Below are 60948 nucleotides of genomic sequence, written 5' to 3' on the forward strand. Positions count from 1 at the left end.
ACACCCAATGTAGGGCTCAAACTCAGAACCCTGAGATCAAGAGTCACATGCTTTCCCATCTAAGCCAGTCAGGCACCCTAAAACTATAAAACTTTGAGAATAAAACTTGGTGAAAATTCAGTATCTAGGGCTAGGCAAGGAGTTCTCGGACTTGACATAAAAAAGTGGAATTCAGGGGCGCCTGGGTGGCTCCGTTGTTTAAGCGTCTGTCTTAGGCTCAGGTTATGATCCCAGGGTCTTGCGGTCAAGTCCCCCCATCAGGCTCCTTGCTCCGATGGGAACTGAGCAAGGTTTCTCCCTCTATCTGCCACTCCTCCTGCTTATGCTCTCTCTCTGACAAATAAATAAATAAAACCTTCAAAAAAATTAAAAATAAAAATAAAAGAATATAGAACTTCTGTTATATAAAAGCCCATGCAAAGACAATGAAAAGATAAAATACCCAATGGGAGAAAATATTTGCAAACCACATACTTGACAAAGGACTAGTATCTAAAATATAGAAAGAACTCTCAATCTCAGTAGTAAAAAAATAAACAATCTGCCAATTAGCATCCAGTAAAAGCCATGAAAAAAAGAATCTCATCAGAAAGGATATACAGATGACAAGCACATTTCATATCCAACATCATTAACTATTAAGAAATGCAAATTAAAACTACAGTCAGGGGGCCGGGGTAGTTTAGTCAGTTAAGCATCAGACTCTTGATTTCAGCTCAGGTCATGATCTCAGGGTTATGAGAGTGAGCCCGTCCCGAGTATGGAGACTGCTTAAGATTCTCTCTTTCAAGGCAGACAAACCATAAGAGACTCTTAATTATAGGGAACAAACTGAGGGTTGCTGGAGGGGAGGGGGGTGAGGGGATGGGGTAACTGGGTGATGGACATTAAGGAGGGCATGAGATGTAATGAGCACTGGGTGTTATATAAGACTGATGAATCACAGATCTGTACCTCTGAAACCAATAATACATTATATGTTGATAAAAAAAAAATTCTCTCTCTCCCTCGCTCCCTGATCCTCCCCCTGCTCTCACTCTCCCTCTTTCTCTCAAAACAAAACAAAGCCAAGCAAAACTACAATGAGCTATCCCTACACATCCATCAGAATGGCTACAGTAGAAACTAGTGATGACACCAGAAGCTGGTGAGGATGAAGAGACTCCTCACTCTTGTATTAATGGTGGGCATGTAAATGGTGTGCCCACTGTGGAAAATGGGTTAGCACTTTCTTGAAAATACACTCTAAATATTCCACTACCCTATAACCCAGCAATAGCACTCCTAAGCATTTACCCTTAAGAAATAAAAAATTTACGTTTACACAAAAAGCCCGTTTATTCTGTGTAATAGACAAAAACTGGAATCAACCCAGCCTTCTTTCAGTGGGTGAACAGTCAGACGAACTGAAGTACCTACCCCTCATGGAATGCTACTTAATAACATAAAGGAATAAAGCTACTGATGCATGCAACAGCCTGAAAGTATTCCAGGGAATTTAGGACAATTCCAAAAGATTTCCTACTGTATGATTCAATCTATACAACACTTAAAAATTATGACAAAATTTTAGAAATGGAGGACAGATGAATGGTTGCAGGGTGAGGGATGAAAAGGGGAGGCAGGGAGGAGATGGGTGTAGTTACAACAGGGCAACACAAGAGATCCTTGTGGTGATGGAATATTTTGTATCTGGACTGTGGTGTGGAAGCAGGAATTTATACACGTGATACTTTGTATAGAGTTCATACTCACATACAAATAAGTACAAGTAACACTGGGGAAATCTTTTTTTTTTTTTTTAAGATTGTATTTATTTATTTATTTATTTGAGAGCACAAGTAGGGGGAGCAGCGGAGGGAGAAGAGAAGCAGGCTCCCAGATGAGCAGGGAGCCCAATGAGGGACTTGATCCTGGGACCCCAGGATCATGACTTGAGCCAAAGGCAGACACCTAACTGACTGAGCCACCCAGATGCCCCAAAACTGGGGAAATCTAACTAAAATGAGTAGACTGTGTCACTGTCAGTATCCTGGTAGTGGTATTACACTATAGGGTTTTTCTTAATTGTGGTAAAATACACATAAAATTTACCATGTTAACCATGTATAAGCGCACAGTTCGGTAATGTTAAGTACATTCATTCACATCATGCTGTTATACAACCAATCTCCAGAGCTCTTTGTATCTTCCTGAATTGAAATTCTGTACCTATTAAATAATAATGCCTATTTCGTCCTTCCCCCATCCCACCCCGAGCCCCTGGCAACTACCATTCTACTTTCTGTCTCTCTGAATTTGACCACTCTGGGTATCTCATATAAGTGGAATCATATGGTATTTGTCTTTTTGTGACTGGCTTATTTCACTTATTATAATGTCTCTCATTTTTAAGGCTGAATAATATTCCACTGTGTGTTGATACCCCATTTTGTTTATCTATTCATCCATCAGTGAACATTTGAATTGCTTTTTTTAAAATCAACAGATAATGTATTATTTACTTCAGGGATACAAGTCTGTGAATCATCAGTCTTAGACAATTTCCAGCACTGACCGTAGCATATACCCTCCCCAGTGTCCATAACCCAGCCACCCTCTCCCTACCCCCCTATGCCCCAGCAACCCTCAGTTTATTTTGTGAGATTATGAGTCTCTCTCTCTCTCTTTTTTTTTTAAGATTTTATTTATTTATTTGACAGGGAGGGATCACAAGTAGGCAGAGAAACAGGCAGAGAGAGAGGGGGAAGCAGGCTCCCTGCCGAGCAGAGAGCCCCATGCGGGGCTCGATCCCAGGACTCTGGGATCATGTCCTGAGCTGAAGGCAGAGGCTTTAACCCACTGAGCCACCCAGGCACCCCAGATTATGAGTCTCTTATGGTTTGTGAGTTGCTTCTTTTTTTTTTTTTAATATATTTTATTTAATTGATGAGAGAAATCACAACTAGGCAGAGAGGCAGGCAGAGAGAGAGGAGGAAGCAGGCTCCCCGTGGAGCAGAGAGCCCGATGCGGGGCTCGATCCCAGGACCCTGAGATCATGACCTGAGCCGAAGGCAGAGGCTTTAACCCACTGAGCCACCCAGGCGCCCCTGTGAGTTGCTTCTATCTCTGGGCTATTGTGACTAATGTTGCTATGAACATGGGTGTACAAATATCTCTTTAAGACCCTTTTCAATAGACATCAATAGAAAGCGTCAATAGATAGAGGCACCCGACCTGGGTGGTGCAGTTGGTTAAATGTTGGACTCTTGGTTTCAGCTCAGATTGTGATCATAGGGTCATGAGATAGAGCCCCTCATCAGCACTGAGTCTGTTTAAGACTCTCTCTGGGGGCTCCTGGTTGGCTTAGTTAGTTAAGTGACTACCTTCGGCTCAGGCCATGATCTCAGGGTCCTATATTGAGTCCCACATCCGGTGCCCTGCTTGGCAGGGGTCTGCTTCTCCCTCTCCCTCTGCCTGCCTGCTTGTGTTCTCTCACTCTCTCTGTGTCAAATAAATAAGTAAAATCTTTAAAAAAAAAAAAAAAGTCTCTCTCTGCCCATCACTCCCTATGCTTGCACTCTCCCTCTCTATCTTTAAAAGTAAAGAAATCTTTCAAAAAACATCAATAGATAAGTAATTGCTTATGCATAATTATTTAACTATAATTGTGAAAAGTGCCCTAAAGGAAAATTATAGGCATATAACATGGCTGGCCAAAGAAATAACATTTGAGCTGGTATCTGAAGAATGAGTAGGAGTTAAAACGAGAGAGGGGTGCCTGGCAGGCTCAGTCCGTGAGACTGCTACTCTTGATCTTGGGGTTGTAAGTTCGAGCCCCACACTGGATGTAGGGATTACTTAAAAATAAAATCTTTTAAAAAAAACAAAAAAAACAAGAGGGGAAAAGATTTTTGTGAGTTTTTCAATTCTTTTGGGTATCTCCCTATACCATGATTTTGTAACATGCTAACATTGAACTGTATGAGGGATTTTTTCTGTATTATTTCTTACAACTGCATATGAATTTACGGTTTTCTCAAAATTTGAATTAAAAAAATTAAGCAAATTTTTCTTATCATGTTAGCCCCTATTCTGCTGCCTCATAACATCTTTGCACTTAGATAAGGAACCCAAGATAGAGAGAAATTGTCAGCTTTCCTGCGGACACACAGAAGTAAGCATTTAATTCCAAACTACATTCCCTCCACTTCCAAGCCTCATGAAACCTTCCAACCCGACTCCTAATCCACCTGAGAGCTCTGTTCTGCCCACCTGGGTCGAATTCCATGCTATTGGCCCTTGTTTCATTTGTCTATATTTTATTTTTTCAAGTAACTTTTGGAAGGTTGTGCTTTCTCCAAAGTGCTTGGTATAGGGTCTTGTTATGTGACAACTCTGGAAAGCTTTGGGCTGGTTGCCAGATCTTCCAGATCGCTGCCTGAGTCAGCCCTGCCTGCCCTTGAACTTTACCTCAAAGCCCCCTCTCACTCTGTGCTGTCATGCCTGCCTTCCCCCAATCTCTCCTGCCAAACACCTTCCCTCTGCAGGACTTTTGCATATGCTGTTCTCCCTGGCAGGAACACTTTTTCCCTTTTGTTCTAATTCCTACTCATTCTTCAGACAATAGCTTAAATGTTACTTCCTTGGCCAACCATATTATATGCCTATAATTTTCCTTTATGGCACTTTTCACAATTATGGTTGAATAATTATGCTTATCCAATTACTTGTCTATTATGCATTTCCTCACTAGCCTATAGGCCCCTGAGGCCAGGGACTGTGTCTGCATGCTTATCATGGTATCCTCAGTGTCTAGTCCACTGTCTGACACATAGAAGAGGCTCCATAGATATTTAGCAATTGACATAATTCATGGGAAAGGAAATGCTTGGACTAGGAGAGCTGAAGGTATGTAATACATTGGGGGAAAGACGACAATAGTCCTGGGGTGCCTGACTGGCTCAGTTGGTGGAGCATGCGACTCTTGATATCTCGGGGTTGTGGGTTTGAGCCTTGAGTTGAGCGTAGAGATTACTAAAAAAAAAGAAGCAGCAGCAGCAGCAGCAGCAGCAGCAGCGGCAGAAGAAGACGAGGATGACAACAGTTGTACCCAAGAACCTGAGAATTAGGATGGAAAGAAGGCTTACCTTTCACTCTACTCTTCTGAGTAGTCTGAATTATTCATTATGTGCATGTATTTGTTATAAAAATGTTTCCTTTTTAAAGATTTATTCATTTGAGGGAGAGCAGGGGAGGGGCAGAGGGTGAGACTATTAAGCAGACTCCGCGCTGAGCTCAGAACCCCACACAGGGCTTGATCTCACAGCCCTGAGATCACCACCTGAGTCGAAACTAAGAGCAGGAAACTCCACCAACCGCTCCACCCAGGTTTCCCAAGGAGGGGACATTTGAATCTAGATCTTTGCCTGGAATCTTTCCATGTGCCCGTCCGCCTGTTCTCACCAGAGCTCTGGGGGGACTTCAGAAATAAGTGGCCCATTGCCCTAGCAGGTGACAATCTGCCAGTTGCCTGCATTGCCATGCAAACCAAGGACCCGTGAGGAATTACTTTTGACTCTGATTTTTCCTTATGCTCAAACATGCCCCAACAGCCTACTCCTCCCAAGATACTCTTCTTCCTAGTTGGTCATGGGTCCTAGTCCAATATCAGGTCATCTGCAGTCCCAAATCTCCAGTCCTTTTAAAAACACTGACTTTTATCTAGAAAGAAAGATAAAAAGGAGGGAGGGAGAAGAAAAGGAAGAATGGAAGGAAGGATGGAAGGAAGGACAGAGGGAAAGGAGGAAGGGAGAAGGAAGACCCTCTCTTTTTTACCCCTTAATGATCCTGAGCTGCCGTCAGAGCAGGGGACATGGTGAGCCTTGCTCTTATTCTCAGGACAAATTTGTTTCTATTGATTCTGTCCTTTTCAGCTTCCCCAAGTGGCCACCTGCCCAAGGCCCTGCTCTGGCCTCCACAGGGAATTCAGGGCCAGGCCTAACAAGTCTGTATCCTAGCTACCTTGGAAAATGGGAAAGGACCTTGATGAGAGAGGAGCTAGAAATAGCAGGGGAGTGTTCTGCGAGGGAGCAGGCAGACAGGAGCAGAGGACACAGCTGCCTCTGGATCTCAGCTGGAGAATGTTGGTTGGAAAAAGCTAGAGCCTTATTAGAATAGGCTTTAGACCGAGATGACAGAAAGAGAGATTGATGGAAGAAGGGAAACCAGGGGGTGCCTGGGTGGCTTAGTGGATTAAAGCCTCTGTCTTTGGCTCTGGTCATGGTCCCAGGGTCCTGGGATCGAGCCCCGCATCAGGCTCTCTGTTCAGCAGGGAGCCTGCTTCCCTTCCTCTCTCTCTGCCTGCCTCTCTGCCTACTTGTGACCTGTCAAATAAATAAATAAAATCTTTAAAAAAAAAAAAAAAGAGGGGCGCCTGGGTGGCTCAGTGGGTTAAAGTCTCTGCCTTCGGCTCAGGTCATGATCCCAGGGTCCTGGGATCGAGTCCCACATCGGGCTCTCTGCTCAGCGGCGAGCCTGCTTCCCTTCCTCTCTCTCTGCCTGCTCTCTGCCTACCTGTGATCTCTGTCTGTCAAATTAAATAAAATCTTAAAAAAAAAAAAAGAACTGCTTTAAAAAAAATAATAAATAAAAAAATAAAAAATAATTTAAAAAAAAAAAAAAAAAAAGAAGGGAAACCAGTGTGTGGTGGCCACTCTGCCCGGTGTGATGCCTCATGTTAGGTGGTTTCGTACATACTAGGTTTTCTCATCTTCCTAAGATTCCTTGACAGTAGTAATTATTAACCTGTGCAGCAGATGGGAGAACTAAGGCCCAGAGAGGTAAGTGATGGAACCAGTATGTGATCTCAAGGCTGCTCCCAAAGCCTGTTCTTTCCCAGGGTATGCTGCATCTCTGAGGGCTAGTACCCTGGTCCCGTGGCTGGGATACTCCCATCAGCCGTCCTGGGTCAGGCATTAGCTATGGTCTCTACGAAGTGACCTTTGGTGTGACGGCTCCACAGGCTGTTAACTAACCATCAATCAGTCAACCACCCTAACAGAAATTAATCAGGAGTTTCAGCTTTAGAGTTCAGCTCCCTGGGTCTGAATCTGGGCTTTGCCATTGACTAGTTTGGTGTATTTGAGGCTTTAGACATTGAAATGACCACTTGGTCTTTCTGTGCCTTCATGTGTTCATCTGTGCAATGGGCAACAGGGAATTGTAAGGATTAAGTGAGTTGGTATATATGAAGTGCTCACTACAGACTTGGCACATGGTACGAGATCTGTAAATGTTAGCTGTTATTTATTAAGTGCCTACTGCATGCTAGGGTTTAAAGATGAGCAAAGCAAGAGCTGGTCCTTGCTTTCTTTGGTCTAATGCAAGGGGAAACAAGGAAATAATCAACCAAATAAACAGAAAGAGCTGTGTGGGGGAGGGGCGGGTACGTAGTTCATAAGATCAGGTGGAAGTTGTGATCTGGAAGATGAATGGTGGACGCAAAGAGGCAGGGAAGAGGGCATAGTGCTCCATCCAGGCTGAGTGAAAGGCATGTACCTGGGCTCAGAAGATCGCCTGGCTTTTTAAAACCCTTTCTGTTAGAATACTCTGAGCCGGAGGGCTGTGTCTGTTACTTCAAGTACAAAGTCATGTCTTGAAAGTGGATCATTGGACCAAAGTCTTCACAAACACCATCAGTGGTTCTCTCAAAGATTCTTCTGGGGCAGTAAGAAAATATGATTAGTACTGGGATCAAGACAAGTGAGAGGTTAAAAAGGTGGGTTTAGGGTTAAGACTGAACTAGGTCTAGGTCTTCAACTTTTTGTGGGTTTCAGGTCACCGTGGAGACATTTCAGTACATCCCAGGGGCGCACTCTAGGGAGTCCTGAGTTGGTGACTTATAAGAGGTCTGGAAATCTCCATTTTCTTATGCTTACGCAGGAATGAAAGCCATGGCACTGACTGAATCCTGGCTCCACCACCCACCTTGGGAATTACTTAACCTCTCTGAAACCCAGTTTCTTCAATGAATATCATAGTATCTATCCGTCGGGTCATTATGAAGAGGAAATGATATTAATACATCAATCCTTGGCAAGTAAACATTCCAAATATGGTACTTATTTTTATTAGCATTTTTGGCTAACAATGGAATGTTCCTTTAGTAGAGTTGGCAATGGGAATGATTTATTATGGGTATCCTGACCCTTTGTGGGCTGGCAATGGTTCTGTGGGCTGCCAGGTGGATCAGACATATTTTGAAATTAAGTTCTTGTCCCTCCCTTCTCAATTTCTCTTCTTTGAACTACCGATTTTAAGTGAACCTAACAGCACTTTGGCCTTAGGTGAATGTTAGGGTAAGAGTGAGTTCATTCCTCCTATACATCTTTATTGGGCCTACTGACTGCCAGAGACTGTTGTATGTGCAGGGATGGGGGCAATGAGGGAGTTGTACCAAAGGGACAACAATTAAGTAAGTGTATAAGTAAAAAAGATCTGTCATTTCATATAGTGATGGTTGATGAAAAGGAAGGAGCAGTGAAAGGGTAGAAAGGAGAGGGGAAAGTGCAGTGCCCAGATAAATTATCATGTTTTCTTCAAATTATTCCCTTTGAGCTGCTTTACACTCATTCCAAATATATTGACATTATTCATTATGATTTTTCTTCTCTTGGAATAGCTTGCAGAGGCCAGAGCACATACTTTTGAATACTCTTTATAGTGGCCAATATTTATCCATTAAAGGAAAAATATCCTTATCCTTACGGAAAATTTTAATCATGCAAAAGTATAGAAGAAAAATTACAGTGGTTTTGATTTCTAACATTCACACATGGCCATATTAATATTTTAGAGTATTTATTCCCAGGATTTTTAATGTCTTTATTTATTTATTTATTTATTTTTAAGATTTATTTATTTGAGAGAGGAGAGAGAAAGAGAGCTTGAGTAGGGGGAGGGGAAGAGGGAGAGAGAGAAGCAGACTCTCCATTGAGTGTAGAGCCCAACATTGGGCTGGATCCCAGGACCCTGAGATCATGACCTGAGCCGAAGGCAGATGCTTTACCGACTAAGCCACCCAGGCGCTCTTTTTTATGTCTTTACTCATTGTTGTAATACTCTATCCTTTTAGACTAAGCCAAACATTTTTTACATTAATGCAAACCTTAATGAAAACAACTTGTAAAGTTGTGTAATATACCATGGAATGGTCATATTATAATTTATTTACCAATCCTTGTGGTGAAATTTAGATTGTTTCTCACCCCTCGTAATAAAGTATGTAGTGAAAACTCCCTTATACATAAAGTTTTCAAAAAATTACTTCCCTAGGGGCGCCTGGGTGTCTCAGTGGACTAATCCTCTGCCTTCCGCCCAGGTCATGGTCTCAGGGTCCTGGGATGGAGCCCCACATCCAGCTTTCTGCTCAGCAGGGAGCCTGCTTCTCCCTCTCCCTCTGCCTGCCTCTCTGCCTGCTTGGGATCTCTCTCTCTCTCTCTCTCTGCCAAATAAATAAATAAAATCTTTAAAAAAAATTACTTCCCTGGAAATGGAATTGAAAAGTCAAGGTCCTTGTATAATTATCAGATTGCTTTTTTTTTTTTAAGATTTTATTTATTTATTTGAGAGAGAGCTCAGACACACAAGCAGGGGGAGGGGCTGAAGTGGGGCTCCATCCCAGGACCCTGAGATCATGACCTGAGCTAAAGGCAGAAGCTTAACCGACTGAGCCATGCAGGTGCCCCTCAAACTGCTTTTCAAAAGTGAACTATCAAATCACAGAGGCTTGAGTGTTTGAAAGAATGCTCATCTCGCCCTGACTCATTTTTGGTATTATCATTTTTAAATCTCTACAACACTGCTGGGAAGAGCGTGTTCTCTCATTTTTGTTTTAACTGGAATTTTGGCTCTGTCATTTATCAGCTATGAGGTGACCTTGAGCAAAGTAGGTCACAGTTCTAACCTTTGGAGTCTGACAGTCTAGGTTTGGGGTCCCGGCTCAACCATTAGCAGCTCTGTAACCTTGAGCAAATCACTTCACTTCCCTTAGCCTCCATTTTCTCCTTTGTGTGATGAATGAGACAGACCTCATAGGTTGCTATGAGGACTAAGTGATACCATGTTTGCAAAGCTCCTAGCAAGTACTAGTCATTATAGTTACAAAGCCCAACCAGACTGGGAGACATGATTATTATGGCTTCCTCTTACTCTGTAGCTTTAAAATGCCAGCTTCCCCAATCCCCCACCCTGCCAGTCTGCAACTCTGGGATTTGAATTTGGACTTGGAGAAGGTTAATGTCAAGCAGGTTCCCCCTCGGCTTTAGAAGTCAGGCGTGATCTCCACGAGGACTGTGCTCTGGAAGCTGAAAGCTGGGAGGCAGCCAAGTCAGGCAAGGGAAAGCTGGTTGTAAATCCCCTGTCAGGTGGAAAAGGGGTTGAGTAGAGCCATGTCCCCCTCGCAGCACCTGGTCTCCCACCGCGGGGAAGAGGCCCATTAAGCTGTGGATGAGTGGGGGGCAAGCAGCCCAACCGCAGCCTGGTCCTCACTGGACCTGGGGCACCGGCGCCTTCCCGGCAGGCTCAGTTGGAGCTCCAGAGCTTCCTGGCATTTCCCATTGGAAGGGAAACCGAGAAGGGGCTGGATAGATAGAAATCCCTCTTCCATATTCATGCAGGATGAAGGCAGATGTGTTGCTTTCCTTTGAAATATGTGTGTCCCTTTGACTGTAACTTTCTTTCCCCAAATGCAAGTACAGACTGGGGTGGGGTTAAGAGGGAAAGGGTATGACCCTATAATAGAATTCTTAAAAAAACAAAACACAAAGAGAATACTCATCAAACTTTGAGCCAAATACAAACTGTAGTCACTTCCTGGGACTATCATGGGAGGCACAACTGGTGGAGAACAAGCCTTTGGAGTTTACCAGATGTGGCTTCAAACCCTACAGCCTCCACTCACTAGCCGGTGGGTCTCAGAGCCTCAGTCTCCTTATCTTTTAAATGGGTATAATAATGGTACCGACTTCACGGGTCTCACAGAACTGAAAGAGCTAAAGCATATATTAGCCTAGTGCCTTTAAAATAATAAGCTCTTGAGAAACGCCAGCTGCTTCCATTGTGAGACAGTTGTGAGGGGCAACGTACTCTTTTATGCCATTGAAGTGTTCAGTGATGTTGGTATTACACAGTCTTTATGAAATGATGATAGTACATAATAATAGTGGGTTTTGGTGACCTTACCTGGCAAAATTAACGGTTGGCATTCTTAAGTTTGCCCTTCAGGAGTAAAATGTAGATAACAATATCTTCCAGACAATACTGTTGTGAGAATTAAAGGAGAGAGGCCCACACAGGTGGGCTGAGCTGGAATTGCATGTTTCTAGCTGTAGCAGCTCTGTCTTGTAGAAATATAATGTGAGCCACAGACAGAACTGAACATTTCCTGGTAGCCATATTAGAAACATCAAAAGAAACGGGTGAAATTAATTCTAAAAGTGTTCTTAGAAACAAAAAAGAAAGAAAGTTTTTAAAAATTTTCCCACTAAGTCTTCAAGATCAGTATGTTTTATACAGAACATCTCATTTTGGACCAGGTACAATTCATGTGTTCAGTAACCACAAGAGGCTGGAGGCCGCCCTGTTGCGAAGCATAGTTCTGGAGAATATAGGAAGCCACGCTAGAGGGAGACTTCGATTTCAACTCTTCCCTTCCCAAGTCTGAATCTTTTAAAACTGCAAAATCAAGCTATGAAAAGAATCTTTCAAATTCACTTTCCTCTCTTTGAAATGTCTTTTTTTCAAGTACTGGGTTCCTCTGCTGACACAAAGGAAGGCATTGGGCTCTGGGTGAGCCTAGATGTGGGATGTAGATTTTTTCTTTTGTCTGTGACCAGCAGTTCTAGCAGGAGAGTACTTTCTAATTTTGGAATAATAGAAACCACTTATTAAGCGTCCGGTACAGTGCTAAGTAATTTACGAGTATTGCTTTATTTAATTCTCACAAGGACCCTGTGAAATGCGTTCTATTATGCTGTTTTTACAGATGGAAAATAGGGGCTCAGAGAAGCTAAGTAACTTGCCTAAAGTCACACAGCAGGGAAATGGTAGGGAAACTCGATCTCCTTGAATCTGAAGTCAGCATCTATACTGATGAGCTTTTACACCATTCTTCATCATTAGCAAATTGCAGAGTTTAGGATTCAAATTCACCTCTGACTCCCAAGTTGATCCATTAAACTACTCTGAAGCTGCAGTTTTCTCAATTTAAAAGGGAATAATAGTCATCACTTTGCAGGGTGATTTTGGGGATTAAAGAGCTAATTTACTTGCAAATCTGTCCTGGAAATGGAAGTGCTTTGTCTCACTATGGGAGTTCTAGTTCTGGGCTTGCACTAGAGGCTCACAATCTGGTTACCATAAATTTTTGTATCCTTTAGTGACAGTCCCAGGAAGTGTGACCCAGCGCTTGGCACAAAAGGCCAAGAAGTTAGAAAACCTGGGATGAGACCATGGCCCTGCACCTCCGTGTGTGATGATGCAGTGCAGTGAGCACTAGGCTCAGGAGTCAGGGCGCTCATGTTCCAGGAGGGGTTTCTCTCTGAAGGGGTGAGAAACTTTCGGCAAGTCATTTCTCTGGAAACAATGGGAACGGGACCAGAGGGGATCTGAATTCTTTCCCAACTCTTACCCTTCCCTCTGCAGAGCAGAGCACCGCGCCATCCTGCACACGCGCGTGCGTAAACACACACACACACACACACACACACACACACACACACACAGTTTAAAGGCCCAGCACAACAGCCATGTGACTGCAAATGCGGGGGAGCTCTGTTCCCCAGTGGGCGGAAAACGCAGGGGTGGCCTTATTATGAATGAATATCGAGCAAAAACCACAGGGTTGAGGCTTCAGAGAGAAGTCACTATGGTGACCAAAGCAGAGAAAACGAGTACGGGCTCCAAAAGCCCTCCAAGGTCTCTTGCCTTTCATTCCAGAACTCTGCCGGCTCCCTGCTCCGCGGGCTCGGCTGCGTTAAGTGCCTCAAGGTCAAAGAACAAAGAGAGGACGACAACTAAATTGGCTTGTCTATTCCCTTCTTCGTCAGCATCCACCGACCCGGGTGGAGTGGGCTAAGCCTGGAAGGAATTCAGATTTGGATACGAGAGCCAAGTCGCACGGGGCCGGGGGGCTGCGGGGGGCGGGGGTGGTGTCACCTAGGAACGTTCGCTGACGGGTGGGGCGGGGTCGGGAGCCGCACCACCTCCAATGCAGTGCCCCCAACACCCCGGCCTCCGCTTCCGGAGGATTCCTTATGAATCATTTACACTAGACCCTTGAAAAATTCTTCTGGGACTTGTTTCTCGCCTTCACCCAGCAAAGACTTCAGAGTAAAATATGATGTGTTGTGACCCAAAGGAGAATGGTAACTGCAGGCTGGTGAAGCCACTGGGTTCTGGGATGTGGACTCTCTTATCCCTCCTCCCCCATTAGATCCTGGACAACCCACTCGGGCCTGCTGTTCTGCACACCGTGTCCAGCGATTCCGTGTTTGGAATCCTCCCATTACAATACTACCTAGGCCCTATTTTATTCACTTAGTTTTGTATTTATTTGTTAAGTAAGGATTGAAACATTTCTTAAATACATGGTCTTTATAGAAAAATGAGAAAATTGGGATAACTGGGACATGCAGATGAACAACAACAACAAAAAAAAACCCACAGGGATTCTACCCCCTAGAAATAACTGTTCACTTACTTAGGCCATTTGCTTATGAATTGTACAAATATTTTTTGGAAGCTGCTATATGCCGGGCACGGTGATCCACGAGGGAGGTGCAGTGATACACAAGACAGACATCACACAGTTTTTTGTTTTGTTTTTTTGTTTTCTATGTATAGCTATACACACATTCCTTCCTAAAAAATCTTGGCTGTTTTTAAAACAAACAAATACAAATAAAACAGAAGGAATTTGGCATAAAAAAGAACCAGTGCATAGAATTGTATTTGCACGTGTAGTCAGAGAAAAGGCCAGGGGTAAATTCTGGAATAGCCGTTTGGAAAGGAAAAGCCATTCGATAAAGCTAAGGCTAGTGCCTGGTCCCTGCTTCTGGCTCTGAATTTCTATCAGATGCACCAAATGACTTCCATGCTCCCACCGGGGGCCTCTAGAGCTCTGGGAGGGATAATAAGACCTGTTACCACCTCACCGACACGATCCGATGTAATGTAACCTTCACAGCAACTGTTTGAGGGAGAGATGATAATTATCATGCCTATGTTACAGATGAGGAAACGGAGACCGAAACTGTCATGACACAGCCGCAATTCTATCAAAATGATCATGGGGTGGGGGCTTTCCAAGGTTGGCTCTCATATCACATATGCCTCTTTAGCTGAGGTTTTCACCTGTTTTTCAGAAAAGCTTCACTTGAGGTTATCAGAGCAATCTATAGTCTTCCCAGAGAAAACACAGGGGCTTTTTGTAATCAATGTGCAAATAGGTACTACTCTCTGATACCTGCTCTTTTTATTTGTTATTCTTTTTTTTTTTTTTTTTTTTTAGTAATCTCTACATTCAATGTAGGACTCGAGCTCACAATCCCAAGACCAAGAGTAGCATGGCTTCTCCGGCTCAGCCAGCCAGGTGCCCCATCTGATACCTATTCCTACTAGCTGTGAGGCCTTGGGCAATTTATTTAACCTCTCTGTGCCTTAGTTTCCTAATCTGTAATGGTGATAATTATGGCATGTCCCTCATAAGGATATAATATGGTTTAGTTGATTTAATGCCTGACAGGAAGTAAGCACATGATAAAGATTCAGTATCATTATGTGGATAAGCACTGTTCTAAGGAAGCTATAACATGAAGTCTTTATAAGAGTCTGATAGTCTAAGAGCCACCATATTTGAAGTGGTACGAGAACCCAAATGAGAGAAATGTCAAGTAAAAAAATGTTCGTAGAATTTTTTTGAGATTGTAGGTACAATCAGGGGTGTTTAGAATCTAAGATCAGGTTTAACCTGTGGGTTTCAAACTAGAAAACTGGACAAAAAGTGCACATCAATATGCCATTTATCAAGGATCCAATCCCAGGGGATGGTAAGGAAACAGAAAAAATAGCCAAGAGATCAGAGTTGCCAAGAGCACATTCTTTGGAGACTGACAGGCCCAGTTCCCATCCTAATCCCAGTTTCCAGCTGTGGAAGCTTTCTTTGACTTCTCTGAGGCTCCCTTTCCTTTTGGGTTGTTGTGAGGATCAACGTTCATTTCTGCAAGACGTGGCATGAAGTCTGGCCAACTATCATGGCTTGCCCAGGACTGTACCACTTTGAATGATGCATGTCCTACATTCCAGAAACCCCTTCAGCCCCAGGCAAACTGGGATGGTCAACCTAGAACCACCCCCTCCAAAGTAGTGTCCTTTGAAGTCTATTTTTAAGGAATTTTGCTGACAGGGCAGCAGTTGAAAGTATACAAAGAAGGGAAGGGATGCATGTGAAAAAACAGCAGAGGAAATGTCTCAGGACGGTGCCCACCTTTGTGCTTTGATAGAAGAAAAGTCAGAGAGAAATGGAGCTAACCTTTGATCGTCCCCCCGCTCATGTGGCTGTGGTCTCTGCCTCGTGCAGAGTAGGTAATTACTAAGTGGTTAACTCAATGATGGCTTTCCCTATAGGAACTGTTCTCCATATTAGGATCGACCTTTGTAATAGAAGGGCTTCTTCCACTTGCCTGTCTGAGGTGTGGATCTGTTATTGGGGGGCAGATGGTATGAGATGTAAAGCATCCACATAGAATAAGAGGATTTAACAGAGTCTGTGGGTGAGTGTGTGGGTGTGGGGGAAGGTTTAGGGAAACATCTCAAATATTTTTCCTTTCCATTTTTTTAAACCTTTAAATTATGTGGTAATTAGTGCCCAATGATCCCTGCCTCTTGGAACTCATGCCCTATATAATATTCACTCCTTGTGTTTGGGCTGGACCTGGTGACTTACTTCTTTTTATTATTTTTATTATTTTTAAAGATTTTATTTATTTATTTGACAGAGAGACAGCGAGAGAGGGAACACAAGTGGGGGTGTGGGAGAGGGAGAAGCAGGCTCCCCGCTGAGCAGGGAGCCCGACTCGGGACTCGATCCCAGGACTCTGGGATCATGACCCGAGCGGAAGACAGATGCTTAACCGACTGAGCCACCCAGGTGCGGTGCCCTGGTGACTTATTTCTGAATAGAATTTAGCACAAGTGATGAGATGTCTATTCTGAGATTAGGATATCAAAGATTGTGATTTCTCTCCTGCTTGCTCCATTTCTCTCTGACTTTTCTTATATGCTTGCTCTGATGAAGCAAGTCCTATGTGGCAAAGAGGTGAGGGCAGCCTCTGGCTAACAGCAACCGAGGAATGGAATCCTGCCAAGAATCACGTGAGTGAGTTTCAAAGTGGGCCCTTCCCTAGTCAAGCTTTCAGGTGAGACTGCAGCCCCTGCTGGCATGTTGATTACAGTTTTGAGAGAGACCCTAAACAAAGGATCCAGCTAAGCTATGCCTGAATTTCTGCCCACAGACACTGTGGTAAAGGTATGATGTGTCAGACACTTGCAGTAACAGGTAACTAATAAATCTGTATACAGAAAATCACATATAAGTTCATGGCTTGATGAAATTTTATAAGCTGAACATACCTATGTAGCCAATAACAGGTAGATGAAGGAACAGAAAATTATCAATATCTTAGAAAACCCCACTCATATTCCCTTTTATTTATTTATTTATTTGTTTATTTATTTATTTTTTAAAAAGATTTTATTTATTTATTTGACAGACAGAGATCACAAGTAGGCAGAGAGGCAGGCAGAGAGAGAGGGGAGGGGTAAGCAGGCTCCCTGCTGAGCAGAGAGCTCGATGCGGGGCTCGATCCCAGGACCCTGGGATCATGACCTGAGCTGAAGGCAGAGGCTTTAACCCACTGAGCCACCCAGGTGCCCCTCATATTCCCTTTTAGTCATTGGCTGAAATGTCCCTTTTTCCTGGTGAAGAATAACCTCTCTCCTGACTTCTGCCAGCATAAATTTGTTTTGCTTATTTTGGTACTCTATGTAAATGGGATCACACAATATGTAAAATAGCTTCTAGCAGATTCTCAGAGAGATCCCCCCCCTTTTTTTAAAAGATTTTATTTATTTATTTAACAGAGAGAGAGAGAGATCACAAGTAGGCAGAGAGGCAGGCAGAGAGAGAGGGGGAAGCAGGCTCCCCGCTGAGCAGAGAGCCTGATGCGGGACTTGATCCCAGGACCCTGAGATCATGACCTGAGCTGAAGGCAGAGGCTTAACCCACTGAGCCACCCAGGCGCCCCAGAGAGATCCCTTCTTACATTGAGAACCACTGAGACACAAGGAGAGAGAGAGCCAATTACTGACATGTTTGTCAGTAGTTATCCATCGCGGTCTTGATCTGAGAGTAGGTGATCTGATTTTAGAAGAGAAATATTGGTCACTGGATAGAAATCATCCTAAAAGGAGGAACGATTCGCTTAGCCGCCGTGACTTTGCAGCCATGTGCTGTGAGTTCGTTTCTTTTGCCCTGAGTCTCTGCTCCCCATGCTATTTTTTGTCTATAATTTGATTTCCTGAGAGAGTGGGCCCAGAAAAAAAAAATAACCACAATTAGCCATATTTAAACCTCTCCATGAACCAACCCCCTGGTGTTTGGGTTTTATTTAGTCTTTCACAAGGTTGGTTACTGGGAGTCGGAGCCCTGAAATGTGATCAACACCAGATGGAATAAGACTGAATTTCTAGGGGTGCCCAGCTGGCTCAGTCCGAAGAGCATTCGACTCTTGATCTCAGGGTTGTGAGGTTGAGCCCCACACTGAGTGTAGAGATAACTAAAGAAAATAAATAAAACTGGACAAAAAAGAAAAGACTGGAGACCTGGGTGGCTCAGTTGGTTAAGTGTCTGCCTTTGGCTCAGGTCATGATTCCAGGGTCCTGGGATTGAGCCCCGCATCGTGTTCCCTGCTGAGCTGGGAGCCTGCATCTCTCACTTCTCCCTGCCTGTGCTTGCTCTTGCTATCTCTGTCACTATCTCTGTCTCTTTCTCTCTAGTAAATAGATAAAATATGAAAAAAAAAAAAGACTGAATTTCTAGATCTAGTTGTTAACAGTGATGGAGATGTACGTACTATGATTTAGGTTCTATGTTAAGCACTTTATGTATTTATATAACTTAAAAATAAACACACCCTTATGTAGTTATTATTAGGATATTTTATAAATGAGGAAGCATAGGTTAACCAACTAGCCCAAGATCATGCCCAGGTCATACAGCTCATCAGGGGCCAACTGGGGAGTCACATACAGGTTCATTCACTTCCACTCTGAGTTTCTAGCCGTGAAACTATAGTACCCCCACAGAGCTCAAGATCAAAGTCTGCTTGTGACAGTGAGGATCCACTTGAGTAGTCAGTCGTATCCCTTATCACTGCCATTTATCTATCCACCCATCTGTCCATCCATTCAGTGATCTGTCCAATCAACCAATTATCCATCTGTTACAGTCTGAATGTTTGTGTACCTCCAAAATTCATATGTTGAAATCCTAAACCCTCAAAGTGATAATATTAAGAGATGGGGGGTCTTTGAATGGTGATTAGGTCATGAGGGTGGGGTCCTCCTCTGAATGAGATTAATGTCCTAGAAGAGGTCAAGGAGAGCTCCCTTGTCCCCTCCTGCTCTGTGAGTATTCCAAAAGTCTGCAACCTGCAAGAGGGCCATCACCCAGACCATGGGGGGCACCCTGATCTTGTACTCCCAGCCCCCAGAACTGTAAGAAATACATTTCGGTTGTTTTTAAGCCCGTTCTGTTTATAATAGCCAGTCTGTGGCATTTTGTTCTAGCAGGCTGACTGGACTAAGACACCATCCAACCTTCCAAACATCCATCCATTCATCTAACCACCCATCTAGTCCCAAATAGCATGTGGCCATCCATTCCACAGATACTAAGGGCTTCTTCTATGCTGATTCTGTGCCAGGAAGAGGCTTAATGCAGGGGTGACTAAGGTACAACAGCACATGTAAAAGTTAGGTTCCCTCTAGACTTGAAACTCCCTGAGGGTAGGATCTCTTGTTTTTATATCTGCAGTACATAAAATATGATTTGGCTCCTGTCTTCTTCTCCAAACCTGTTTCACCTACCTATCTTCTTGCTCATTCCTCTTCAACCCAACTGGTGTCTTTCTGTTTCTGGAATAAGCAAAGTCCTCTTTTGCCTCAGGACTTTAGCAAGTGCTCTTCCTTTTGACCCAAATGTTCTTCCAACAGTGTCAGTAACTGGTTCCTTCTTATCCTTTGCATTTGATTTTTTATTTTATTTTTAAAAATATTTTATTTAATTATTTGACAGAGAGAGAGAGAGAGAGAGAGAGCCAGAGAGCACAAGCTGGGGTGGGGAATGGCAGAAGGAGAAGCAGGCTCCTGATGAGCAGGAAGCCCAATGCGGACTCAATGCCAGGACCCTGGAATCATGACCTGAGCCAAAGGCAGATGCTTAACTGACTGAGCCACCCAGACACCCCTATCCTTTGTATTTTAGTGAACATGTCTTATCCTCATAGGGGCCTTTTCTGGCCACCTTACCTAAAGAAGACACCCTCTGCTCCTTTGCTAGCAACAACTGCTTATCTCCCCCATCCTGTTTATTTCCTTTATAGTATTTGTCATAGTCTGTAATCATCTTATTTATTCACTGCTAGTTTTCTAACTGCCTAATTAGAAAAATAAGCTCTAGGAGACCAGCCACTAAGTTTCTCGTGTTCCTTCTGCATGCTTCTGGTCTGGCTAGCCAGTAACTAACTGACACATAGTAGGCCCTCAACATTTATTTGTTGAATAAATGAATGAAAGATGCATGACCAGATCTTTCCAATATTAGCAAGCTTGAAGAATAGTAGAAAACAAATCTGAAAGACAGAGAAGGAACAGAGAAGGCCTTGAAAGACAAGCAGAAGGGGTTATACTTGATGTGAACATAGTGACCCAGGAGAGGCTCTTCAGTTGCAGGGTGAAAACAGTGATTTAGAAGGAGGACTTGGTATGCCGCAATTTGCCATAAATCCTTAATTTAAGTGATTCACTGCAGTCTTGCAATAAATTACTGCCAGGGTTAATCAGGGCCCAAGACCCGAACTATATTTTTTTCCTTCTGAGAATTATACAGTGTGGGAACTCAGCATGGCTCTAGGAGTTTCATAGAACTATATATAATATTTAATTAATTGACTATGGTGAATTATAGACCGAGTGATCACGGTGAAAGCCCTGTAAGGTGAGATCCATCTCTGTTTACTGCAGGGATCTGGCCTGCAGGAGATAAATTATTTGTTCAATGATTGAGTGAGTGGAATAGTCACACATTTGGCAGAGGTGGGTTAGGTAGGATCTGCTGCTAGCTGTGTGACCTCTGAGAAGATCTTTAACCTGGTTAAGGGTCAGTTTTCTCATCTGAAGAAGAAGGAGAAGACTTAACTCACAGGATTTTTAAATGAGAGCTTATGGGAAAATCTTGGACAAAGTGGACACTCAATAATTCAATTTCCTTCCAGTACTTTGGAGTTGCTAAACCTGCAGTGGCTAGGATTTCCTATCGGCTTTTCCCAAGAGCCCCATGGCTTGAAATAATCAGAACATATGGTGATACTTAGTTTTTGCCATTTTCAGTCCTTTCAATGTAAACCTGAAATTCTGTCTCTGAAATTTACTAGCTGACAGTGGGCACCCTCTTTGTGCTTCAGTTTCTTTATCTGTAAAATGAGTATAATATTACCTGTCTCATAGGAGTAGCATAAGGATTAAGGGAGATGATTTATTAAGGGTTTGTACTAAGCCCTCATACAGAGAAGGTGCTCAATAAATGTTAACTATAATTATTTAGAATTTCATTTCAGTTCTTATAATCTCTTCTGGAGAATAGGCTGATTCTGAGGTGCATTCTGAAATAAATGAGTTCAGTAGATTCTTCAGGACATAACAAATCAAGAGACTCAAATTGGGAAGGGAAGTAGGAGCATCAGGACATTGAAGAGAGAGACTTTTTGAACCTGTGGCATAAAAGAGGCCAGGAACGGAAAGGGCTTAAACAAGGAACCAGGTGCGTTCACTTTCCAGTCAATTTGGAGAGAGTAAACAATGTTCACATGTAACTCCAGTGCCTCAAGACTGCTGTCTGGGACCTTCATCAGCTTGATACAGTATGCATGGTGTCCCTCCTCGTTCCATTAGCATTTTCCTACTTTGAAATAAGTAAGTGCATTGTTCCTAGAAAGTGGATAAAAGTCAAGAAAAACTCTCTTCGTGTGGGGGCTGGAGTGTCTGTCACGAGGTTATAGAGAATGTCTTGCACATCATTCTATCCCCAGCACCTAGCACGGTGCCTAGCCTAGTAGGCGCTCAAAACAGTGTCGACAATTATTTTCAAACTTTAGTTGGCCTTCTCAAAGAAGCCTGTGGTACCCACACGCGGCCGCAAGCAGGTCCGCGCCTAGAAATAACATTTATTCTAAGGGACCTCCGCGCAGGGATTCTTGGGAAGCGGCTCCCCTCCCGCATTCCCTTGTTACTCCTCCCCTCGGTCGCCTTTGAAAGAACTAGCACGCCACATGATTCTCTCCTTTATCCCACCTCTGAAAGCCTGACTGATAATGGGCAAGAGCGTAGGCCAACCGTAAAACTTTATTTCCTCTTCCAGCCAATAGAAAGAGGCGATAAGTATATGGCTCCGCTTTTGTGACTTCCCCCGTTCCCTTACTCCTCCTCTAAGATTCAACATTTGACAATTCATCCGGCCAATGAGAAGTTCCTACTCTGTATGGGGGGAGGGACTGACTGGGTGATAGACGTCCCCATCTGGCCAATGGTGTGTCACAAGTGTGGGAGGGGTGTAGGACGGAACCAATGGCGCGGTGCCAATAACGAGCATCAGGGAAAGGGCGGGACGAAACTGTTCAAGGGAGGGAGGGGAAGGCCCAGGGAACCAAGCAGCGTTGCCGCTGCCGCTGCGCCCCGAGCTGGAGGAGGGAGAAGCCAGGAAGAAAATGGCGGCCGTGGCTGCAGAGGCGGCAGCGACTGCAGCGTCCCCCGGGGAGGGGGGCGCCGGCGAGGCCGAGCCGGAGATGGAGCCCATCCCCGGCAGCGAGGCCGGCACTGACCCCCTCCCGGTCACCGCAACGGAAGCATCTGTGCCGGACGGCGAGGCCGACGGGCAGCAGTCTTCTCCTCAGGCCGACGAGCCGCCGCTCCCGCCGCCACCGCCGCCGCCGGGGGAGCTCGCCCGCAGCCCCGAGGCGGCGGGGCCGGAGCTGGAGGCTGAGGAGAAGCTGCCTGCCCGGGTGGCGGAGCCGGCGGCAGCCGCGCCTCAGGAAAGACCCGACCTTCCACCTTCCCCTGCACCGCCGCCCGAGCAGCCCCCAGCTCCCGAGGAGCGCCAGGAACCGCCGCTGCCCCAGCCCGCAGCCCCGGCGCTCGTGCCGCCGGCGGGCGGGGACTCCGCGGTGTCGCAGCTGATTCCCGGCTCCGAGGTGCGGGTCACGCTGGACCACATCATTGAGGACGCGCTCGTCGTGTCGTTCCGTCTAGGGGAGAAGCTCTTCTCCGGGGTCCTTATGGATCTGTCCAAAAGGTACCGTGCCAGCCCCCAGCACGTCCCCGGGCCCCCTTGGTCCCCAGGGAGGGAGCGAGTCAGGACAGCCCCTGCACCCCGGGCTCCCGCCGCCTGCACGCCCTCGGGTCCCGTGCGGCGCGGGGCGCGCGCTTCTCGTGGGGGCAGGCGCGCGAGGCCGGGAGAGGGCGGTCTCCGCCCCAGGTGCGCGCCTGTGAGGGCAGGTGTGTTACCCGGTGGGGGGCGCGGGTGCCTGACCAGCTGGCGGAGCGCAGCCCACACCCTCGGGCTCTTTCCGCGACCTGGCCCTGGAGCACCCACTCCGGTGGCCTGGTGGGTTAATGCAAAATGCAGGAGTTTTGCCGAGAACCTGGTACGGGGCGGGGGACACTGCTTGCTCGCGAGGCACTTTTTTTCTTGAATTCACCTTTAGCGAGGTTGGAGAAAGGGGTGTATGCATTTGGGTTCCCAAAAGGTTAACTGTCACTCCTTATGGGGGAAGAATATTTGTTAGAAGTGAACCTCTTAACTGTTACTGTTAGCACTAATTACTCTTAGGTAACTGCAGTAGGGAAGCACAGTTGGCTAATTAAAATGATAGTTTTAAGATTTTCTTACCCTTTAGTGTTAGGATGATGTGATATAGGAATGTTCAAATATTGATTTCTGGTACTGTAGATACAGTTTGTGTATTAAGGCCAAGAAGGTGGAATTCACCCCGGAGCCTTTGACTTAGCACATTTTCATCTTTGATTTAAAATGTTTGTGGGCATTGCTTTAAACAGGTAAAAAAGGTGTTCTAAGTCTAGAGTTAAGTTAACCTTTTTATTCTCTTCTTTTGCAGATATGAAGTGCAGAGACTCCCATTCACGGCTCTCCATTCTGTTTCCTGCAACAGCACACACTCTGATGGGTATCTCACCTGTTTGGAAACGGCTTACTTTAATATGTTTTATATTTTCTTTTATTTTAAAAATTTTATTTATTTGAAGAGAGAGAGAACGCGAGCATGAGCAGGGAGAGGGGCAGAGGGATAAGCAGACTCCCTTCTGAGCAGGGAGGCTACGGATGGGATCCATCCCAGCTCTGGGATCCATCCCAGCTCCCTGAGATCAAGACCTGAGCCGAAGGCAGACGCTTAAGCACTGAGCCACCCAGATGCCCAGTATATTTTATTTTTAACTCTTGTCCTCGCATAAAGACACCATCATCTTTTTCACATTTGGGGGGGATAAATTTGAAATACATATGAAAGGCAGTTACAGGGCAGGAGAAACCATGAACAAAATAAATACAAGTTGAATTAGGATGTTTGGGCAGGGAAATGATGGGAGCCTTTAGAATTCCTTTTTTTTTTTTTTTAAGATTTTATTAGAGCAGGGTTGGGTGAAGGGACAGAGGGAGAGAAGAATATCCAAGGAGACTCCTAGTGGGGAGGTGTGTCATCCCCCTTCCCCCCACAACAGGGCTTGATCTCAGGACCCATGAGATCATGAAACCCAGAGTGGATGCTTAACCGACTGAGCTATCCAGGCGCCCCACTTCTTTAATTTTTTTTTTTAAATTTTAGAGCAAATGTGAAGTGGGGGAGAAGGTCAGAAGGAGAGACTCTTAAGCAGACTCCCCGCTGAGTGTGGAGCTCTATAATGGCTCCATCTCATGACCCACGATAGCTGAAACCAAGAGTCCTTCCCTTAACCGACAGAGCCAGCCGGGCAACTCTATAATTACTAATGAAATTGTTTAACTCCAGAAATTTTTTGTTTTTCTTCTTTTTTCTTTTTTTGAGAATTTTGGATTAGGACCTTTGCACTTATGTTTTCATAGTTCGAAAGCAGAATAAGACCAGTGTGCTTTCTACTGATGTATTTAATAGTGAAGGAGAGAGAGACTCAGTAGTGTGTATGCTATTGAATCAAACAGAAGTGAAGGCCAGTGATTGTGTGAGAATCTGGATTTCAAATCTGCAAAAGGAAGGTGAAAAAAGGTAAGTTGTTCCTGGAAATGGAATGGATAGTTCTTTCCTCTGTTGAGGTGCTCATTGTGTTGGTGTTTTATTTTTTTTAAAGTTTCTTTGATGAATTGCAGTTTATTTTTTGAGTTTTGTTCTGCTTTGCTAACTGTGCTGCTTACAGTCAAAAATTTCTTAGGTGGAGGGAGCTATTTTTATTATGAACCTTCTGCATTTTAATGTTTTGAAGTGAAAGGTCTCTGTCATTAATGTCTTTTTTAAATGGTTGTTAAGGAAATCTTATCAACTTTTCATTCAACAGTATTGAGCACATCTGTGTGTAAGGCACCCTCCTAGTATTTTAAATGTTATGAGTTATAGTCCCTGCAGCTGGAAGCTTATATTTGGGAGGTAACCATAGTGGAATTGGTGAAGAAACAACACACAAAGGTGTTTTTAAAATTAGCATTTGAAGGAATTATTGTTGGACTAATGATGACTAGTTGGTTATCTCTTTTTCGTACTACAGTTTGGAAAAACAGATCTACCCATATATTTTGTAATCTGCCCTTTACCTTCATTGTGTACTTGATGTGCAGTTTTGGGGTTAAATAATGATCCAGGAGATCCTCTTTATAGATTCTGCCATGACTATAGTAATCAGCTGCTTTAAAAACCGTTTTTATCCTATATATGAAACCTTTGGGTAAAGTAACAAGAGCTTCCTATTATGTACCCCACATTGTACCACTTGCTTTAGTCTTTATAACCGTGGTGATGTTTTTCATTTATATAGGAGGAAATTGAGGTTCATTTAATTCGGCCAATTATTGAGCTTATAAATGGCAAAGTAAGGATTCAAATGTAGGTTGATCTGAGTCTAAAGCCTATACTTTTTCTCCTTTCATATTAGAAAATTGGGCTGGCAAATTTTCCTTTAAACAGTAAAAAATTGCATATTTCTGAAATTTAGTGCCTATCCTGACTTCAGTAGCTGTATGGGATAATACAAAGGGTATGAGTATTGGAACCAAGCAGATTCTTTAGTCAGGTAATAGCCGTGAGACCGTCTGCTCTGGAGAGTCCCCATTTCCTAAGCTGTATATTGCAGAACACATGGCAGCCTCTGAAGTTCTGGTTCTTGCCTGTTCAGTGAGGTACCCAGAAGAGAATTAACATTTGGGAGACTAAGTGCCTCTGTGTATGTGTATGGTTTTCTTTAGTCTTAAGGAAAAGGGCCAGTTACTGCTTTTTTTTTTTTATTATTTTATTCTGACATCCATGGTGCAGAAATGTCTTTTAAAGTTGGAAGAGTTGCTCACTATGTAGAAAAAAGTGTTTATAAGGAAGGGTGTGTGTGTGTGTGTGTGTATAGGTTGACCTATATAAATATATGGCTTTGTAAGCATTTGCCATTCTTTACCTTCTTGCCATTGTATTATTTTTTGCCTTATTTTTAGTTATTTGATTGAAGAACACATTTTTGAGGAGATTCTTTTTGTGGAAAAAAGGAACAGGACACATGTAATTAAAAAAAAAAAAGGTGGTAGTACCACTTATTAAATAGTTGGGGTCTGACTTCTAGTGCCAGGCTCTCCAGTTGATACTGTGACTTTGGGCAAATCTCCATGCTTCTTTGGGCTCCAGTCTCTCTAGTTCTTATGAGGTGAATTCATTTGACTTTAGGCGGTTCACAAACCCAAACAAGCAAACAAACTTCCTTCCTCAGTTTATGTTTATAGAAGGTGAATAGGGTGACCAGGTGGTCTGGTTTTCCTGTACCATCCCAGTTTGATTGTTACTCCTTATGTCTTCAAAAGCAGCTTGCTTTGGCTACCGTACAAATGACATGGTCACCCTAAAAATGAAGATACTTGAATATCTGATTAAAAACTGATTTTATAGGATTTATTTGAAAATGAAAACCCTTTGAGGCGTTCTTTATTTAAAAAATTCTTTTGGAAGATTTTATTTACTTGAGAGAGAGCACGGAGAAGAGGAAGAAGCAGACTCCTTGCTGAGTGGGGAGCCTGATCTGAGATCATGACCTGAGCCAAAGGCAGATGCTTAACTGACTGAGCCACTTCATTTTTTTTAGTTTATTCTGGGCTCCTTCACTGGTATTTTATACCCAGCTCTCTTAAGGTAGTTGGAATTACCTGCCTACTCCTGAGTTCATTAGCAACACGTAATGACAGTAATCTAATACGAGCAGATAAAAATAATCAACTAACCCACAAATTCAGTTTGGTTTTCTTACTCCCTTTTCTTCCTTAACCTTAGGCTTTTGAAATTTTGGCATAAGCACATTTGTTTCTTTTAGCATTCTATAATAAGCATTCCTTCAGGTTGTTGTAAACCAGTGGTTGTACCATGATTTTTTTGTTTTTTTATTATGGGAAATGAATCTCCATGTATGTATGATCCTTGCTTTGACATTTATCAACTATTAGTCGTTCTTGTTTCATCATATGCCCACCTCCACTGGATAATTTTGAAGCAAATCCTAAACATGTTCTGCATCATAAGAATTGTGGTATAGAGCTCTGAAAAAATAAGGATTTTAAAGCCATAATGTACTTCTTTTATTGCAACTAAAGTAACAGCAGCAGCTCCTTTTTGTCATCCTATGGCCTGCCAGTCAGTGTTAAAATTTCACAGTATCTCAGAATTAACATTTCAAAGTTTTGTTTAAATTAGGATCCAAGTAAAGTTTATACATTGCAATTGGTTGATGAGTTTCATAAATTTTTCATTTGTAGTTCTCTTGCCATTTTGTTTATTTCCTTGAAGTTTGTTAAGCCATAGACTTTGGCAGAATTTCCCACATTTTAGATTTTTTTCCAATTGTATCCCATTGGTTGAATTTCCGTAAGTTTTAAAAATAGTTCTTTTCCTTCAGGAGCAAACTGGAGGGGCAACAACCACAGCCCTCTGAGGGCCTCTTTTTTGAAAGCCTCTCATCTCTTATTTTGGGTTAGTAGAAATAATAGAACATCTCTTGCCTGCTTGCATACTTTAGACCTATTCCTTAAACACACATCCAACTTTAATAATTCCAAATATAGAAAAATTAAACCAGCCAGGATTATCTGCGAAGGGTAAAAGTCTTCAGCCCTAGTTTCTGAAAAGGTAGTGTCAGCTTTCTCAGTCCATACCTAAGGAACAGTATTTACTGGGACCTATGGTTTCTAACTACAGAGAGCGATCATTTCAACTGTTTAGTCCTGTTCTCCAATATCTTGAAAAGTAGTTCTAAAGCCACTTAGAAATCCTGAAAAATTTCTCTTGAATTCCGTTTTTTTTGGATCTGATATGAATTGAGGAGTCATGAAGTAAATGTTTATGCATAAAAACTTGCACATTTTAATTTTGTGGTACTTGCTTATTAAAGGTTGTAGCTAGTTCTATTTCAGAATTGACCTTTTACAAATACTGACTTTGTGTGTGTGTCTATGGGGTACGGTTGCATTAAAAAGAATTGAGGTGATTTCTTTAAAAAACTTTAGGTTTCACTAAGTTCGTAAAACAATTTGTAGAAAAGTTACTTGTTTTTTTAAGGAAATATAAACCAAGACAATGATTTTTTTTCTTTACAGAGACCATGAAACGTATGGTGCAATAGCTCTACTTTTGGTGGGAAAAATATACAGCCATTCTGGTGAAGCAGTGAGTAGTGGTATTAGTAGCTTATACTAAGCATCCAGGTCAAGAATTTAGGTCATCAAGTAGTATGCTTGAATGCTTATATTGAGTTGTACATTTTTAACACACTATTTTTTTGGTGATTATTCTGCTTATATCCCAAGGTGTTAATAAAGGGTTCCCACAGTAAGATAGCACAGAGGCAAGTGTCAGTCACTTTCTGACCCAGACAGTTTGAGGACACCCACTACTAAAGCAGTGTGTATGCTATATGGAAAGTGTGCTCTTCCATAGCATGTTGGACTGTGATGATTTTTTTTTTTGAGGTGAGGAATTGTTGGACATTAAAAACCTAGTTTGAGTGTAAAGAATCCTGTAACAAACATCATGGTATTAAAAACAGATTTAAAAACTCAATTTATAAACTAGATAACCAAATGTTACAAACACAAACTATGCCAGGCATGTTTTAATGGACTTGGGGCTTCTAATGAGGTTAATTTTCAGCCTTTTATGTGTAAGACAGACCATACTTCACTGTGCACTCTTTTAAAGCAAAGTTCTTGATGGAATTAAGTTTAAGCTTCATAAGATTCTGTGGGGGGCTCTTAAAAGGTTTATGTAGTTTGCGCTCATGTTCTCTAAAAAAATGAAAGATGGTCTAAGTACTTATTTGTGCCTATGAAGTGCATCCTTATTTCTTGATATTTATTGGCCCTGTTCTCCCCAAATTCCCAGATTAATTCAGGTACACATTACCAGCAGAACAGAGCTTGCTCTAGTGGCAGATCTTGCAAGAAAGTAAGTGGAGGTTAAGTTACTTACACTTTGGGTGGTTTTAACATAGAATGATTTTGCTAAACATTTTGGGCAGTGTTCCTCTAAACAGATGTGCTTAAGATTTCTGAGCTCCACTGCAGTTTGCAGTTTTAACCAAGATGATTCTGCAGTCAAATGCTCTGCCACTGAGCTATACCCCCTAACCAAGATGATTCTGATGCAGGTGATCCTTGTACCATATTTGGAGATAAGTAATTTTTAGGGAGTAGTTTTGCCAAAATAGTAGGACCATAAATTTGTTAAACCTGTTTTAAAAGTTATTGGTTAATTTTGATTGGGATATAATTAGAAAGCAAGCAATACGTGGGGGGATGGGCCACTTGGGTGGCAGATCCAGATCCTTATTATAGAAATGGTAATTAGACTTGCAAATAGGCCTGCTAGGAGTTTGGTAGTTCATAACTTTAATCTTTTTCCCTTGGGTCAATTTTAAACAGTTACCTTAGTCTTTACAATAGAATAGCGGTGTTTAGCCTTTTAAAACTCATTCCTCCAATAATATTTGATTTTCACTTTCTGCATCTTCCCATCATCTAGGAAGGTTGCCAGTCTTTAATGTAATTAACAATAGCTACTATATAGTTCCTACTCTTAAGCTTGGCACTGGGCACTTTTTATACACTGTTTTCGGTTTACTTTCTGGGAACTCCAGTAGAATAAATTCCACTAACCCCATTGCACAGATAAAGACACTGAGGTTCAGAGAGATTAGTAAATTGCCTAAAATTACATATTTTATGTTTATATTAAAATACATGTTTTATGTTTACATTATTTTATACTAAAATACAAGATATTAGTAGATAAAGATGCCCTTTTTGAACAGTATGCAGTTGTCTTATGATTTGAAAACAATCCTGTTCTAATATACTTCTTTATTTTTACCACTACCATTTAGCTTATGATTTTGATGGGGCGTTACCTTGGTAGGTAGAAATGATAGAACTCTTTGTTTCTCTCTCAACCAGGCAATAGCTGCTTGCTTTTAAAGTATGATTGCCCTTCAGTTTAATTTAGTGAACGCTTTGGGCATTTTTGGAAATGGGGTTTCTAATTCGTACATGGTTTTGGGATGTTTTGGCAACAGTGGAGTCCACTGGTTGAGAAAAGAATCACAAAATGTCAGATTTGAAGCTCGCTGAGCACAAGATCAGCATTTGTTAAGTGCTGGATGGCGGAGTTGGAAAATAATTTTAAAGGTTAAAACTGTAAGTTGTTGAACAGACTGTTTTTGGTAAAATAGGAATAGAGAAATAAATTGAATAAATTTAAAAAAAAAAAAGTCTGTTGAGAAATCATTTAGGCCCCTGTGTGGTGGGTCCCATTAAACATAATATAAAAGAAATATTAAAAGGACTTAGAATTCATAATGGAAACAGAAAATGTGAAACTGCCTTTTAGTATCTTGGAGCCAGGACCAAGGGAATTCTGTTGAAGAATTTGCAAACTGATGAGTTGTTTACATTAATAATTAGAAAGATCCTTTTATATAAGTATTCATTTTCTTAGGAAAATGTCAACTGTATTTCTCTAAGTGATATACAAAATTGAGGTTAAGATTTGTCTGCTCTTAAAAATATTTTGCCATGGGGGCGCCTCAGTGGCTCAGTGGGTTAAGCCTATGCCTTCGGCTCAGGTCATGATCCTCAGGGTCCTGGAATCCAGCCCTGCATCGGGCTCTCTGCTCAGCAGGGAGTCTGCTACTTGCCCCGCCCCCCAGCCTGCCTCTCTGCCTACTTGTGATCTCTCTGTCAAAATAAATAAATAAAATCTTAAAAAAAAATTTTTTTTTGCCATGTTGTGGCAATTACAATTTTTTGGATAGTTATTTTTGAAAAAGAATTTACTAGTAAGGAGTAATAATTTGAATATCATCCAGATGTTATTACTATTTGTACTTTCCAAAAGATTGAAGTATAAATGTTTTCTCTATCTGTTGTTGTCTCCACTTTTTAATTTTTAATTTTAATTTTTAATTTTTAATTTTTAAACCTAGTTATCCAGGTAAGTTTTTAGAGGACTGTTTGAACGTACATCATTGGGAGCTTAAACTCTAAATTATTAGTGTTTAACCCCTTGCCCTCCCCAAAAGCTATCCATGATGTTATAAAAGAGGATTGGATAGACTTAAAAGATGGAGTAAATTTTTATGGTTAAAAAGATGTTATTTTACGGGGCGCCTGGGTGGCTCAGTGGGTTAAGCCTCTGCCTTCGGCTCAGGTCATGGTCTCAGGGTCCTGGGATTGAGCCCTGCATCGGACTCTCTGCTCAGCGGGGAGCCTGCTTCCTCCTCTCTCTCTCTTCCTACTTGTGATCTCTATCTGTCAAATGAATAAATAAAAATCTTAAAAAAAAAAAGGTGTTATTTTAAAACTTTTATGCAGCCTCCCTCCCCCATCAGTTACTTTTTTTTTTTTTTTAAGGTTTTATTTATTCATTTGTCAGAGAGAGAGCCTGCAGAAGCTGTGGGAGGGGCAGGGAGAGGGAGAAGCAGGCTTCCCGCTGAGCAAGGAGCCCAATGTGGGACTAGATCCAGGACTGTGGGATCATGACCTGAGCCGTAAGCAGCTGCTTAACCAACTGAGCTACCCAAACATCCCCCCATCAGTTACTTTTAAAGGATATTTCCTGGTATTTTAGGTCATAATTGGTGCATTTTATTTTATTTTTTAAGATTTTTTATTTATTTGACAGATCACAGGCAGGCAGACAGGCAAGCAGAGAAAGGGAAGCAGGCTCCCCGCTGAGTGGAGAGCCCGATGAGGGGCTCCATCCCAGGACCCTGAGATCATGACCTGAGCTGAAGGCAGAGGCTTAACCCATTGAGCCACCCTGGTGCACCCCACATATTTTGTTTTTATCTTGATAAAGTTATCCTCCCTACCGTCTTGCACATTTGGGTAGCCATAGTCCCTGCAAATTGCTCTTATAGTACTTGGGAGTTTTTAATTAAAAACATCATCCATAGTCACAGTTATTAAAATTGAATACACTTTAACTTTGATAATTACCATATATTGTGCCTCCTTACTGTGTACTAGGCCCTAAGATGAGCAATTATGCATTTTTTTTTTCTTTAAAGATTTTTTAAATTTTAGAGTTCACAAGTGCCTGTGAGTGGGGGAAGAGCAAAGAGGGAGAGAGAGGCAGAGATTCTCAAGCAGACTTTGCCCTGGGGTGCAGCTTGATTTTCGGGTCCTGAGAGCAAGACCTAAGCTGAAACCAAGACTTGGTGCTTAATAGACTGAGCTACCCAGGTGCCCCTGTTGATACATATTCTTAATTAATGCAGACGACAGTTCTTTGAAGTTACTTAGCTTCAATTCCAATGTACAAAAAGCTCTGAAAACTGAACTTTTTATAACTTTTAGTGGGGAAACCTAACCTGACTGAATTTCTGTGAGACTATTATATCTATATATCCCATTTAGTATGAATGTTTTTTCATTTCATTGTTGAAGCATTAATGTGCTTGATGATAGGCTGCTTATTATCTCAAAAACCAGAAAAATTCCAAGTTCTGAAGCCTGTCTGTCTCCATGGGAGAAAGAGCATGTGGACCTGTCAGCTCCTGCACTCCCTTAGTGGGGAAGTGGAGGTGGAGGAGAGGGGTAGAGTCACTTGATGAAATGAGGGGAGGCAGTAGTAGCAGCAGGAGCAGCAACAACAGCAAAGAACCTGGCGTCTGAGTGCTTGGATTCATACCCTGGCCCAATAAGTATGTACGAAAATAGTTCTGGCACACAGTAAGTGCTATATGTATTAACTCTTAAGACTTTGAAGAAGTAGCTCCTAAGTTGCAGAATTAATTAATGTCATTTGTTTGGCCACTCAAGCTAAGTCCTGTTGCATTGCAGTATAATCTCTTTAAAATACCTTGAAATGATTTGTAGAAGCTTCATGTAATATCTGTGAGGTATAACTTTACCCTTTTAATAAAGAAGGATAGCGTTTATATTTTACCAGGGAGTGAGATAACTAGGAGATGCTTGCATAATGTATGGTACAGAATGTTTCTTAATCTTTCTACCCATTAACCCCTTGGGGCAGATGGCTTGTGAGGAAGTTATGGGCTTTGTCCTAAAGAAAAAGTTAGTCTCAGAGAAATTTAGTCGTTAGAGTGTCTCTGCTTCCCATACGCTTTTAAAACATTGACAAGGGCTCACCTTTGAGAATGACACATTTCAAAGTTTGCAAAAGGAAGATAATTTTGTGCTTTTCTTTGCACTTATTAAATGATAGGACCAGGCTAGCATAGCTGAGCTTGTTTTTAACAAAGTGATTGAGACACATTTAATTCCATCATTGTATAATCAGAAGCCTTCATTGGTCTCCCTTTAAGAGAGTAGTGTTTTCCATTCACCACACTTTTCATAAACCCTCATTAGCAGTGCCCTCCCTCGTAACAAACACCCTCTCCAATATGCCTTCTCTTTCTGCCAGGTGGATGATCTTTATTTTATTGCTTGTTTCAGCCTCTGAATTCTTATCTGCCTCCTGGAAGGGGGAGTCAGGTTACTGACTGGTGATTTCTAATACATCTGGTCATCAGCTGGTTTTTACCACGCCTACTCAGTGTTTCACTTTATTAAACTACTTTTTTAGACCACAAAGTTGGTTATTAGCATTCAGAAATGTGGAACCACCCTTTACCACTCCCTGTTTTGCTTTTTCAGTAAATCTACCTGTGCCCTTCTAGGTGTGGTCCTTTCTTGTGAAGCTCTTTGCCTGATCGCTGATCCACAGTGATTCCTTTCCCTCTAAAGTCTGTAGTCTCTTTTGGCAACGAGTGTTACATTTTGGTCTTGCCTATTAAGTTGGCTTCTAGGGCTGGGACTTAGTTTTATACCCTCTGAATAATTAACATAGTTGTGTCTGGATATAGATTTTGTGCCTAGTGGTACTTGAGGTGTGTTTGCTGGCATTTCTGCTGAAGTAGAACTTATTTTTTTAATTTTTTTTTTTTAAGATTTTATTTATTTATTTGACAGACAGAAATCACAAGTAGGAAGAGAAGCAGGGAGAGAAAGCAGGCTCCCTGCTGAGCAGAGAGCCCAATGCGGGGCTTGATCCCAGGACCCCGAGATCATGACCTGAGCCGAAGGCAGAGGCTTTAACCCACTGAGCCACCCAGGCGCCCCTCAATTTCTTATTTTAAGTAGGCTTCACACCCACTGTGGGGTTTGAACTCATGACCCTGAGATCGAGGCCCGTGCTGTACTCACTGAGTCAGCCAGGTGCCCCCAAATTTTCTTTTTTATAAACATTCTTTGCTTAAAATGTTTTGGTGGAGCTGAGGTGAACTAAATTTAAGATTTTATATATATATACATATATATATATATTTTTTAAAGGATTTATTTATTTGACAGACAAAGATCACAAGCAGGCAGAGAAGCAGTCAGAGGGAGGGGGAAGCAGGCTCCCCGTCGAGCAGAGAGCCCAATGCAGGGCTCGATCCCGGGACTGTGAGATCATGACCTGAGCCGAAGGCAGAGGCTCAACCCACTGAGCCACCCAGGCGCCCCAAGATTATATTTTTTAAAACTAATTGAAAACCAAAAAAAAAAAAAAAACCCCACAAAACTGATACTGAAAACCTCTATCTTGAAATTTCACACAGCAGAGAACTCTTAATAAGCTTTATGATTATTTTTTTAAAGATTTTATTTATTTATTTGATAGAGAAAGCACAAGTGGGCAGAGTGGCAGGGAGAGGGAGAAGCAGACTCCGGGCTGAGCAGGGAGCCTGACGTGAGGCTTGATCCCAGGACCCTGGAATCTTGACCTGAGCCAAGGCAGATGCTTAACTGACTGAGCCACCCAGGCGCCATGTAATAAAATAAGCTTTATCTAGATTCACTAATTTTTAGCATTTTGTCATGTTTGCTTTATTGTTCTTTCAGTGTTTTTTCTTGAACTATTTTGAGAGTGGGTTGCATACAGCATTCTCTTTTACCCCTTAATACTTGTGCATTTCTTTCTTTTTTTTTTTTTTTCTTTTAAAGATTTTATTTATTTATTTGACAGAGATCGCAAGTAGGCAGAGAGGCAGGCAGAGAGAGGAGGAAGCAGGCTCCTTGAGCAGAGAGCCCGCCTGGTTCCGGACTCGATCCCAGGACCCTGGGACCATGACCTGAGCCGAAGGCAGAGGCTTTAACCCACTGAGCCACCCAGGCGCCCACTTGTGCATTTATTTCTTAAGATCAGTAGAGTTTTTAAATGCAAGAAACAGAGTACTTTTACCTAATTTGTAGCCCATATCACATTATTTTGTTAGTTTTTCCAATAATGTCCTTTAAAGTTTTTTTCTTCCTCCAGTAAATGATCACGTATTGCATTCGGTTGCCATAGAATATATAGAATAGGGATTGTTTCTCAGTTTAGGTCTCTGATAATTGCTCATCAGAGGATCAGGTTATACAGGTGATGCGGTATTCTTGGGGTTCCACATCTACCCTCATTGCTGATGTTCACTTAGATTCTCCCTCAGGTCACGTTGTCCTGTTTTTCCTCAGTGTAGTTACTGTTATATCCCTTGTACTAATCATTCCTTTACTATCATGAAAATAAACTGCTTCTCATCAGACTTTCTCCTCTGTTAGGTAGATACACAATTGAAATAAAAAAAAAAAGTAAAAAACACCTACTATGTGTCATCTTAACCATTTTTAAAAAAAGACTTATTTAAGAGAGAGACCAGAGGGAGAGGTGGGGTGGGGGGGGACAGAGAATCTCTAGCCGACACCCTGCTGAGCACAGATCAATAGTTGGATGCTTAACTGACTGAGCCATCCAGGAAGCACCCCTCCCATCTTAACCGTTTTTTAAAAGATTTATTTATTTTAAAGAGTGAGGGCATGCAGGGGAAGGGGCAGTGGGAGAGAAACTTAAGCAGACTCTGCTGAGCTTGGAGCCTGATGTAGGGCTCCATGACGGGACCCAGAGATCATGAGCTGAGCTGACATCAGGAGTGGATTGCTTAACCAACTGCATGACCCAGGCACCCCCCGGTCTTTTTTTTTTTTTTTTTTGAAGATTTTATTTGTTTATTTGAGAGAGAAAGAGAGCATGAGTGGGGAGGGGCAGAGGGAGAAGCAGGCTCCCCGCAGAGTGCAGAGCCCAGCAAGGGACTCAGCCCTGGGACTCCAGGATCATGACCCTAGCCAAAGACAGATCTGCTTAACCAGCTGAGCCACCCAGGTGCTCCAGGGCACCCCCCATCTTAAGCATTTTTAAGTGTATAGTTCAGTAACTAGTGTTAAGTACATTCACATTGTGAAACAGATCTCCAGAACTTAATCTTGTAAAACTAAAACTCTAGACCCATTAAAGAACTCTCCGTTTCCACTTTCTCCTAGTCCCTGACAACCACCAAATTCTCTGTTTGTCTGGTTTTGACTACTTCAATTATGTTTTATAAGTGGAATCATACAGTCTTTTTTTGTTTCTGGCTTACTGCACTTAGCATAATGTTCTCAAGGTTCATCCATGTGTAACATGTGACAGGATTTCCATTTTAAGGCAGAGTAGTATTTCATTGTATGTACATAACCACATTTTATTGATCCATATATCTGTTGATGGGTGCTTGGTTTCCACTTTTCAGGTATTGTGAAAAATGCTGCTGTGAACATGGGTGTGCAAATATCTCTTGGAGAATGTGTTTTTGATTATAAATGCCCAGAAGTGTGTATACTGGCTTTAATTTTTAATTTTGGGGGGCTTAGATATATACTTTTATTTATGTAAAATTTTCTGTTTGCAGCTTATTAAATTAATTTCACTTGTCCTGAGATTAAGTTTTGATATAATAACCAATCTCCAGAGATAGCATGTGAACCAGAATAAGTTTGCTTTTTAGTTTTCCCTCCTTTATGATTTAACCTGTTGTTAATTTAAGGCAGAAGTTATTTCTGAAACAACTGCTTGAATTGAAATGAATCTGGATTATTATTTTTCATGTGGTTAACTGCATATAAATTTTGCTTACTGTAGATTCTTTAAGAGAACATAATTTTGGGAAGGAAAGCTTTCTTTTTGTTTTCTGTTTATTGGAGGGAAGTCTTGTCAATGGGGCTGTCGCAACTAACCCTCCAGAATTTTTGGGGTGTCAAATTCTTCAGGACCTGTTTGCTTGCCTAAAATACAATACCTTAGTTTTTTGTTTCTTTATTTTTTACTGTAAAATATTTTTACAAGAATTTCCTCTTACAATTGGAGCTTGGCAACCAGAATTTGAAAGAAGAAAATGAGAATCAGTTGTGCACTATTAAACTATTGTAAACAGGAAGGAAAAGATTGTAATCCTAGGTCAGAGATAAGGTGATTGAGGTTGCTGTGAAGTGAATGCTGATAAACAATACATCACCATTTTTTTCTTTTTTCTTTTTTTTTTAATATATCAGCATAAAAAAAAACTTTCAGCGTAAGAGGTAAGAGTTGTTGGTAAACATTTTTGTTTTGTTTGAAGTATTCCTATGGAAAGGGAATTTTGATAATCGTTTTCACTCCAAGAAGTCTTACCTATTTAGGTATAGGAATAATTGTAATGCTAGAAATCTTAAGCAAATACCATAATTTTATCAGTGGGTGAATAAAAGCTTAACTTAGTCAAATCTAGAATCATCAATAAAATTCAGACCTAAAGTAGAACTTAAATACTAGAAAATATTTTTATCCTTACTATAATTTGTCACTTTTTGAATTCTAGCTTATTAAATACTCTATATTACATTTGTTTCACCTTTACATTAGGTGAGGATCCTTTCTCTCTTTCTCTTGTCTTGCACAAAATGACTGTTAAGCCCCAGTATTCTTCCTCCTCAAAATTTTGGCTATCAGTCCTCAATTAAGAAGGTAGCTAGTTTTAAAACTTTATTTTATAGATTCACAGGACTTTGTACCAGAGGTCTTTGGTACACTTCACCTGGTTTTTCTCAGAAGGTATTTTTATCTATTTTTTTTTTAAAGATTTTAAAAATTTATTTATTTGACAGAGATCACAAGTAGACAGAGAAGCAGGCAGAGAGAGAGGGGAAAGCAGGCTCCCCATTGAGCAGGGAGCCTGATGTGGGGCTCGATCCCAGGACCCTGAGATCATGACCTTAGCCAAAGGCAGAGGCTCAACCCACTGAGCCACCCACGCGCCCATATTTATTTTTATTTTTTAAGGGTTTTTTAAAAAATCGATTCATTGTTTTGTTTTTTAAATTTTGAGAGAGAGCTCACAAGCAAGCCAAGTTAGGGCGGGGAGGAGCAGAGGCAAATCTCAAGCAAACTCCTGTTGAGTGGGGGTGCACAACATGGGCTCAGTCCCACAACCATGAAATAACGACCTGAACTGAAACCCTGGAGTCTGATGCTTAATGGACAGCTACCCAGTCTCCCCAAAAGATTTTATTTTTACGAAAACTTTTTACCCATTATGGGGCTCAAGCTCACAATGCGATCAAGTCACATCCTCCACTGCCTGAGCCAGCCAGGTTCCCCAGAAATTAGTTTTAATTAAGTCATAGTACTTGAATATTTTTCCTGTAGAATTTTTGGATAGTAGTTAAAGAATACTGAAAATAGGTAAGGGTTAGGATGAATTGCTGATAATAAATACCTTCGTGTTGCATGTAGAAGGGGTGGAGCAAAGAGGACAGATGCTGTTGCATCTTACTGCTCAAGTCTTAAAAGAATTTATGAAAAGTTCTTGTAAAGCTCAAGCAAGGGGGTACTAGTCAGCCTTTCACCTCTGGAATGACTGAAATCCTCCTCTGCTGAGGTCACCCTTCGGTGAGCATTCACATGAGACATAAATACCTTTACCTTAGGAAAACCTAAAGCAAAAATGCTTGCTAAAATTTAAGTCTGCATTCCGACCAGGGGAGGGTCTTATGATTCAGTCTTGGGGCAGGCCTTAGGAATCTTCATTTTCAAACACCATAGAGTGTTGCAGGTTTTTAGAGGACACACTTGAGAAATTAGATTTTGAGATTTTTTTTTTTAAGAGTACATAGGTTTTGTTTATTTTTTATATGTAGGCTTCATGCCCAGTGTGGGGCTTGAACTCACCATTCTGAGATCCAGTCACATGCTCTACTGACTGGATTAGCCAGGTGCCCGGAGAGGGTAGTTTTGTTGCTACTTTATATTCTTATTAAGGTTACAGTTTCATAAATTGATGGTTTTCAAAATTTTGAGCATAGTTACAAATGTATTTTATATATGGATGTGTATATACATGCATATATGAAACAGTTTCATTGCAGTTACATATAAATAGATTCTGATTTTTAATTTTTAAATCATAGTTGTGAACCTGGAGATTGATTTCACAGAACGTCTCACCATTAGTTCCAAAACACCATCATAATACTAAGTGTTGTCCATGTTAGGAAGACAGCATGATTACTAAGATGGAGTAGTACATTGATATCCCTTTTCTTCTTAAGGTGATTTAATCTTTCTGTTCCTCTGAGAAAGTTTTATTATTAATATTTTAGAAAAGTAGAAAAATATTTTTCTACTTTTGCCAAATATCTACCACCCACAGTTACTAGCTTGGCTTCCTCCCTACCCCCTTTTTGGTGTCTTATTAGGACACAATGAAGTGCCTTCCTATGTTACTTAAAAATGTTTAATGTTTGTATTTTATATGCTTTAGAGGGAAAGGCAAGGAACAAACCCCAGAAGTGAAATTAATGTTTTTATTAAACTCCTGAGGGAGAACATAATAGATTCCACAGCTTATTTGGTATAAAGTTCTAAAATAATTGGCTAGCTCATCCTCTTTTTGAGAATTAATTAAGATAGAGAAATGATCTTGAAGTCTAGTAAATAAGTTTAAAATAAGATCAAATGGGGCTCATAGGTGGCTCAGTTGGTTAAGCTTCTGCCTTTGGCTCAGGTCATGAACCAGGGTCCTGGGATCAAGAACCCCCCCCCCCCCAGCAGGGAGCCTGCTTTTTCCCTCTCTCACAGCTTGCCTCTCTGCCTCCTTGGCAAGCTCGCTCACTCTCTATTAAATAAATAAAATCTTTTTTAAAAATTTACAAAAAAGTAAGAGATTAATTAAACGAAGTAAATTTTAGTCAAGAAAATGGCTGGTATTTTCCTGTTAACCCTTACCTGAATCCTTTAAGGTAGGAAAAAGTAGTGTTAGCCCATTTTACGCATACAAAAACTGCATCTAGAGACATTTAGTAACACCATGGATACAAAGTTGGTAAGAACAGATGTGAAACTTTACCTCCGACATTAGGGGGATTATAGTTTTAGTTATGCCTAATGCCTAATAAGAGGATGGGCATTTTTTATTCAGCTGTGAAAACACCATGTGAAAGCGCAGTGGGGCAAAATAATAGCTTCTTAAGAGTTAGAAATTTGATTGCTAGTATCAGTAGTGGTCTGACCTCAGATAAGTTACGTTGTTTGAGGGACCTGTATGTGAAAATCCAAAAATCTCACCTCTCTTGTTCATATGAGAAAAGGCGAAATGTTCACATTGCCCTGCAGGTAAATAGGAAGCAAACATTTAAGTACCAGACCTATGCTAGAATAGAAAGCCACTTTGCAGATCTGATGTAGAGAAGAGGGTATCCTTTGTGGACCAGCCCATATTCAAGTCTGTCCCACCCTAGGTAAAAGTTTTTCTCTTCCTTTGTGGCTTGTATGTATTTTCTTACAAGCTGTTGGTTTGTGGTCACCAAACTAACAGATGACTTCAGAGAAAGAATAAACATAGGTATGAGAAACAGAACTGGTGGTGTTGGCTCTTACTACATTCCCGTCTGAGTTTAGGTGTGTTTATAGCCTTAAAACTTAATGTGAAGATTTCTTCCCAACAAAGATATGCTGAACCTTTTGGGAGACATAAGGACATAGGCCAGAGAATGAGAACCTGAGACTCATTTATTAGAAAAAGACATGCAAGAACATTGCATCTTAGCAGTTCTGACCACCTGAAGCCAATCCTTGCTGCCTTAAAGGATTGAGAAATAGAATTGTGTTCACTGCTATTCAGACAGCATCAGATAGCTCTTAAAGTTACCATGTTAACATGCACATGATGAAATTATTTGGTAATGTGATTTTATTTTAATGTGAAGGAATCAGTGTAGCATTTTAGCTTTAAGACGGTTAGCCCAGGAGGATTAAATCACAGTGATTTCTAAGTCTACATGACAAACAAGGTTAGGTTGACTCTGGTTTTATTAGAAACTGAGAATTGTAAAGGTTTGTCTTCTATATTAGTGCTTTGCAAACTGGGTCTGGACCTGTTTTAAAATCCATGTAATGAGTCTGGCTAGCATTAAAATAAATGAAATAGTAGTAGGGAAAAATATCATATATCACATAATATAAGGTTAAACATTTAATGAAACTTCGGCTTAAATCTGTATATATGTATATATGCATGCATGTATACATACATAAATATTACTTGATTACAATATGAAAATATTTCTTAATGTGTGATACATTTTTTAAAAAGTTAGCCACAGCTCTACCTGTCTGCTCTTGTGGTAATTTGGGCATCTGAATTTTTCACATTTTTGTGGTTTTGCGGGGAAGGAGGTAGATGAAAGGCTTAAAGAGTTAGGGAGCAGCTGGTAGCTGTCTTTGGATCTTTAGTGATTAAGTGAAGTTGAGATGGGATTTTATTGATTCAGTGTTTTTGGGTAGTTAAGGCTGGATTTGTTTTGTGAAGCTTTTGAAAGCTCTTAGAACCAGAGGGAGTTATGTATGTTGTATATTTATAGTTATATTTACTGGACTTGTCCAAAGTCCAGCAAATGTAATATCAAATGATATAAAATGTTAAACTATCTGATAGAATGCTTTTTGATCTAAGACTGAAAAGTCTGTTTTAAATAATGTCAGCTCTTCTGGCGCTGCTTAGAACGGTCATTTGATTTCATACTTAAATGTGTAATCTGTTTATACCTAAAATGTAGGACCAATAAAAAATGAAGGGCTTTTGGATTTTGGTGGGGAGGTGGTCAGTAGGTTTTTATGTTTATGTTTTTATTCTTTAGTATGAAATAAGAGTTTGGGAAAGGTCATATGTACAAACACTGAGTGTTATTTCAATTTAAGAAATTGAATCATAGACCTTGAGTTAATGGCTTCTTTTTTTCTTTGATTTCTTTCCAAGGTTTGGGCCCCATGGGATCCCTGTGACAGTGTTTCCCAAAAGGGAATATAAGGAGAAACCTGAAGCCATGCAGCTCCAAAGTAATACATTCCAAGAAGGGACAGAAGTCAAGCGTGAAGTGAATGGTGCTGTTCCCAATGACCCTTCTCCCATCTCGCCTCCCGAGCCAGGCTTGGCTGAAAGCCTGTGGACTTCCAAACCACCGCCTCTCTTCCATGAAGGAGCACCTTACCCTCCCCCTTTGTTTATCAGGGACACCTATAACCAGTCAATACCTCAGCCACCGCCTCGGAAAATTAAGCGACCCAAACGAAAAATGTACAGGGAAGAACCTACTTCAATAATGAATGCTATTAAACTGCGACCCAGGCAAGTCCTGTGTGACAAGTGTAAAACCAGTGTTGTTGCAGAGAAAAAGGAAATTAGAAAAGGTAGTAGTGCAAGTGACTCTTCTAAATATGAAGATAAAAAACGGAGAAACGAAAGTGTAACTACTGTGAACAAAAAACTGAAAACTGACCATAAAGTGGATGGGAAAAACCAAAATGAAAGCCAGAAAAGAAATGCTGTGGTGAAGGTTTCCAATATTGCTCACAGCAGAGGCAGAGTAGTCAAAGTTTCTGCTCAGGCAAATACATCAAAAGCTCAGTTAAGTACTAAAAAAGTCCTCCAGAGTAAGAACATGGATCATGCAAAGGCTCGGGAAGTGTTGAAAATTGCCAAAGAAAAGGCACAAAAGAAGCAAAGTGAAACCTCTACATCCAAAAATGCACATTCAAAAGTCCATTTCACACGACGCTATCAGAGTCCTAGCTCAGGTTCCCTTCCACCCCGGGTTCGTTTAAAACCACAAAGGTACAGGAATGAAGAAAATGACTCTTCTTTGAAGACGGGACTTGAGAAAATGCGGAGTGGCAAGATGGCACCCAAGCCCCAGTCTCGCTGCACCTCTACCCGCTCAGCAGGTGAGGCCCCTTCAGAAAATCAGAGTCCCTCAAAAGGCCCTGAAGAGGCCAGCAGTGAGGTTCAGGACACAAATGAAGTGCTTGTGCCTGGTGAGCAGGATGAACCACAGACACTGGGCAAAAAGGGCAGCAAAAGCAATCTCTCTGTTTACATGACCCTAAATCAAAAGAAATCTGACTCTTCCAGTGCTTCCGTGTGTAGCATTGATAGCACAGATGATTTGAAATCCTCCAACTCTGAGTGTAGTTCTTCTGAAAGCTTTGATTTTCCTCCAGGCAGTATGCATGCACCTTCCACCTCCTCCACTTCCTCCTCTTCAAAGGAAGAGAAAAAGCTCAGTAATTCCTTGAAAATGAAAGTCTTTTCCAAAAACGTCTCTAAATGCGTCACACCAGATGGCAGGACCATATGTGTAGGGGACATTGTTTGGGCCAAGATCTATGGCTTCCCTTGGTGGCCAGCCCGTATTCTTACTATAACTGTGAGCCGGAAAGATAACGGCCTTTTAGTCCGACAGGAGGCCCGTATTTCATGGTTTGGGTCTCCAACAACCTCTTTTCTTGCTCTTTCGCAACTCTCCCCCTTTTTAGAAAACTTCCAGTCACGCTTTAATAAGAAGAGAAAGGGCCTGTATCGCAAGGCTATCACAGAGGCGGCTAAGGCTGCCAAGCAGCTGACCCCTGAAGTGCGGGCTCTGTTGACACAGTTTGAAACGTGAACATGGACAGTAAGGTAGGCAAGAACCATTGGAAGGCGCCACAGATTTTCTAGTCTAGTCAGGAGTAACTTCTACGAAATAGCTTGGCCAGATCAGAGAGAGGAATTGTACTCAGTTGGCTGCTTTTTTTATACTTACCTTAATAGCCATTTTTAATAGACTGAGAAGCTTAAAGAACAAGCAGTCAAATTTTGTAAGGAAGTGAGATTTTAGCAGTATTTTTCAGTTTTGAAGTCAAACCATCCCAAGGCATAGGAGCCATAGCCTCAACTGAAAATGAGGGACTGTTTTTGCAGGGACTGTTAATGGCCATTTGTACCTAGTACTGTGTGTATGTGTGTATATTTATATATATGCACATGTACGTATATGTGTGTATATGCATACATACATATATATAATATAGAGCCTGTCACTGTGTGACACAGGTTGTGTATTTGGGATTGCAGTAAGGGCTGATGAGCTGGGTTGGGGGCTGGGGGCGGGGAATAGTGTGGATATTTAATGACTACTTGTTTTTTAATTAACGAATACTTAGCCTTTCTATGTGCACAATGGCGCCAGAGTTTGATACCTAGGTGTTTGACAAACTGAGATGCTTGCTATTCAGTTGCCGACTGTGGAAATAGCCCAGTCTTTGGGGTTAAGACTTTTAAGGCTGACAAGGTTTGAATCATCACTCTTTTGTTTAATGGGGATTTAACAAAAACTTTCAAATTTCTGGTTTGGGAGTTTAGGTAGGTTTGTCTTTGGATATGTAAATAGTTGATTGCTAAATTTGGTCAGATTTCTCCTGACTGGCTGTTCCTAAATTCTTAGGATACGTCCTGGTAAATTACACTTTGTGAATTGTCATATGTGTAATTGTTGCATTTTGGATGTACCTAATTTGATAATTTTTAAAAAATATTTCGTTTAAGGTATCTGTTTGCAGGTCAGAAAATGAGAAAATGTAATTGTGTAATGCTCTGAAATGTAAAACAAAAAAAAAGCTGTAAATAAAATCGACTAAATCCAAATTATTTGTGTGTGTTTCTCAAAAAGCTTTGAAAAATTTCAAGATGGTAGAAAGTTACTCTTTGTAATAGTTTATAGAGGAGATGAAAAAAATCAAACCTTTATTTTTCTATTTGTCCTATCAGAGAATATATTACCTGACCATAGATAAAATTCAAGTAAGTGATTAATCCGTATATTCTGAAAATGAGGTTTTACAGTGTAGAGGTCTGATATGCCTTTAGATTTGAGACCATCCTCCCGCCAGTTTCTCATAAATGTGTGGGTTTAATTTTCCTCATGTTTAGCCTTGATACTTCATCACATGGCTCTTTTTTTTATATTTGGGTAGTTAAAACCAGTCTCTCTTGCCTAGTCTGCCTCAGGTATCCTTGCTTTTGGGGCTAGTAACTTATATCACTGTTTTTCTACATGGTCCATCTGTCCCTCAGATTTGACTTAATTTTCCATTTTTAGCTTTTTATTGTTAGTGAAAAATAGATCTGATTGCCCGTGGAGGCAAGTTTATCCCAAGATTTTTCAAGTTGTTTTCATATTTTTTTGTGTTTACCTTTTGAATTTTAATAGAATATCAGTTTGACACTTTGGAAACTTGAAAATTTTAGAGAGAGCAACTTTCTGTGTAATTCTAAGTAATCCAATTTGGAATGTCTTAGTTACCTATGGAATTAAATAATGAACAGATTAATGGAGATTAAAACCCATAATCTGTCCGCTTCCTTAAAGTTAACAGGCTTTTATGATTTATATACTGATTTCTGCAAAAGCAAGTAGAATTTCTTCTGGGGAACTCAGTCAATGCTTTTTGATTATAACTAAACACACAATTGAAAAAAACAATGTCTTTCACTTGAGTAGAACATATTCTTTCCTGCAAACAGAAACAACTATACTATTTTTAAAATTCTTTGATTATAACAGGTTGAAAGATGTTCATGGTGTGACTGAGGGGTTTTAAGGAAGTATCTTAAAAGATTGAGTATTTTTTCAGATTAATGAACTTGTTCAGATATTTCTGAGTTTGAAATCTAAGGTTTAGAAAGATTTAAGCAAGGCGGAACAAAAAGTCACTTAAAATAATGTAATTCCAAGGCTTCATGTAATGATCCAGGTGAGTTTTATCTTAACATAGTGGGTTTGACAGTGGATATCGCTAATAAGTAAGTGCTTTGGCAAATGCGCTCTGGTGGCATAAACCAAATTTCATTTGTTTTGGAAGCCCTGGTTGGGGTGGGGTTGGGCGTGAGGATAAAGTCATGATTGTTGAATACAAAAATAATATTCAATTTTATATAGTCCATATCACTAAGGGAAAGGTTGAAGCATAATCACAAATGTGCATGATCTCTAATTAAATCAGCCAAATGATCCCTCCATTTTAAACTGGCATATTTCATCTGATGTTTCAGTAAGGAAAAATTTCAAAGAATTTCATCATCTTAAAATATATATATTCTAAACACTAATCCAGTAGCTGCATATTAGTGTTTTATTAAAATGGAAATTAAAAAAAATTTTGAGTGTAGTTGACACATGATACTACATTAATTTCAGGTATGCTACATAGTGATCGAACTTCTCTACATAATAATGCCAAATAGAAATTTCTTAAGCAGCTAAATTTATCCAGTGTTTACTGCAGATGGAGGAGATAGAGTTGAATTGGCTAGTTGTAGCTATTTTCCTTTAAAGTGGTGAAAGGAGGCATTTATTCTTTGGCGATAACCAAATATGTTTTTATCCTTTTGCAGAGAGAAAACTAGGCTTAGGCCAAATCTCCAGTGATCTAAAAGGAAAAAAAAAAAAAGATTAGCAAGGGGAGAAACCAAGTGAAAGTAAGAGCTGTAGCCAAAGAAGTCTTTATTTCTAGAATTGCTCAGAAATTTAAAGCATCAGTATTTTTCTCTTAGTTTCCCAGAATCTTTTGAATAGAATGCTGACTGTTCATTTGAAAGGGATATCTTTGACTCATTTTAGATGTGGAACTAGACATAAAAGAGGTCAGTGAGATGGAGAAAGTAAAATTCATAGTCTGGAGTCCATTTGCATGACTTGATATATCCAATGTGGTTTCGATGGGAAATTCTATAAACACTAATTTTAAATTAGTATTAAGTAGAATAGACAAGAATATAGATATGAAGACAGACTTCAGGCAGTATGAAAGTGCAACTAAAATCAAATGTATATCTTAGTGCCTCTGAGTGTTTAATACAAAATACTGACTTGCACCTTTATTTTGAGCAGGTCGTACTTAATATTGGTTATGTTGAAGGAAAGATACACATTTGCATTCCTTCACCTGCATACAGGATTCCTTTACATAGAATTGCTGAATTGGGTATTGGAAATAACAGGCATACCTCAGAGATCTTGTGGGTTTGGTTCCAGCCCACCACAGTAAAGGGAGTCCTGAATGTTTTGGTTTCCCAGTGCATGTAAAAGTTATATTGCAGTCTCTGTGCGTAGCATTGGGTCTAAAAAACGATATATATACCTTATTTAAAAAAAAAAAAAAACAAAAAACTTTACTGCTAAAAAATGCTAACCATCTGAGCTTTCAGTGGGTGGTAATCTTTTCCTGGTATGGAGAGTCTTGTCTTGATGTTGATGGCCTGCTGATGGATCCGGGTAGTTTTTGCTGAGGTTCGGGGTGGCTGTGCAGTTTCTTAAAATAAGATGGTGGTGAAGTTTGCTGCATCGATTGACTCTGCCTTTCATGAACAGTTTGTTTCTTTGGCATGCAGTGTTGTTAGATGGCATTTACCCACAGAGGAACTTCTTTCAAAACTGGTGTCAGTCCTCTCAAACTCTGCCGTTGCTTTTTATCAATTAAGGTGATGTAACATTCTAAATCTTTTGTTGTTTCAACAATCTTCACAGCATCTTCATCAGGAGTAGATTCCATCTCAAGAAATACTTTCTTTGCTCATCCGTAAGAAGCCACTCCTCTATTAAAAGTTTTCTCACGAGCGTGCAGCAGTTCAGTCCCGTCTTCGGGCTCCACTTCCCATTCTAGTTCTCTCGCTGTTTCCGCCACATCTGCAGTTACTTCTGCCACTGAAGTCTTGAACCTTCAATTTGTTTAAAAAAAAAAAAAAGGGGGCCAATATCTGCGAAGCATAGTAAAATGAAGCACAGTAAAACAAGGTATGCCTGTACCTAAAATCTATAATTTGGATCTAAAATTAGGTTTTTCCCTTCTAAATTGTGAATTTTCCTGTGTATCAGTTCATTTTTTTTTTTTTTTTTTTTTAGTACTCCTAGCAGAGAAGGGACTGACACAGTCTAGAAAAGTTGATCACATGTTTTGATTCAGGATATTGTTTTGATTTGGGCCCAGTGAAGGCCTCCAATAGGGAATTTGCCAGAGAGAATAAAGACCTTATTTCTAAGTTGGGGCATATTTAGCATTTGCCTTGACACTGTATTACCATGGTGGCTGTTAAGACCATCTCTCATTGAAATGCCTGATATAGGCAGTTCTGAAAAGAAGAGGCTGGTACTGTGCCAATGGCCAGGAGAAAATAAAACAGTGAAGCTGAATCAGTTACTGTTACCTGGTTCTGAGTTAATAGGCTCTTCATATTCTGTATCTACAGGTTGCATATACTCACAGTATGCCTTCACTGGACAGACTATGTAGACAATTAAAAAATGAAAGCTTTAGGGGTGCCTGGGTGGCTCAGTTGGTTAAGCGTCTGCCTTCAGCTCAGGTCACGATTCCAGGTCCTGGGATCAGGCCCCATGTCGGGCTCCCTGCTCAGTGGGGAGTCTGCTGATCTCTTCCTCTGCCTGCCTGTGCTCTCTCCCTGTCAAATAAATAAAAATCTTAAAAAAAAAAAAAAGCTTTAGCAATTAATATGCTCTTGTGCTGTTTTGAATAAAGGAATAGAAAGCTTAAAGTCCTGGTGGTATAGATGCTTTATGTATTTTCAGTTTTCTAGGATGTTGTGGCTCTACCATGGATAGTTGACACTAACATCAGAGGAGAAACAGTTCAACTCTTTTTGTTTAATCTTTGCTCAAGAGACTTAATATTATAGACCCAAGGATTTTTTTTCCTTTCCTTGTGACTTTAGGTGGAAATTTCTTCCTGTCATATTAATAGAACACTGTAATTTTTTTGTATTTTAAAAAGTGCTAAGTATACCTAATACACAATTTAACTATTTCAACCGTTTTTTACAAAGTGTACAGTTCTGTGTCATTAAGTACATTCACATGTTGTGCACCTGTCATCCTTCCGTCTGTAATTTGGATTTTGATAGAAATCTTTTAAATTTGGGCTGATGGAGCGCCTGGGTGGCTCAGTGGGTTAAGCCTCTGCTTTCGGCTCAGGTCATGATCCCAGGGTGCTGGGATCAAGTCCCTCATCGGGCTCTCTGCTCAGCGGGGAACCTGCTTCCTTTCCTCTCTCTCTCTCTGCCTGCTTCTCTGCTTGTGATCTCTGTCAAATAAATAAATAAAATCTTTAAAAAAAATAAAAAAAAATAAATTTGGGCTGATACTGTTCTAGAAGGTATTTGGAAGTGAAGTCACAGGAGTGTTTTTCTTGGTGAAGCACTGTGATTGGAACATGCACCTGGGTTGCCTGGCTTCCAGGATTCCTTCATAATCAGCTTGCAGTCCTATGCAATGCTAATGGCACCCCATTTTCTTTCTTTCTTTTTTTTTTTTTAAGATTTTTTAATTTACTTGACAGAGAGGGCAGAAGTAGGCAGAGTGACAGGCAGAGGGAGAGGGAGAAGCAGATTCCCTGCTGAGCAGGGAGCTCAATGTGGGGCTTGATCCCAAGACCCCGAGATCATGACCTCCTGAATTGAAGGCAGACACTTAACAGACTGAGCCACCCGGGTGCCCCATGGCACCCCATTTTTAAGAACTATAACTGCTTCAGCTGCCTCTTGGTAAAATTTTTAGGTGAGTTAGTGTGATTTTATTTGCCAATCAAAGTCTCTTATGAGTGGATTTTAAGTTAAAACCACCCCCTCCCAGTAACAAAAACAATTGTTTTGGGCAGCTTTATGAATACGGAAACCACTTAAATTACTTTAGTAATGGAATTAATTAGCTTCCAGAACTTACCTACACACCATCATACTTTTTGCCGTATTTTCAAATTTGTGTATTGTTTCTTTTTTCACTTTTAACGTCAGTGTAGTTAATAGAAAACAAATATTCCTTGACATACATACTACTAAAATTCTAAGATTATCTGGTATACGACACTCTGGTAGGAAATGCTAAATTGGTTTTTTAAAAAAGATTTTATTTATTTGAGAGATTACACAGATAGAGAGAGAGAAGCTGACTCAGGGCTTGAGCCCAGGACCCTGAAACCATGACCTGAACCAAAGGCCGACGCCTGACCGACTGAGGCACCCAGGCATCCCTAAGTTAATTTTTTTTTTTTAAACTTAGAGCACGAGTGTGAAGGGCAGAGGGAGAGGAGAGAGAATCTCAAGCAGACTCCATGCTGAGCACAGAGGCCAACTTGGGGCTTGATCTCATCAGCCTGAGATTACAACCTGAGCTGAAACCAAGTCAGAAGCTTGACTGACTGTGCCACACAGGCACATACCTTAAGTTATTTTTATATCATGTCTTTAAATCCATCTTGGGATGGATCGTGTTAAATTTTAATGCATCTAATCTCTGGGAAAAAAAGTAATTGCTTAACCTGAATTTTCTTGTAGATGTATTCTGGCACAAATTAAGTTTGGTTGTGGGAGGTGTATAGGGAAAGAAACATAGACTCAAAAAAATTATAAGGATTTATCAGAATTCTGAGTTTCTGAGTCAGATTCTCATTTTTCCACTGAATAAATTAGATGGCTTATAATACCTTGTCTAACTTACGGGTCTTCTCCTTTTGGACACTTTTATTTGTGCAGCAGTTTCTTAAAACTTAGATGTTGAAAAAGATCAGTTAAAAAATACGTGGTCTTTACTTGGTTTATTTATTTTTTTATTTTTTAAAAAGATTTATGTGTTTATTTGTCAGAGAGAGCATAAGCAGGGGGAGTGGCAGGCAGAGGGAGGAGCCGGCTTCCCCTTGAGCAGGGAGAGCAATGTGGGACTCCATCCCAGGAACCTGAGATCATGACCTGAGCTGAAGGCAGACACTTAACTGACTGAGCTACCCAGGCGCCCCTTAAAACTTGGTTTAAATGTGAATTAAAATGTTCTTCAAATTCCCGATAGTTCTATAAGCCCTCATTAAAAGTGAAAACACAGCCATAATTTAAATATGGAATCTTCCTGATATCATAAAAATGTGACAGCTTCTTACTACTGACTTAGAAATCTAAGTCTTAACCAGAAATTATGATTTAAAACTCAATTTTTCTACCCTAGGGCCTTTATCTAGAAGGAAAACCACATATGCCACAGCTAAAGCTGTTACTATCACACTTTTCCCCTTTTCATTTAAACTACAAACTTATAATGTGTGTCAAATTTTAGCAAAGGCATTTTAAAAAGAAATGTGTAAGATAACTTTGTAACTTGCAGTGTCCCTCATTAGTTCTCTCCAGCAAAGATTCACTTAAAAGTTACTGAAAAAGAGGGTGCCTGGATGGCTCAGTCAGTTAAGTGTCTGCCTTTGGCTCAGGTCATAATCTCAGGGTCCTGGAATTGAGCCCTGCATCAGGCAGCCTGCTCAGCAGGGAACCTGCTTCTCCTCCTCCCTCTACTGCTCCCCCCATTTGTACTCTCTCCCTGTGTCAAATATATATATATATTTTTTGTAACTTAAAAAAAAAAAAAGATTTATTTATTTATTTATTTGACGGAGATCACAAGTAGGCAGAGAGGCAGGCAGAGAGAGGGGGGGGAAAGCAGGCTCCCCACCGAGCAGAGAACCCAATGCGGGGCTTGATTCCAGAACACTGGGAAGGCAGAGGCTTTAACACACTGAGGCACCTAGGCACCCCAATTCTTAAAAAAAAGAAAAAAAAAAGCTACTGAAAGAGCTTAGAAGGGATATAATTTTTCCCTTGTAAAACAGAGTTTTTTGCTTGCCTGGGGAGAATGTTTTTGGAGGAATGTCAAGGTTCTCCTGTTGAGTATAAAATATAGAAATGGATACTTAGGAGTATATAACTTGCCAGTGACCAGCAGTACTCCATACCAGGCTTTTATTGAACAAAGAATCTTTTTTTTTTTTTAAAGATTTTGTTTTTAAGTAATCTGTACACCCAATGTGGGGCTCAAAACTCACAACCTTGAGATCAAGAGTTGCATGCTCCATTGACTGATCCAGTCAGGCGCCCTGAGCAAAGAATCATTCTTTCTCACTTTTTAGGTACATGGTTGAAAGTACAGGGTCTTGAGCCAGATTTCTTCCTAGATTCAAGGGAAGACTTGGATCTGTGTCTTACAAGCTAGCTGTGTGATCTTGGGTTACTTCACTGTCATCCTCTGTGATATGGGGAAAATAATAGTAGCTCATAAGGTAATTGTGAGAACTTAAATATTTAAAGCAGTATATGCCTACTATAAGACCTAGAGAAATAACTTGCTACTGTTGCCACAACCAGCACTTTCTGTGTATGGCATAGGAATTTCATCCTGGTAGCTTTTGAAATTATCTTTGTGCAGCATATACTCTTTATGAATGAATGAAAAGTGTTATAATGTATTCTTATCTGAGATTACAATAATTGTAGTATGATTGTTCATAAATATCTAGAAGAATGCATTAACTTTACCCAGCATTTGTGGAGGGCACTGGGTTGGAGGTCATGGGGATTATAATGAAGGGAGAACTATATTCACCTATTTCAGCTCTTGCCTCATTCGTTTATGTATTGCATAAACTCCAATCTATTCCTCTACTGTTTCTATTCTCCCTTACGCCAAGCACAGGGTCTGACAAAGGAGAAATGATGTCTGCCTGTGAATGAATGAGGAAGAGTAACTGGTTTAGACCGTTAAGTACTAATTACCAGTTGCCATCCCAGAATTCTGTCTGGCTCATCCCACATCCTTTCAAGAGGCAGGAGATGTATCTGCACTGGTGGGGCTCAGTGGAGTGGAGGTCCCCTTAGGAGAGCTTTACAAAGGGATCAGAGGCACACAGCTATGCCTGTCAGTCTTTAAGTCGCATAAATTAGCTGATTTGTATAAATGCTGTATTCCCTTGGGATCCTGGTGTTTTCGTGTTTTTTTGCCAAATGGCAAAAAAATGGATATTAAGTTGAACATTCCTTTTTATTGTTTATTGCTACTGGTATGATTGAGTAGATTGTTTTCACTTTTTAGGAGGGAAATACACATTCTAAGGCCTTGATCTTTGTGCATTGTGGCCATATTTTCCAGAAGGTAGTCCTCTTTACCCATTGCTCATTTTTAGATGCTGTTGATTGCAAACATATGATTGCCACCCCCAGTTTAGCTTTTATCAAGGAATCCAGCAGGGAGGGGCATCTTGGTAGGCTGGGAAGAACTATTGAAACCTTATTAGAATAAGTGGTTAGAAAAATAGCACGAGCGCTAGAAAACCAGAATGAGAACAAGTTGCATGATACTACATTGTATTGAGGGAAAACTTAAGAGTGTTCAGCAAGATAACAGGTACATGTCTGTAATCTTATATAATCTTAACTCTTTAGTTTTTAATGCTGAACTTTGCTCTAAGAGCATGATCTTCTTCCTCTTTTTAAAGATTTATTTGTTTTTAAAGATTTTATTTAATTCAGAGCGAGAGAGAGAGCAAGTGAGCACAAGTTGGATGAGAGGCAGAGGGAGAAGCAGACTACCTGCTCAGCAGGGAGCCTGATGTGGAACTTGATTCCAGGACTCTGGGATCATTGCCTGAGCCAAAGGCAGCCGCTTAACTGATTGAGCCACCCAGGCCGCACCCTCCCCCTGCCCCAGAGGAGATTTAGAACGATTGTTGAAACCTAGCAAGTTTTACGTATGGAGGGAGAGGTTCAAAGTTAAATTGTTTCATGCACTCAGATTACTTTTTTTCCTTCTGTGATTGCTGCTGGGTTACAGTTAATAGTATATTTAAGTATGTAAGATTACTTACATAGTATATTTAAGTTTTCCCATGAACAAAAGGGTGAATAACCTCATTAAATCTCATTTAAGAAAATTGTTCTGAGTTAAAATTCAGAAGTAATTATTTTTATAGATCACGTGTATGAGATTTCTTTCTCAACGTCAGAAAAGCCTTTTAAAAAAGTTATGATTATATGTTACTGTTTTTGATGTACCTTAGTATTCTAAAAATAATTATTTCATTATAAGGACTAAAAATCCTCTAAATCAGTGATTCCAAAGTTGACTACCCTGATGTGAATTGTTTTCACTTAAAATAAGGGAGTAAGGAGACAAGCAAATACGTTAAAATTAAGGCTTAAAACAGCAATCCTTCATTTGAATTATTCTTTGTATTTGAATTCTCTGTTCTGAAAGCTCAAGTGAGAAAGCTTATCTCGTCAAGCTTATTTCAAGCAGGTACTGTCTCACACAGGAAGGTCAGGCCCTGAGTATTTGCAAAGGAGACAAGGATTCAGATAGTTTTTGGTCATTCTGCAAGATAGGGTCTTTGAGCTCATTGATGAAGTGACATGGACAAGGATGATAACTTCAGCCGTCGCCGTGTACTGAGAAGATCAGGACCACTCCAACCCTAGTTCAGTGGTAGGCTAGAAGGAATTTTTTAGCTGGAACATCATGTGGGAATTAGCATCTTAGTGTGGACCCCCCAAGGTGTTTTGCTGCTGAACTGACTTGTGCCAGAGAGTGCCCTCTCCTGGCCAACGCTGGTGTGCACACACCTCAAGTCTGTTCTCTTTTAGTAACTCAAGCTTCACTTTCTGTGAAGTCAGCAAGTTATCTGGAATACATTCATTATGAAATTTCAACTGCATTTTGGTCTTATTTTTAAAATTTTTTTGTAAATGGATTTAAAAGAACTCAAATGACTGCTCTACTTTTGTTAACTTGGTTTTTTCTACCATAGGTCTCAACAAATGGCAGCTATTACATCAGACAGTGACGAGTCCTGCTGCTCCCTTACAGTGTCTGACAGACCACTGTGGATTCAGACTGGGAGCATTGAAGTTAACAGTGAGACGGGCAGGTCTGTCTGTGTTAAGCCCTGCCACAAAGTGAAGAGGGCATCATGTCATCACTTAATCATTCTGAAGTAGATTAGGCTAGACCTAAAAGAATTCATTAGTTCTTTTTCTGTAGTTTTCATTGACCTTGGTAGCTGGGTGTACCTCATGTAGGTGACAATTTTAATGAGTGAAAATAACTTTCAATTGTGCTAAAAAGAAAAAAAAATAGTAGAGCTAGCCTCCTGTGAGCTTCTGTGAAATGAGTTTTTCCTAGGGTGCTAAAAGTTGGGTATCAGATTGTAGAACTATGTCAAATAGCAACTGAGTCTCCATGGGAAGTCAAATAGTGGATTTCTTTATCTTTTCACTATCTCAGTCTTTCTTTGTCACTTCTTAGTCATTCTTAATGTGTGTATATATAAGAATATATATATATCCATATGTGAATATATATATATTTTCTTAGTGAATTAACCTCAAAACCATTGTCATTTACATAAGAAAAGTCAAAACTCAGAGGGGCTGTAATCTTTTTCTTTAATAAAGTGCATTTATCGAGACCTCTTTGGATAGCACCTTAAAGGCTTATTTTGGGCTTTTACACTGATGGAAAGGCTTAAGGATTTCTGTTGTGCTGCTTTTGAACTTACGATCTCTTTTTGCTTCCTTGAATTAAGGCTATTTAACCCTGTGGTGTTTGCAGCTAGCGAAGAGCCACGATTGGGCCTTGACACTACACAGGAGCTGTAATTTGCAAGCTGGGTCAGAATGACACAGTTGGGATCAGAGATTGAGGCTGGGAGATTCTGGACTCTGAGCTGTACTGTAGGGATGGTACCTACCCTTATGATTTCTTGAGGGAATGGTGTTTTAGTTCTCTGTACCTCTCGCAGGAATAGTAAGACTTCCTTCAACCCTGGGCTTTCTTGTCCACTTGAATAGGCCTCACTAAGGTTGAAGCCAAATACTGAGTCATAAATAGAAAGAAATGGGATTATGTATGGGATTGGTTGTTAACCTTTTTTTTTTTCTTTCAGTTTACTTCCAAAGTTCTGTGTGGGTCTAAAGAGTATTATAATACTAGTTTTAAAAAGTAAACGTTTCTTAGTTTAATATCAAATTTAAAGGTGTTAAGCATTCTATTTCTTCAGAAGCAAAGACAATTCACCTTCTTTTCTGATGTGTGGGGTATTTACAGCTAGCTATTGCATGAGAAAAACATGGCAGAATGCCCCGTTACTATGTTTTATAGGCCTTGATCCAGTAAGTCAGGAAGGCAACCCAGGAAGCTAATAGAAGATCAAGAGTTCTAGCAAAGAATGGCAAAGACTTTTGAAATCTTTGGAAGTTAAATATTGGGAAGGACGGGGGTGGTTTTTCTTTTTCTGCATTCTGTGTTTGTCAGTTATTACTCCACTGAACACACCACAGATCTTTGGTTTAAAAATACATTTGACCAAAAAAATAATCATCATTCTCTCCATGATCACTTCTTTTAGAATTTAAACTCTTATTGGCACTTAGTTTACTGGGTCTGAGAGGCATTAACCAAGGATGATAGAGGATTGCAGTGGGGTTCTTACCACTTGGTATTAAAGGGAAGTCGATAATGCTGGGCAGAAATTCCGGTCATGCTGTCTGGCAGTAATTTTTCTAAGCCTTGTCCTCTATAAATGTTTTGCTCAGTCTTGCTTCTTGTTGGAGGTATGGTAAAGAGAGCCTCTGTTCCTGATCTGGTGTGCTGGTGTAATAAGGGACAACATTGGTCAGTCTAGTGTACAGAAGTTGTCTTCGAGTAGCAACATGGTGCTCTGGATGCCTTCTGGTGTATCTACCTTGGGGAAGGCACCCTCCACCCCCCCGTTTGCTCTTTGTACATATGCAGACGGTACAGTCAGCAGCTGACCCGTGCCTGGCTTGGTTTCATATGTGAATCGGCTTCAGCCTGTGGGCAACCTGTGCCTGGAAGGCCACTGGCGCTTCAGAGCGGCCCTTGGCAGTGGCACGGACTTCCAGAGGTGAATGTGGGTGCCGGGGCGGAAGGGGGTGGGCAGCATAGAGACCGAAGCTAAACGTCCCCTCCCCTCACTAGGCAAATCTTCATCAACAAGGATTTTTAAAAACCTCAAGTGCAGCTTGACTCTGTGAAGGTGACAACAGTTTTATGGTGGAATTTGGCCAGTTGTACGTTGGAAATAAAATGAATGCTTCTGCTGGTCTAGAGTGGAAGTAAGTTGTCTTTTTAAATGTTGGTTAAGTTTAGCTGATTTTAAGAAACAAGTGTGACCCCATAAATAGGGCTGAATTTAAAGAACGAGGACATCATTTTTCTCTTATTTACTTGTGCTTAACTACATTTTCTTCCTTTTCTTTACTGTATTTCAGCACAAAGACATTAGCAGGCTGCTGGTTTCATGGACCGATCCCATAATGACACCACACCAGAGCATCAGGACTGAATGACATTGGAGACTCAGATTTTTAAAGCTGCACTAAGAAGTAAATGTTAAGGCAGTGGTTAAAACCAACAGTCTATAAAGGGGCACTTGCAAATTTTGCTATATGAAACCGAAGAAAAGGTATTAGGGGAATATTTTATAAAAAAATAAACTATTGCAATAAGTTATGCATGAGAGGAGGAGAAAAGTGATACGAAACACACAGAGAACTCACTTGAATCTTACGTATCAAGAATCACTGACCGTAACTTTTTCTGAATGTGAAGTTCTTTTCAGTACAGTTTGGACAGGCCTAAAAGGCATGGGATGATGACAGAGATGCTGAATTATTTTTTAAACTAAAATTTTGTGCTTTCTCCAAGGTTTTGTTAATCCATTTAGATATGAGCAAAGGCATTTCTAAGATGGCTGTCCTGTGAACACAGCAAGTGTCACAGCTTCCAGGCAAGGCCAAGGTCTCCTTCAGGGTACCAGTGGAAACAACAGGAAAGATTTTCTAACATCCTACTAAAAGGATGGCGAAGTGCCCTGCCCCACCCCGCAAAGAGAATTTGGATCTTTTCTTTCTTCAATAAAACAGGGCTGTATTATCTTGAATATACGTTTGCTTGTTAGAACATATTAAGATGTATTTATTTGCCACCAGTATTTAACATTTTGTGCACATTTTCATAACTGCATTCTTACCTTTTAAATTCTGACTCAAAGTGGATAGGCTAGTGTTGACCTTAGAGTGAAAATATGTACTCTAAGAGCTAGTTCTTAATTCTGCTGTGGTGGAAAGGCTTTTTTCCTGAATTTTGATGTGGACCTCTCTCATGGAGAGCCCTTCCTTCCAACTGCAAGATATCCTCCCAGGTGTCAGGTGGGACTTGATCCTGGGAACAAGCAGTAGGAACAGACCCATAAAGAGCTTTCATGCATGGAACATGAATTCTTATTAATGGAGACCATAATGTTTTTCTTGTCTTTGGAAAATACATATTATGAAAAACCTTAATTTTTCTTTTTAATGAATGGAAAAACTTTCATGAGGAAAACAGATGGACCTATTAGTACTACATTTTTAAGGCATTTTATATTTGATGTTGCCGTACTTTTAATAAAACTGAAGTTTTTTAGTGGCAATACGGATTTATTTTTTAAACCAGAAAGATAGACCATATTGACTACTTAATACAAAAAAGGGGGGGAAATGCCAAAAAATAAAATACAAAATTCATTTGAAGCAACATAACAGATAACTGAGCATTTGGCTCAAATTATCTGTTAACTTTCCATAATCTTACTGTATAGGTTTGACCCACACTCAGGATTAAGAAAAGGTTCTGAGTGAGAGTTGGAGAACATCTGATACACCTGAGTAGGACTTGTTTTACAACTCAAGAAGAAAAGGAAGACAGTCTTCTAGTGAGCTTAATACAAATTCTAATTACACGGCAAGTAATTAAAAGTTTGGAGGACATTCTAAAGTCTTTTGGGAAATCTTCATGAAGTCATTATACACATTTGTTCAAATCTGAAAAAGTCAGCTCAGGAACTGGAGCTGCAGGGAGCTCTAAAGATTACGTGTAGCTCTGTGGCCCCGTCTTCTTCACGGCCCTAGGGCTTAGGCTGGAGTCCATCTTGTTCTTTCTGAGATCGAACACCAGCAGTACCTTTCAGGCTCACTTCAAGAATCATGTAACTCCACACCATGGTGACTGTACAATAACGAAGCTTTAGGATTCTTTGCGCAGTGATGGAAATGACCGAGAAATAAAAATACAAAGGCAAAACCTGATCTCTCCCAATTCTTTTATCTAAATATTTTTTCTCATGACAAAATTCTCAAAGGTGTTTTGTTACAAACCATGTTTTCGTTTTGTAATAAATGAAATTTGGTGGTATTTAAGACCTAGACATACCATGTTGCTGTTTCACTTTTCATTGCTTTAGTTGCTTAATATTTAAGCTTTTGCTCCATGCTACCTTTGTCTGTATTTCAAATCTTCACAAGCCTATTTCATTTTGTAGACTTGAATGACAAAAGTTGTTTCTCATCTAAAGTATGCTAAGACTTAAATGTTAAAGAATGTTGTGTAACATTTACCCAATAAAGTCTTGATTTTTTAAAATTTAGTTATTTAAAAACTTTTTTGTTTACTTTTTAGGAGTTAGGTTTTAGAGCTTATTATTTTTTAACTATTAAGTTTCAGTCACTAGTTCTTTAGGGAGTTGCTGTAAGTAACATTGTTTCCTTTGGAGAACAGCCTGTTTTTCTTTAATCCTTGGAAGATTTTTTAGGGGACCCTCTACGATCAAGGAGTAGAGGAATGGTGAAGAGTTTAATTAGGATCTTGTGCATAACATGAGTGTTTTCTGATGGAAACAAATAAGTTACCCTTCAGAGCTGGATGTAATTGAGCAAATATCTACTGGTATGTTTGTTTCAATTTTTAAGACGTTCTGCCCTTACAGATAAATGGTTGCTTCTTTAAAAGCCCAGCATGTCCGATGTGTTTGACCAGAAACACTACTATCAGGAAAAAATGAGCCTCTTAAAACCTACCAGACAGCTGAGATTTTTTTTAGACTGACCCCAAAACTTAACGTTAGTGTGCTTCCCCCACACTCCCATTTGAGTAAAGCAGTTCTTTCGAAGGCTGCCTCTTACTCCAGAGTATACATGGAGTCTTTATTCTCTCAAACATTTCCCATTTCAGTTTATCTAAATGAGTATAAAAAGGAGGCCATTGGAGTCTGGCTCTGTTAGTATCCTTTTCCCCCTCAGGCTTCCTAGTAATGAAAATGGAACTAGAGAGAACCAAGGTAAATGACATGCACATTATCCAGAAGGCCGCCACAGGACATCCACCCTGCCTCAGTACACTCCTGATTGTGTTGCATGCGTGTGTCCCATGATTACAGACACACCTAACAGGAGAGGGGATGAGGGATGAGACCCATGGCTACAACTTGGGATCTTTCTGGTGCTATCTTCATGTAAGAAAATCTAAGTTTGGATTCATGCCCTGAAATCATTTATGGAATGTGTACCAGTAACTTCCTGGACTATAGAAAAAAGTAAGCTGTTTTCCTTTTATACCTGATAACTCATTTCTCCTCTCTCAAGTAATGACTGATTCTTCCCTCAGTGCTTTGAGCAGAGCACACTGTGTTATCTTTAAGCACACCTTCTCTAGTGATGAACATCACAATGAGATTTCATGGTCTAACAAGTCCTTTGCTGATATCAAGAAGGTAATGAACCTGGAATGAAAGAATATACTTCAGGAATACTGTGCCAGAGGAAGAAAGAGCTGGCCAAACGCCGTGGCTAGGTCACTGAATGCTTCTAGGATTAGCCCATTCCTGATTTCCTTATGAGGCACATTCGTCCAGGCAACCTAACACAAAGGAAGCCAAGTTGAGCTGCTGATATTAAAAGCAGGATGTTTCTATACAAAACGACCTGCTTCTACGGACATGGATTCTAACC

At 40.7% G+C, this 60948-nt stretch overlaps 1 protein-coding gene across 6 annotated transcripts; it reads left to right on the forward strand.

Annotated features, from left to right (window-relative positions):
* The first annotated feature begins 22001 nt into the window (after positions 1 to 22001).
* Positions 22002 to 59588, forward strand: PWWP2A (PWWP domain containing 2A). 6 transcript variants are annotated; one of them, XR_013966914.1, is made up of 5 exons: positions 22002 to 22666; positions 42229 to 43193; positions 54909 to 55028; positions 57101 to 57237; positions 57394 to 59588. XR_013966914.1 is itself a non-coding variant. In XM_080805062.1 (4 exons), the coding sequence occupies exons 1-4, from the start codon at positions 22083 to 22085 to the stop codon at positions 57405 to 57407; spliced, it is 1683 nt and encodes a 560-aa protein (XP_080661188.1). In that variant the 5' UTR covers positions 22002 to 22082; the 3' UTR covers positions 57408 to 59588. The 6 variants fall into 6 exon arrangements, 5 of the variants coding, with proteins under 5 accessions (XP_080661188.1, XP_080661190.1, XP_080661187.1 ...); XM_080805062.1 differs by lacking the exon at positions 57101 to 57237; XM_080805064.1 differs by lacking the exons at positions 54909 to 55028; positions 57101 to 57237.
* The last annotated feature ends 1360 nt before the right edge of the window (positions 59589 to 60948 follow it).

The sequence above is a fragment of the Martes martes genome, assembly GCF_963455335.1.
Source record: "Martes martes genome assembly, chromosome: 5".
Classification (NCBI taxonomy): domain Eukaryota; kingdom Metazoa; phylum Chordata; class Mammalia; order Carnivora; family Mustelidae; genus Martes; species Martes martes.

What these genes read in the sequence shown, in the direction of transcription:
- PWWP2A (XM_080805060.1), top strand. Translation starts at nt 22,083, where the DNA reads ATGGCGGCCGTGGCTGCAGAGGCGGCAGCGACTGCAGCGTCCCCCGGG. An exon ending in CTTATGGATCTGTCCAAAAG is followed by an intron (nt 22,667 to 42,228) that starts GTACCGTGCCAG and finishes TTTCTTTCCAAG; the next exon opens with GTTTGGGCCCCATGGGATCC.